We start from the raw sequence: 64,544 nt of genomic DNA on the forward strand, positions 1-64,544 counted from the left end.
CCCCCTCAATCCACACAGGATTTGAACCCAGTAATATAACTACACCCACAACTCTCTACGGTGTGTTCATGTGTACACGAAGCCAAGGCTAATCTCTAGGTCACTGATGTCCATAGGAATACAACATGTGAGCCACATATATAACTTTAAATGTCCTTATAAAAGGAAAAGGAAACAGATGGAATTAATTTTGATAATATATTTTATTTAACCCAATACATCAAAATATTATCCTTTCAACATGTAATCAATATAGAATTATCAAGATATTTTAGATTTTTTTTCAGTCGAAGTCTTTGAGATCTAATATGTATTTTATAGTTGTGACATATCTCAGTTAGAACACTAAATTTTCATTGGAAATACTGATCTGTATTTTATGTACTTCATAAAATTTACAGCTGAAAAAGCAGATTCACATACCGGCATTTTTCCAACCATACTTAAAAATTTTCCAATAACTGAATCAAGTAACAGTTTTGAAATTTAAATGTAAATTAATTAAAATTAAACAAAACTAAAAATTCAGTTCCTTAGTCATACTATTCACATTTCAAGTGCTCAACAGTCACATATGGCTACCGGCTTCTGACTGGACAGTGCAGAGCTGGATCATGAAAACAGTAGGAGGAATACAGCATGCCCTTGTGAAAATAAAGCACACCTCACTGGGGAAGAAAATTATTTGTAAACTTGAAGTCCCTGGCCAGAATTTCCCAAATTAGCATAGAAGACTCGCTTGGGGAATTTGCAAGAACCGCAGATGCCCAGCCCATGCCCAGAGAGCTGCGTCTGAAGGTCTGCGGTAGGGGCCTGGAGTGTGCGCTTTGATGAGACCCAAGGGCCACACTTTGAGAACCACTGCACAGTATATGCACTCACAGGGGAGCTGCGCCCTAGTTCCCAGCTGGTTATGGAACGCACCATATGGCAGGCACTGTGCCCAGCCGTGACTGCCACAGATGGGCCCGCAAGACAATCCACTGGAATATGTGGAGAAAAGACAAATATAGGTTTCATTATTATTCCTTCATTCCTATTTTAGCATATGGTTTGTGTAGTTTATACATAATTTAGTATACATACGTTGGGAAAACATGTTAAAAATTTTTTTATCAATAGAGGCAAATCCAAAAAGTTTCAGCCTGTCATGTTAAACAATGGTTCTTATTGTCAAGAAGCGTAGAGAAGGGGAGATAATGTCTAATGTGGATAAACATAAAACAGGGTAGAAGGAAATACACGCTTTAAGAAAGCTACAGTTGAAGTTCTGCCAGAGTTCAGAAACAGGAATCATTATTTCCAGCTGGACTGATGAGGGACACAGGAACCAAGACTTAAGTAGCCTGTGAGATGGGATTTGTGGCCTCATCAAAGGACAGTCACCCAGAGGCAAGCACAGGGTCGAGGGCGAGAGGACAGCGTGAGTCATGTTTTCAGAGGAAAGAACAACTTGATTTCTCTGGGGCAGCGTGATTACGGAGGTACCTATGGAAATGTAGGCATTTGGACTTTATTTAGCGGTCAAGGAGGGATCATTGCTTCTCACTGCCCATAACATATGCCCTGGTTTAATAAAGCAGGTGAACCCGATATATGAGCAACATGGCAACTTGACTCAGTTTACACCTTGAGGCGCATGCTTTCCAAAGGCCTGGATCTGGCGATCCCACCACACCTCAACCCTGTGCACCACCACCACCCATGCCACCTGCCCTACTGCCTGCTCTGCTGCCCCCTCAATGCTGGCGGATGGGGCACACACTGCAGCACCACCATCACTACTCAGCAGCCACCATTCTCTGCCCACAGGCCATGCAGAGTCACCATCACACTGAACATGCACTTTTATTGCAGGGATTCACAACATTTTAACAGAGCGGAAGCCTCTGACAAGGCAGGCCAAGACTTCTGGATCTGGCTTGGGGACCAGATAAACCAAGGCTCAGAGACCATGAGCCCTAGGCCTGCGTTAATGGAGTGAGTGGCCCCACCAGCACAAGTTCAGGGTCTGAGGTCGACTCTGTGCCCAAGGCTCTTCATTTGCAGTCCCTGAAACTCTCAGATGCAGCAGTGATGCTCCTGCACTGCGCAGCGGTGGGGGCGCACCTCCAGCATTCATCCACACCCCCACCCGGCATCACCGGTGACCAGGCACAACATCGCCGCAGTGAATGCACAGAGCAGCCATGGAGCGGAGCAAAACCAGCTGGCTCCAGACCCCACTGAGCAGCCTCCTGAGAATGTCCTACACCAATTCTTAATGGGGAGAAGGTATACAGGGCCGTTCCAAGGGCACGCCTCCCTGGGATCTGAAGCCTAAAAGAAGCCAACTCCAGCCTGGCTATTCCCGGGCATTCAGGAAGGGACCCCTCCACTGCTGGCTTAGGTCCTCAATTGTGTCCCGAAGCATCAGCGTCCAGTCGTCACCCCTCCGCATTGGGGTGCAACGTGTCTCCTTCTGCTCTAGGGCTAGGATCTCTGAGGGAGTCTCCAGGATCAGCCCGGCAGCCAGGACAGCTTCTGGGAACTTGGCTGCAGAGGCGGGGGCCAGACAACACCGAGGAGGGCTGTGGGGGGTGGAGCAGGCGGGAACAGGAGGCCAGGAAACAATAGATAGAGGGGCAGGTACAGAAAGGAGAAGGGGAGGAGGGAGGAGCAGGAACAGGGGAAGGTTAGGGGTAGGGTGGGGCACGGAGGAGAGAGAGACAGATGTTTGTACCTTGAACTCACTTCTACAATGACTCTGCAGGGCAAATTGCTCCTCCCCGTTGGAGGCCCACACCATGTCTCGCAGCAGGGCCCCCAGACATCTATCGCACACCCTCTTCTGGGACCACAGTTCTTGGGGCACAGTTCCACAGCACCCATCATGCTTATTAAGGCCATTTGTTCACATTCCTGTTTCCCCTGCTTGAGGAAGAGGAAGGCCTCTGAAAGCCAAAGCATCCCCCGGTGACCCAGGCGCCCCCAACCCATACCTGGGCTGCTGCCTGTCAGTCTGCTGGTAATGGTAGCTCACGGCCACGGCCGAGTGAGGGCACAGCAAGTACTGGTTCTCTTCCCAGCAGCGGCCCATGGTCTGGGTGATGGCCTCATCCGACACTGACTCAGATGTGACTGCCTCTGAAAGCTGACAGGTCCAAGGGTCAGAGGAGTGGGAACCGGGGTTGGGGGGAACGGGGGAAAAGGTGACAAAAATCCACCATATAACATAACCACATAAACACCAGAGACTCAAATGAAATGTTTAGATTGAACGGCTCAGGTTCAGCTCAGAGAAAAATCTGGTTTCCCAGGTTTAAGCTGATTCACTCAACTTGGGGGAAGGACAAGTTTGAATTTCAGGTCAATAAATTAAGTTAATATTTAGCTCATGAATCAGCAAATTAGTATATAGTCTTGTTCAACAACCTGAGGAAACACAGAAGGTTAAGGGAATTCAAACATTCCTGGTGCTTTGTTGATGGTGTGCCCGCTTCCTGTGGGTGTGAGAACACCTTCCTGTCAGGTCCCACCCAGCTCACGTAGCACCTCCTCTAGGAAAACTCCCCACCACCCTCAGACAGAGGAAGACTCCGTTCTCGGCGCCATGGGTGTGCATGGTTTATTTGATCATTCTCTGAAAATCCATGGCATGCTTACAATGTGCCAAACACCCTGCACAATTATAAATCGTTTATATAGTTACCTGTCCCGTTAGGGTTCAGAGAAGACAATGAATGTATTTTATTTATCTTTGTATCTCCAGCACAGTTGGAGATATCACCAGCATAGTTCCTGGCTAGGGGGATACGGTGTCTGTCTTCATGGAGCACCTCATTTTACATGAGGAGAAGGAATGCAGACGTCAAAAGAAACCATTAACCAAATAAGTTGATCTTTGGTTGTGTTATGGTCTGAATGTTTATGTCCCCTCAAAATCACATGTTGAAACTCTAATCCCAGGTTAATGTTAAGGGATTAGAAGAGGGCCCTCACCAGAACCCAACCATGCCAACCTGATCTCAGACTTCCAGCCTCCAGAACTGTAAGAAATAAATTTGTGTTGTTTATACGCCACCCAGTCTATGGTACTTTGTTCTAGCAGTCCAAAGTGACTAAGACAGGTTGCAGCAAAAGAAGCATAGATTCCAGAAGACAGAAATTCCACTCCAATCTGCATGGGTAGCTAAGCCCAGAGAACTGTATCCAGTTCCAGGAACAACTCTTTAAGATGAACATTGACCATTCAAAATTATGTCTCATAAGTGACAGCTAAAGGAACCAGGAAGGCTTAGTGAGTAAACGAAGATTCTCTTCAAATACGGGAATCAGACTGCTCAGCAGTGTGCAAGCTAGAAGGAGCCAGTTCTAGCTCAACACCAAGAACTCTGTAATGATTAAAAGCTGATGTGAGGTAGTGAGGTCCTGGTCACTGGAGATATACATAGTCTGGAAGGACCACTTGGTGGGAATGTGGTAGACAATATTAAAGGCAACTTCAACATATGAAATCCTTTTTTGCTTTGTTTGTTTTACATAAAATAAGTGACCATCACCAGGTTGCATTAAAATAAAAGCAATCCCTCTCAACTAGATTCCTACCACTCTGAGGAAATAAAATTTCTCTTACTCCTTTTGCAAAAAAAAGAGCTAACAGGACAATGGTCTCTGCTTATATTGGATGGGCAAAGTGGCTTCCAGTTGTTGCTATTATTGGAAATCAACAGCAATAATAAATAAAAATAATAATAGTTAACATATCAAGCCCTATATTGCCAGGTAGTATACAAAGTGCTTCATGAGTATTATTTGACTTAAACCTTCAACAATGCTATGAGGTATGCAATATTATCCCCATTATGCAGATGAGGAAATTGAGGCACAGAGTTTAAGAAACTGGTCCAGGGTCTCACAGCTGGCTTGGAGTTGAGCCCCGTCTGACTCTAAGCCAATACTCTCTACTGCCTCTCCTCATTCAATAAATGACTCCATATAAAGGGACTGCAAAAGTGCCAGGCTCATAGCAGGTGCTCAAGAAACATGTGGCCTTCCCTTGAACAGATTTTCAAACCCCAAGTCTAGTCTTGTGGCTGTACCCTTTCCTTTCCCCACAGTGTGTGGGTGGTGACTGACCTTGCTGTGCAGTTCCTTGGGTAGACTCACACTTTGGGTCCTTTCAAACTGCTCCATGAGGGCCCTTGTCATCTGGCTGTCAGAGCCGGATAGCAGCCAGAAGATCCTCTCCATGTTGTAGGGCACCTGGGCAGAAAGGCAGGGTCCTGGCTCAGCCCTTGTCCATCCCCACCCAACCAACACCTGGGCCAGACCTGCACAGCTCCCCACAGGTTCCACCTGAATGTCCATAGCTGATGCCAAGGTTGGCTTGACGGCCTTGGACAGAGAGAAGTCTCCCCACTGGACAGTCCTGTGGATGATGTCATTGCGGTTCACTGCCACGACCAGGCGGATGGGCAGGCCCATTTTCTGAGCAATGCACCCAGCTTAAGACAGGAGAGGAAAAGAACAATAGTTTCTTAGACATGACACCAAAAGCACAAGCAACAAAAGAAAAAATAGATAAGTAGACTTCATCAAAATTAAGAAACTTTTGTGCTGGGGCCAGCCCCGTGGCTTAGCGGTTAAGTGTGCACGCTCCGCTACTGGCGGCCCGGGTTCAGATCCCGGGCGCGCACCGACGCACCGCTTGTCGGGCCATGCTGAGGCCGCATCCCACATACAGCAACTAGAAGGATGTGCAACTATAATATACAACTATCTACTGGGGCTTTGGGGAAAAAAAGGAGGAGGATCGGCAACAGATGTTAGCTCAGGGCCAGTCTTCCTCAGCAAAAAGAGGAGGATTAGCATGGATGTTAGCTCAGGGCTGATCTTCCTCACAAAAAAAAAAAAGAAATTTTTGTGCTTTTTGAAGCTTTTGTGCTTCAAAAGACACTATCAAGAAAATGAAAAGGCAGGCCACAGAATGGAAAAAAATATTTATAAATCATGTATCTGATAAGGGACTTGTATCCCGAATATAAAAAGAACTCTTACAACTCAACAATAAAAATACAAATAACCCAATTAAAAAATGGGCAAAGGACTTGAATAAACATTTCTCCAAAGAAGATATACAAATGGCCAGTGAGCACACAAAAGATACTCAATATCATTAGTCATCAGGAAAATACAAACCAAAATCACAATGACATACCACTTCATACCTGCTAGGATGGCTAGAATCAAAAAGCCAGATAATAACAACTGTTGGTGAGGATTTGGAGAAATTGGAACCCTCATACATTTCTGATGGAATGTAAAATGGTGCAGCTGCTTTGAAAAACACTCTGGTAGTTATTCAAAAAGTTGAGCATAGGGTTACCATATGACCCAGAAATTCTATTCCCAGGTATACATACTTAAGAGAAATGAAAACATGTCCACACAAAAACTCATACACAAATGTTCATAGCAGCATTATTTATAATAGCTAAAAAACTGAAACAATCCAAATGTCCATTAATTGATGAATGGATAAACAAAAGGTGGTATATACCAACAATGGAATATTATTCAGCCATAAAAAGGAATGAAGTATTGATACATGCTAGAACATGGATGAACCTTGAAAACATTACACTAAGTGAAAGAAGCTAGACACAAGGGACCACATATTGCATGATTACATTTATATGAAATGTCCAGAATAGGCAAATCTGTAGAGACAAAGTAGATCAGTGGTTGTCTAGAATTGAGGGGGGTGGGGATGAGGGGAAATGGGATGTGACTGCTGATGGGAATGGGTTTCCTTTTAGGGTGATGAAAATGTTCTAAAATTTATTGTAGCTGATGGTTGCACGAATCTGTGAATATACTAAAAACCATTGAATTATATACTTTAAATGGATGAATAGTATGGTATGCGAATTATACAGCAATAAAGGTGTTACATAAAAAAAAAAAAAGGAGAAAGAGGAGGAGGAGAATGTTTCCATCCCCTGATGCTGTTCTCTATGCCACCCCCTGCCAGGTACTGACACACACACCGGCTGCCATTTGCAGATGAGAAAATGAAGGCTCTGGGAAGTTGAAATGACCCATCCAAAGCCGGCTATGTGGCAGAATAAGGACTGAAACTAGGTCTAAGTCCAGAGCACATGCTCTTGTCCCCTGACTCGGTGTCCTAGAACCAGTGCCTTCAGACTGCATCTCCTGGAGAGGCACCAAGGGAGGACAGAGCAGCACCCTTGGTCCACCTTAACAGCAGTTCCTGTTTGCATGGAACAAACAAGAAATTCCTCACCCTGACCTGAGAGATGGAGAGCCCAAAAAGGTAATGTAGTTTAGGAAGGTTGTACATACTTCCATGAATGGTTTATCTCTGGTGAGTAGCTAAGGGGAGTTAGGGATAACCACACCACCCAGATATCACTCTTGACTTTGCAAAGGACTTTCACATTCTTATTTTACTTGATCCTCATGTAAACATCATGATATCCTCATATGACAGAGGAGAAATGGAGGCTCAGAAGGGTCCAGGGACTTACGGTCAACAGCTAGTTCCTGATGGAGCAGGGATACACAGGAGCACCCTCTGCAAATGTTTATTTTGTGCCAGGCACTGTGGTTGGCAATGGGGCAGGTGCAGGCTGCACGACTCCAGGCGGCATCATTCACTGGGGGGTGTTGCAAGTGGGGAACGTGGTGGGCTTCACTGCACTGGTGGTGAAAAAGGCTGAGTCGTCCTTGCCTAACTGCCAGCTCACCTTTCTTTCCATCCCTGTGTTACTGGAAGAAGTCAGGAAGACTCCCGACCACTAAGATGCTTTCCTGGTCTCACCTAAGCCATGCCTGGCGTCCAGCAGAAGCAATGCCACCGACAGAACCATGAGAAACAGTACTGCCCATGAAGTGGCAGCCTAGCGAGGGGCCAGGGTGCAGGCTCTGCAGCAGCCTGCCTGGGCTGTAATCCTGGCTCTGCCACTGACCAGTGTGTAACCAGGGCAAGCCAACTAACTTCTCTGTGCCTCAGTTTCCTCACTATAAAATGGAAATAATAGTATTGTCCTCCTCATAGGCACATGGGAGGATCAAATGAGCTAAAGAGGTGAAAAGCACTTAGAGCAGTGCCTGATGGTTGATAAATGAGTGCTTGATAAATGTTAATTACTACTATAGATAATGATTTTAATGTCACGTGGGTATACAGCACTTTACCCTTACAAAGGTCATCTACATACATAATCTGATTTGCGCCTCACAGCAGTCCTGAGAGATACGATAAGCGATGTAATCTCTCTTTTACAGCTGAGGAGCTGAGCCTAACGGCCTGCCTCTCAGCCATTCGGCTATGAAATGACAGAACTGGGGCCAGAACCCCAGAACTCTTGCCACCTCACACGGTCTCTGTGTCTAGGAGTGGGGATACATTGTGCCAGGTGAGCCACTTGCCCTCATAGCAGGCGCTGGCAAGGCTGGGAGTAAAGTCTGTCTTTCTGGAAGGGGGCACTGCCAGCTGGCACGGTGCTGAACCGTGACTTCATCTCTCCACACTCTGCTGAGCGAGCACGTCAGGTCAGGCGGCCGGAGCACATCGGAGTTAACCCCCATCATTCTTTCCCTGCAGCAAGAGGCCGGGATGTCCCCACAGGGCGTTAGGGGGCAGTTTTCTGGGAGCCTCTTCTGTGTAGTTTCCCATCACCTTCAGAATTAGGACTCAATCTTCTCACAGTTGCAGCCAAAGGGCACCTGGAAGGACTGGGGCCACAGGTGTTTTTCTGGAAAGCCCATTTCCACCCAAGGTCTCCCTACCTGCAAGGTTACCAGCGGCCCCCGTGGGCACAACCACCTCCACGGCGGGCAGTGGGTGCGTGTCTAAGGATGGTGCACACTGGAAGTAAGCAAAGAAGTGGTGGGCCATTTGCACGAGGACCCGGGACCAGTTGATTGAATTCAGACTCATCAGATTGTGCTTCTTGACAAAAGCCACGTCAGCAAACACGGCCTTGATGGGTTCGTCAAGCTCATCGCTGTTTCCCTCCACTGTCAGGGGAGAGAGGAGAGGCAGCTATCAGGAGCACGAAGAACTCCCAGGCGGTCAGCACTTGCCCGCAACAAGGCCCTCCCAGACTGAGCCCATCCTGCTGGGACCTTCGCTCGGCTTTGGTTTCTTCACTCTCGTGTCTTGGTCTGGCTTTCTAGACTCAAAATTAAGCTCCTCGAGGATAGAAACCATGACTCATATTCTTGTGGTCATATTTCCATTTTTTCTACCATTATATAATATAAAATGTCAACCTACTGGGATATTGGGAAAAGAATTCCTCTTTGTACTCCAGGCCCACCTCCCCCACTCTCTGGGAAGAAGGAGAAATGGTTTATCTGATTGTGACACAGTGGGAGGTTGGTCCTTTAATCCACGGTCCTCTATCAGGGGTTAGGGCGGAAAGAGTCACTGTTGCCATGTGTTCTGCCCTTCTTCCCTCATTTAGGTCAAAACGGTGGGTGTTCTGCTCCCTGCTCTTCCATGGTAGGTAAGCCCACATGGGCAGGACTTCTCCTCCCTGAGCTGGGTATGTACACAGCTTAATTTATGGGTGAATTGCTGGGTAAATTTATGGGTGAATTGGCTACTAATCCAAGTTGTATTCTCCAATCCAGCTCAACCAGCAATCAAGCCAATATTCATCTCTTCTCTTAAACCTGGGTCTATTTCTCCACCGGATCCAAACTTGGAGGAGAGGGAGTAAGATTTACTGGGGGAAGTGCCAGAGTAGGCACTGACGTTGTTATCCATTCCACCCGCACCACCGTGTAACAGCAGCGACACTGGGGACTGACTCTAGATCCACACACACGGGGGGATGTTTGCTGGGTTTACAGGAAAAGAGTCACTGCTTTTAAGAGAGAACCACAGGAAGAGGGAGACTTGGTTACCTCAAGTAACCATCATATGCCACAAGAGGAATGAGCCTTAGAATTGGGGAAGGCTGAGCAGAGAATGCAAAGAACCTGGGCCCCTGAAGGCACTGTTGTCAACCAATCGGGAGCCCACCCCCCTCTGGACTTTCAGTTACATAAGCTGGAAAATATTCTTGTTCAAGCTGGTCTGAGTTGGATTTTCTATTACTTCCACCTAAAAAACATCCCAAATAATATATAACTAATATGTGTGGATTATTCTGTGCTTAAGAAGAACCAAGGATACAATGTATATGGAAATTAATGATTTTATAAAACAGTGTCCAACACACAACAATTCAGGTGGCCCATCCCTACTCTCTGAGCTCACCAGTCTAAGGAAAAACACATATTCACTATTAGCTCCTGAACTAACATATGTCCTCCTTGAAACCAAATCAGAAGATTCTAGAAAGGAAAGGAAGAACTTGAACAGTGCTGTTTAAAAATAAAAACTAATTTCTTTAGAGTCTCCTACCTTACTTTCTTGAAGCTCAGAACACGTGAGAAACAGCAATACCCCTTTGGCTTCAGCAATAACACATTTCTGACAAACTGCACCCATCGCCATCCACTTTTCTGCCACTATTTTGCAAATGGGCACCATTCTTCAACTCATAGTCAGGAATGGAGCTTCCACACACGCCCTTAGGTAAAAAGCCTTCCAATATTCTTGTACAAAGGGAGAAGGGAGTAGGTGGCAGGACAGAGGTACAGAAAATTATTCTTTGCTTTGATTCTAGGAACAGACGGTCCTAGATCCATAACTAGCCATTTTAGTGCTTGGGGTATAACAGGGACCCTCAGGAGCCTGAATTTTGTGCATAAAATCTTGCAATGACTGCAGAAAAATGTAGCCAAATATGGGCAATGACCAAGACTAATGTGTAAGATTTTGCCAACACTTGCATTAGCTAAACCATGAACTTTGCACTGGAATATGCGTGTGCTTGCTAAAGAAAAGAGCACAGGGGGTGCTTGTTGCCTGCTCTTGAACAAATGGACAAAGGATACCCGTGCTACTCCCATGGCTATAGCTTGTTTTCACTGTGCTTTTGCTCCTTGACAAAACTGGCATTACATAAAAACATCCTCTACAGGATTATACCAGGAGGCCAGGCCAGTTGCAAAAGAAATGTCTTCTGCCACCACATTTGCTATCCTGCCAGATGAGTGACCAAACCAAGCCAGGCCTCCTAGACAGCTTGCCCAAGGCTACAGTGTACAAAAACCTGACCAAGGCCCCTACCTTGGGGCTACCTGGAGTCTTATGCAGTATGAAAGGTAGAAATAAAAATGTGTGGCTCCACTCAGACTCACCCTTTCTCCAGTCTTGATCTCCACAATGATTAAACCCATCCGGAATAGATGGCCTGGCATTAAAGGAGATGGTTTTTTGCTTTTCTCTAAGCATGAAAGGCTACGATTCATGATGTGGCTCAGGAAGGGCTGTCACTAGCAATGAGTGCCACTGAGCAGCTTCCTACTTTAAATACTTAGACCTGCTAACCAGGTGCATGGCTTAGTCATTTCTACAGTGTAAGGGAGGGCATGAGCTGTCAATATGTAATTCTCTTAAAATAATTGTTTAGCATGTTTGTGCCTTCTAAATTTCAGTGCCCTGGGACAAAACCCAAGTCACTTGGCTCAGGCTATGGCTCTGGGTGGCTGCCTGTAAACGCGGCACCAGCAGGTTGAACTTGCATGGAGGTGGCATTCTTTGGGGTGTAGTTTTAAATTCGCACTTCCTAGGTTGTACTGTCAGTATTGGTTTATGCACCTGTCATCTCCAATAGTTTATGAGACTGTGTAGCCAAGAGCCTGCCCAGAGCTAACCCAAGGCATATACCAACCTCAAAACATGACTGATGAAGGAAGAGATGCAGAGAGAAAGAGGAGGAGGAAGGATGGTCAGCTAGTCAACTGACCAGTTTTGTCGCAGCCCATCTCCCAAAACAGACCCACTCAAGGCAGGGCCATGTTGTCCCTGGAGCCTCTGTCCCAGAACTCACCTCCAAACACATGGACGTTCTCCTTTAGCACTGTTGTCATCTGCAGCTCCTGAATCTTCGTGCAGCGACCCTTGGGCAGCAGAACGATGATGTCCACGTTCTTTGCCCCTTGAACACTCTCAATGGCAGCACTCCCTGTGTCCCCAGATGTTCCTCAATGAGAAGAAAGAAGAACCCTTCCCTTTAGAACAAGGGAGATGGAAAATGAAAGAAATGGCCCCTCAAGCATTGTTGCCAAATGAGCAACATCTACTTTTAAATACTTGGAGGGTAGGAACCTAGTACTTAATCTGGGGCCCATGAACCTCCAAGAGACCCATGGATAGAATTCAGAGCATCTGTGAACTTGGTACCACATAATCTTACGTATTTTATATATTTATTTTAAAAATATTATTCTGAGAAGGTTCCATGGCCTCCACCAGACTGTCAAGGGGGTCCATGGCACAAGAAAAGGTTAAGAACCCTGCTCTAGAAGAACCAGTAACACACTCCCTGAGAGACATCAACAGAGGGCATTCTGCAGGTGGATACCGGGACACTAAGGGGCTCCAGAGTTCACGCCCACAATACACACCTACAACCACGGTGACATGTTTCTCCTTCTTCTCCAGGAAGTACTGCAGGAACTGTGCTGTGCAGCTCAGGGACAGGTCCTTAAATGCATACGTGACCCCATGCCACAGCTCCAACACGTTCAGCCCTTTCCTCAACCTGGACAGATGGACCACCTCTCTGTGGCAGAATCTGCTGAAGGCTCGGTCAATCAGATCTGCAAGGGGAGGGGGTTGGACAGTAGGTGAAGCACATTATATTTTCCCTAAAGTTCTCTTTCAGTCTCTTTATACTTTTGAATTTGATGTCTCTATCTCTAGTTACCAGATAAAAAGACCAGAAATTTTTATTCTAAATGACACTGTGTATGAATGTAATTGTATAATCCTAGAAAAAAGTCTGGAAAGACGTGCACCAAACTGTTCATCGAGTCCTCATAGTGATTCCCGCAGAGAGCAGAATTGGTGCTGTAAGACTTTCATTTTTCACTTTATAAACTTCCTCATTTGGATTTCTTGTGAGCATGTATTACAATGGAGGTTCAGTTAAAGTTATGTGACAAACAGACCAATGTCTCATCTCTTCTAATTTTCCTTCCTAAAGACACGATATTGTTTTTGGTTTGTTTGTTTTTGGCATTACTCAGTCTCACATCTGTGATTCCAGAACCTTGGGATGGTTTACATACAATCCTACCCAAGGCAGGGCAGTCTAGAGCAGCGCTTCTCAAACTTGAATTTGCAAACCAGTCACCTGGGATCTTAAAATGCAGATTCTAGTTCAGTAGGTCTGAGGGAGTCTGAGAATTCTAATAAGCGCCCAGGTAATGACATCAGACATTTTGAGTGGTCCTCCTCTCCTTCCCGGCCCCAAACTCTCACCATTACGTTATGGGTTATATCATATATTTGGTCCATGGACCACCAGCACTAGTATCATCTGGACACTTGACAGGAGTGCAGAATTCTCAGACCCACTCCAGCTCTATGGAATCAGAATCTGCATTTTACCGAGCTCCCTGGGGGAATCCACAGGCACATGACAGTTTGAGACAAGCTGGTCCAGGACACTCTCAAAGTCTCTTCTGGAATTACAACTCAAGGAAATAAAACAGCAGTCTAAGGGTGCTTAATATGCAGGAAGAAAAATCCCAACATTCAAGCTGCTCGTCTTGAAAGGTGTTTTAAAAATAAACTAAAGGAAAAAATTTCTCTGCAGATCATTTTGGTATTCATCTCGCTGGAGGTGGGAGCTGGAATAGATGAACTCTTTGGGGATATTTCCAATTCTGGAAGTCTAGAGTCTGGAAAAAGACCCAAAGTTTGGGAAATGTGACTAAAGATCTGCAGACTAAAGATCTCCACTCAATCTCCTAAGGATTGAGTGATGAATTTGCGACTCTCTGGGGGGCCAGGCTGGGACGGGTAGGGGGTGGAAGTGGGGGGGTGGTGCTCACCATTTAAGTCATCTCTTGGAATGAGCTCAGGGCCAATGAAGAGGGCACACAGCTCCTTCACCAGGCTAGGGTAGGAGAGCACACTCCACTGACGCAGGGTCTCTCTGCCCAGCTGCGGGAGTTCCTCAGGCATGAAGAGGCCCCCATTGGGTGCATAGCCAGAGAACAGGGCCCCCTCAAAGTCAACTCGTGGGGTCATCCCCCGAGTGCTGATGTACCACATGATCCTGGAGGCCTGCAGAGGGGACAGTCCCAGAGGCACCTGGTCTCCAAGCTCCAGCACCCCTCGGGCAAAGCTGATGTATACACAGCTCCCTCAGCTAGCTCTTGAACCATCACTTGTGCCAGCTTTATCTGGGACTGTGCAAATCACGACCCCTCCAATCAAAATGAGGCAATTCCACTCACCTATTACCTTGGGAGAGGGGCTACCAGAGCAAGCCAGAAAGGAGAAATCTTGGTCCTTACTGGTGAGAAAGAAGGCCTGGTGTGGGGAAAGATAATAGCAATAATAGGCAACCACCATTTTGATATCCCTCTTAATAATGAGTGGACCGTCACACTTGGTCATATACCTTTTTGAGAGATGTTTGGGTCTACTTCTGCTCAAAAAATAACCACCTTCCATGGTTATCTAACAATGTTGCCTATAACCTAGTGGTTCTCAACTCTGGTAGTTTGTTAGACTCCCCTTGGGACCTTTAAAAAAATACTCCTATCTGGGATTCTATCTGGGTCAATTAAATTAGAATCTCTGAAAGAGAGTCTCCTCATGTGAGTCTAATGTGCAGCCAGGGTTAAGAATAGGGTGACCAACCCATCCCAGTTTGCCCAAGACTTTCCTAGTTTTAAAACTAAAAGTCCCATGCCCCAGGTAAACCCTCAGTCCCAGACAAACCAGGACAGTTGGTCATCCCAGTTGAAAACCAGTGCCCTACCTTCAGCCTAATCCTAGAAGAATAGTTAGAAGCGCTGACACACTACCCTTAATACTGTCTAGACCTGGCTACTTGGCCCTGTGTGGAGTCAGAGCTCTCTGACGTGGGTGGGGGAAGTGTCAAAGGGCACCGCAAGCCTAACTTTGGTCAGACTTCCACAACAGGTAGGTTCCCAGGAGCCAGGTGCCATGTCAAGCAGCTGGGTTTGAGCTCTGAACACCTTTCTCTGGATCATGGCTGTGAATTCAGGGCTCTGATTTTAAAGCACCTCTCAGGATGAATTTGACTAGACACAGTTCTCAGAACCAGCCTGGACTTGTTTCTGTGCCAGGGCCAGAGGGGACCCCCTGCCCTCTGGGGGCAAAGTCACCTGAAGCTTTCCACCTATAAGAAAGGGTATGAGCTAGCCTTGACCTAGAGGAAATCTGATTTCCTAGACCATGGCTCTAACACCTCTGAACCCATTGCGAGTCCTACGTGGGCTGCCACGTGCCACTTCTAGGCCTACAAATACAAGTGCACCCCACTTAGAGACAGTGAAACAAGTTGACAACATCGACTCCATTTTGTACCCTGGACTCCATCTTGTTAAAAATATGAAATTGTGCTGACCTTGCTGACTTGCCAAAAGGGAGTTAGTGCTGAGAAAGGATTTTCTGAAGGATTGTGCAAAAATACACTTTTTCTGGTGTCAACAAGATGTCCTTGAGTAAGCCAGTGAACTGTAACATAAATTTACCCTCCCTAACAAACAACTGAGGTATCTGTTCCAGGCTCTCGTTTTTGCTAATAAAAACTCCTGACTGTTATTCCTCAAGAGGACACTTTTCTGGCTGCTGCCAGAACCTGTGTGCCCCAAATTGCAATTCTAAGACCACAAATAAATTTTCTCCTTTTGTTTTGCAATTGCCTCTCTTTCCTAAGTTGACAACAGAGACAAGTTTGATCATCCCAGTCATGAATCTTTCGAAAGTGAAAGTGGATACTATTAATAAGTATGCTGGGACAATGGGTAAAGCCAGACTGTCTCAGGCAACCTGGGACATCTGGTCACCCGGTATGGGGTGCATGTCAAAGAAATGAAATCAGGGTAACTTCAAAAGCCAACTGCAGCGGGTAAGCAAAGCAGGCCCAATGTTTCACAGAACAGAACCAGAGTAGGGGGCCCGGGGCTAGGAGTGCCTTCAATAAGGGGAGGAATTTCTGTAATTCTGTGGCAAGGCTTAGAGCCCATGCAAAACTGCCCAAGATCCTGCAGTAACAAGAGGGAGATCCTGCCTGGCCACTTCATGGGACCAGACCAAAAGAAAGGAGACAACTGAGCTGCCAAAGCTGCTGCAGCCATGAGGGCAGGGGTAGGGGCAGGCAGGGCCATAAGGAATAGGAAAAGAAAACATCTGCAGAATGCCCTTCCCTGGGTGAGGTGGACCACATCACACCTGGGCACTAGGCTCTGTTGTGGGCTCCCCAATTTAAGAAGGACGTGGACAAACTGGCCCAGGAACAAAGGAGAGGGCCTGACACTGGGCTCTGCGCACATCAGATCAGTGCTGGGAACAGCACTGATCAGCACACTGATCTTCACTGGGGAAGGACAGCTCCTGTTCTGTACAATGACCCCAAGGGGCTACATTCTCAGGCCAGTAGGGCAGAGCTACAGAGAATAACCGTCACGGGGCTCAGTGTAAGGTAAACCAAACAGAGAAGCCCAGAAGCAGAAGCATTTGCCCCAGGACGGAGGACGAAAATCAAGCACTTTTGTTGGACCGTTGTATGGGGGCTCCAAGCATCCCATGGGAACCGGACTGAGCGATCTGTGGATATAAGGTTTTATAATTTGCCTTTGCGACTCCTCTGGACCCTATTCCAGAGTGGAGACAGGTCAGAAAAACTCTGACCAATAACTTGGATAAATAACAAGGGAAACAGGAGACAACCCCAAGGTAGGGAAACATTTCAGAAAGGGCTCCTCCGTGAGAAGAGATTTGTGAGGTGAAGAGATTTTCTGAGAAGGGATGGGGCAGGGTGGAGACTTGGACCCCAGCGTCTAAACCCCCGCCGCTGATCATAGATCGCAGCCTGCGCCCCTCCGGGTGGAGACCCCAACAGGCCCAAGGCAGGCCCCTGCCTCTCTAAGGTCATTGGGCACCAGTCCTCCGCTAGCCGGGCCCCGGGCCAACAAGGTTTTGAAAAGGTCCGCAGGATAAGGCTCCACTCCCAGCCTCTGAAAACACCGCAGACTTCCCAGTTTGGGGGCTCTCCGAGAACTGCAGAAACCCTGCAGAAGGTGCAAAGCATCGGAAAACCTCAACCCTCCCAGGTTCCTCCAAGTCCGAGCGCCCGCCGAACTATAGGTTACAGAAAGAGGGCAAAGAGGCCGACACTGCCACGCTGAAGCCAGAGCTGACCGAAACCGCCATTACCCTGGGGAGGGCGCCGCGATCGCCGGGAGGGGACCCAGGGACGGCCCGCGGGAAGGCTCGGCCGCTGGGGCGCCGGCTCGCGGGAGGCGGTCGCCGCGGCGAGCGGGCAGCGGAACCCCAGCGCCCGCCCCGGAATCGGCTGGCCTCGGAGGGGCCGCCCTCCGGGCGCAGTTAGCGTGTCCGGCGCGCCGGCGGCTGCGGGGCGCGCGGCGGGGCTGTCCGCTCCGGACGTGCGCGCTCCGCTCGGCGGGCGGGGTTCAGGCTTCCGGTGGGGGAGTGAGAGAGGCCTCGACGCAGTGAGGTCCAGGGCGGAAGAAAGCGGCCTGGGAAGAGGCGGAGGAGGGAGCGACAGGGAATGATAATGAGAGAGAAATCATTTATTCCTCACTTTCTCACTTGGCGTGTTTTTAAGGCACTTTGCTAAGCGCTTTATTCAGTCTCTCGATCTTCATTACAGCCCTGGAAGTACCATTTAACCTTATTTTTCAGAGTAGAAAACTGACAGCAAGGTGGAAAGAAGAAAGGCCTTTGTCTTAGGGCTTCTTGCTTCTCATTTCCGAAATCAGACTCTGGACAGACTCCTTGTTTCTCAAACTAGGGCTAGTACGTCAGGAGTTCAGAATGCACGGGATACATGGCATGGTTTTAGCTCAAAATTCTTTGTAGAAAAACACTTTCTATTAAGCATAGATCTATTTTAGAGTAAAATGCCTCCCCAATCTATTTTGAAGAAAAAAAGCAAGACACTTGGAAAAAATGCCTTCCAGATATGGCCAAATGCCCCTGGATTCACCTTCAGCCTCCTGGTCCCACCCCACTTAGGTGGCAAGGTTTGAGGTGCAGGACCGGACACATGCTGCCTAAGGATCAGTCGGTGCCTCTGGGCTGGGCCTCCTGGGAACAGAGTGCGCAGACAGCTGCCCTCTGCTGTTGCAGGTTCTCCTCTGTTCTTCCTCCTGTTTATGACATTCTCCTAAACCTGTGGTCTCTGCTTCCTCAAGTGACATGCTCTCCAAACTTTGACCTACACACGGTGCCCATTTGATGTATCCACACAAGTCCATGCACCTGCCGTTGACTGACTCCAGTCTAGGTGAGTCTCAAATTCTGGAAAGAGAGAGTCTGACTGGTCACTGCTCAGCTAATGGATTGTTGTCATGGAGTTCACACAGATGCCAGGAGGCCATTCTCAGGGAGGGATAGAGGCCAAGCAGGGACCCTCAAAGGGTTTCTATCCCCTGCATCAAGTATACTTAATCACTCAAAGGCCAGGGAAACTGAGGCCTGTGGCAAAATTGCCATAAGATGCAACAGTGTTTGTTACAGTGCTCATAACCAACCAGGATAGAGTCTCAAAAACCAAACCAGGGGGCCTGGCCTGGTGGCATACTGGTTAAGTTCGCATACTCTGCTTCAGCGGCCCAGGGTTCACTGGTTCGGATCCTGAGCCTAGACCTCTACACCACTCATCAAGCCATGCTGTGGTGGCATCCCACATACAAAAAATAGAGGAAGATTGGCATACGTGTTAGCTCAGGGACAATCTTACTCAAGCAAAAAAAGGAAGATTAGCAAGAGATGTTAGCTCAGGACCAATCTTCCTCACCAAAACAAACAAACAAACAAACAAGGACAAAAGTACTTCCACAGAGTTCTCCCACCAGGCCCCTTGCCAGACTCACAGAGGCCTGCAGGACTTCTTCAAGATTCTGTGAGCAGGAGGGAGGCCAGAAGCTCTTCTGTGAATGGTAATCTGACTCCCTCAGAAAGGAGAGGAGCAAAAGGCTCAGAGAACAAGAAGTTTCATTCATTAGGAATCCCTGCCCCGGACATTTGGAACAGCACAGCTACAGAAAATAAAAATTTCTGCATGGCCTCCGATGAAGACAGAATTCTGATTGCCAAGCAGGAGCGGTGAGAATACGGAGTTCTCTGAGAATTCTACACTGGATCAACATTTAGTTTGTATAAGATTAAAAATTGCTTTTATTTTATTTTTGTTTTTGCGTTTTGACCTTATGGATTAGAGGACTTAGCTGTCTCTGGCTTTGAAGCCAATGATCTGCAAAGCAGAGCCCCAGGGTCCTTACAGTGCTGATTCTTCTGTGTGCCCCTTCAAAGCCCTCTTAAGGGAGGCATCTATAAATAAGACTGTGCATGCAGGGAAGTTACCATGGCCTCCATGCGCTGGGATGTAGGAGTTAGGGACCAGAGCCCTCCTCAGGATTAAAAAGTACACAGGTCCTGGACTGCTGGAGGACAGAATGACCTGCCGGAAGCCCTCCAGCCATTTGTGCAGGGCATGGGCCAACACTCAGGCTTTTTCTAGAGTCCACACTGGGCAAGGACAGTGAGGCAGAGGGGAGACAAGATGACATTCAGAGTCAGGATACACCTGTTGTCTCTGAGCATTTTTTACCTCCTAAATTGCAGATCCATCATTTCACTTAATGTGTGTGGTGGTTGTTTGAGGAGACGGGGTGATATTTAAGCTCAAGTTCTCGGAACCACCCTCAGATCACTCTGAGTTCTTGACTCTGTAACTACGGGTTCCAAATAAAGAGTCTCAAATTATCAAGCAAAAATTGACAGGCATCATTTCAACTGTCTTTTTTGCAGAAAAGGACAAGCTGATCCCAAAATTTATATGGAAATGCAAGGGACCCAGAATAGCCAAAACAATCTTGTAAAGGAAGAGCAAAGTTGAAGGATTTTCATTTCCTGAGTTTAAAACTTAGGACAAAGCTATAGTAATCAAGACAGTGTGGTACTGGCATAAGGATAGACACACAGATTAATGGAACAGAATTGAGAGTCCAGAAATAAATTTATACACATATGGTCAATTGATTTTTTTTTTCCCCAAAGCCCCAGTAGATAGTTGTATGTCATAGCTGCACATCCTTCTAGTTGCTGTATGTGGGATGCGCCCTCAGCATGGCTGGAGAAGCGGTGCGTCGGTGTGCGCTGGGGATCCGAACCCGGGCCGCCAGTATCGGAGTGCACACACTTAACTACTAAGCCACGGGGCTGGCCCTGGTCAATTGATTTTTAACAAGAGTACCAAGACCATTCAGTGGGGAAAGAATAGTCTTTCCACAAATGATGACGGGACAACTGGACATCCACATGCAAATGAGTGAATTTGGACCTCTATTTCACTCCATGTGCAAAAATTAGCTCAAAATTCATCAAAGACCTAAATCTAAGAACTAAAACTATAAAACTCTTAGAAGAAAATATGGGTGTAATTCTTTGTGACTATGGATTAGGCAACAGTTTCTTAGATATGACAACAAAATCACATGCAACTAAAGAAAAAATAGACAAATTGGACTTCATAACAATTAAGAATTTTTATGCAGCAAAAGACACTAGTAAGAAAGTGAAAAGACAGCCTACAGAATGGGAGAAAATATTTGCAAATCATATATTTGATAAGAGTCAAGTATTCAGAATATATAAAAAGCTCTTAAAACTGGATAATAAAAAGACAACCTAATTTAAAAGTGGGCAAAGGATTTAAGTAGATATTTCTCCAAAGAAGATATACAAATGGCCTATAAACACATAAAAAGATGCTCAACAGCATTAATCATTAGGAAAATACATCAAGACTATAGTGAGATACCACTTCACATCTACTAGGATGGCTAGAATCAAAAAGACTGTGTTGGTGAGGATGTGAGTAATTGGAATCCTCATACACACACCAGAACCCATTGCTGCTGGGAATGTAAACTGGTGAAGCCACTTTGGAAAACCATTTGGCAGGCCCTTAAAATGTTAAGCATAGAGTTACCAGAAGACCCAGCAATTCCACTCCTAGGTGCACACCCAAAAGAATGGAAAGCATATCTTCATACAAAATCCTGTACACTAATGTTCACAGCAGGATTGTTCACAATAGCGAAAAAAATGGAAACAACCCAAATATCCATTAACTGATGAATGGATAAACAAAATGTGGTACAGCCATAGAATGGAATATTATTTAACCATAAAAGGAGGGAAGTACTGATACATGCTGTCACATGGATGAACCTTGAAAACATTATGCTAAGTGAAAGAAGCCAGACACAAAAGCCTGCATATTTTATGATTCTATATATATGAAATATTCAAAACAGGCAAATCCATAGAGACGGAAAGTAGATTTAGTGGTTGCAAGGAGCTGAATGACAGAGAAATAAGGAGTAACTGCTAATGACAGGGTTTCTTTGTGGGGGAGGGGGTGATTAAAATGTTCTGGAATTAGGTAGTGGTGATGGTTGCACAAATTTGTGAATATACTAAAAACCATTGAATTGTACACCTTATAGGGTGAGTTTTATGCTATGTGAATTATGTTGTAATAAAAAAATTGCAAAAAATATAAAAACGGATTGACTAGGAGTCAGGGCCTATTATCCAAAAGAGCTGCCCAGAGAGAAAAGCTTTGAAGGCCTGAAGGGGCGGACTGAGTCCTGGAAGGAGGGATGCTGCTCCTCCTGGGAGTACAGAGCAATCAGAGAATGGTTCAGATTCAGACGTAATTTAATTCATCAGGAAACAACTTAAGAAATCATTTATAAAAACTTAGAAAAGAATAACCAAGCTTCTTCCATTGCTGGAAGCTTCTAATATGCATTAATTATTCACTCTTTCCTATTATTCCAAATAAATTCTTCCATTGCTGAATTTATTTGCAATGGCAGTGAAGACTGCATAATTAATACAAAGGAGGTGCCCTTTAACATCTTGAGATCTGGTCTCTCCCTTTAGGGAGACACTATCTCCAATATCCGATGATTTTTGAGAAACCTGAAGAATACGTTTGAGAAGGGGACAAATAGTTTTGTTGTTATTGTTACTTCAAGTGCTGCTTTTTTCCATCTGAGCAGAGTGGGCATTTATAAGAGATGTTTGTTGCAAGGACTGGCTGCTGGTTCTCAGTCATGTCTTTTTCCTTCCCCTGGTCCATGCTAAGCATTGCTCTGTGTGCATGAAAGCATCTGTGCCAAGTTCAAGGGTACTTTTGTTCATGCAAATAGGAAAACATACCTACCCAATTATCTCCCCTGAAGCAGAATCAAGTGAAAGCCTAGACTTATGTTCTATTACCTCGAGACCATTGTCCAGACAGACCCTGTGTGTTCTGCACATTTCCATGTAGTGGTAATAATTGTGAATTACTTGTACATTCAGCAGTCATGGGTATATTGACATTGGCTGTCAGGACATGAGGTCTTGTGCCAACCTTATGTGGACTTGGACACATCATGTCACCTGAGCAGACTCTTGCTTTGTTCTAGGAGGTGACCTGGCTCCACACTGCCTGACAAGTGCTGGACCTGCCTTTCCTCTTCCACTCTCTCAGCCGGGACTCACATTTACTAAGAATCTTCACATATGTTAGCACATTTTTCCTCCCAGTCACCATGTCGGGGGGGTGGGTGCTTTTTAATCATCATTTCAATTTTCAGGAGCTGAGACTCAGCAAGATCATGACTCCTAAGGGCACAACATTAGTAAACAGCACAGCTGGGATTCAAATCCAGGTCTCCCAATTCCGTATCCAATTTTCTTTCCTGCCATAACTGTAAGGTGTTTGGAACTTAGAAAATATTTTTCCATTGATAAAAAATGGTGAAAACCTGGGGAAGGTGGCAGTGTAAGACTGGAATTACAAACATCGTGGGACAGACCACTATTAAATGCTTGACCAACATCCATTCTCACCTCATTCCTTGGTACCGAACTCTAATTTAGTCTGAGGTGGCAAAGTGTGCAGTTAGAAAAGTCGCATGGACCCTCACACTTCTTTGCCTTTATGAGTGGCCAAGGGACCAAGCTCTGGCCAATCAGATATAATCCAAAGATTCTGGGAAAGGTCCCAAGACAGCTTTTATAAGGAATAGACTCAGCTGGTAGACTCAGATTAGTTACCTGGTGTTAAGTCAGAAATTGTGAAGGGTCCAAGATGTTACCCTACTTGTAAGCTAACAAGTTAAGCCTGTCACGGTTTATATGTATATTTACTGACAGGAGACATGAGGTTTTCTGGATCAGAGAAACAATTCATTATTTATAGCAAAAGCAGCCAGAGCAGCTTCTTAGCACCAGTTCCCCAATCCCCAGTCCCCAGGGGAGGACGCGATGAGAACCAGATGTTACCTGCCCTTACAGCGGGGTTTGCGTCATAGTAGAGGTACCCCAAAATTAAGAGTCTTATAGGCTGCTGTCTCATCTACCCATTCTTCCCTACAGAGGGAGAGATTGCTCATGAATCAAATCTCCTCAAGGGGAGAGAGGAAAGGCATCCACTAGCTTTATTACCTTGGAATGTAGGAAATGTCTCCAGGATGGAGGAAAGGGCTTTAACTCTCCAAATGTATCCAGAGGTCTTTACCTTTAGGGAGACACTATTTCCCAGTTTCTAAGGCCTTTGCTATTCAAACGTGCCTTTGCTCTGAAAGCCGGGACCGTGCAGGACTATGAAATACTCATGGAGAATTTTTTCCCAACACCTAGAGGCTCAGCAGCCACCTTGTACCACAAGGAGGAAAGCCAAAAACTCAGGATGGAGGAGCAGAGAGATAGAAGGTGCCTGGGACATTGGTGGCTTCCTTGAGCAGCTGAATTAGCCCTGGACTGGCTGCTTAAACCTTGGTTTCTCAGGGGTTCTCTTGCTAGGAGCCAAACAACATCCTAACTGCGACGTGTCTTCTATCAGAAACTGACAGACAGGATGAAAGAGAAGCAAAGAAAAGTAGGGGCGGGTCGCGACAAGGGAGATACATAACCATTACAAAAGCGGAGTATGGAAAGAGGCTCCCATTCATCTTCAGCGCAACACGCCCTGCACAGAGCTTTTCCTTCTCCCCCGACTCTTCCCTGGCTAGGTGAATGGCACTACTGTCAGCTCAGCTGCCCGAGCTCCTCAGTAAGCACTCTCCACTCTCCCGTTTCCCCTAGCCCCCATATCCAGTCCATCAGCACACTGCAATGAGGGGTGCACTCATGCGATGTATCTCCCTGGTCCACTTCCCACCATATCCACCTCCTACCCACCATCCTCCCTTCTGCCTCTATCCTTCCACCCCACCATCCGTTCTCCTAGCAGCACATCGGTCATCAACTCCTCAGTAGTTCTCGTCACTATTAGAATTCAGTTCTGAGCCCATGTGGCCCTTAGAGATTTCTCCAACCCCACCTTGAAACACTCCAACCCTCATCCACTGAGATGATCAAGCAGCACTTGACTTTCTTCCTTTTTACAATAAGCCAAACTTTTTCATATCTCTGGGCATTGCTGTTCCCTCTGACAAAATGCTGTTCCCCAGTCTCTTCCATGACTGGCTTTTTCTCACAACTGAGGTATGGGCACTAATGTTACCTTCTCAGAGAAACTTCTCTGACCATGCTCCTTCCCTGTTTCTCTCTATCAAACTACTTTTCTTTTCTTTTCTTTTTTTTCAGATTTAATAAATACATCAATTTATTTCCATATCAATAATTAAACAAATAAGAGTTTCTTTTTAAACTTGGAAGTCTCTGCTTTTTTGTCTTTGCTTCTTGTGGTTTGGGCACTAACACATTTGTTTTATTTCTTTTAGGTCAAATTGTGATCATAAACTTCTATTTCAAAAGAAATGAACAAAAAATGAATTTTATATATGGCCTGACTTAATTATTGTACAAGAGGTTTTGTGTCATTATAGAAATGAATGGCACCACATTCTGCCATTTGTATTGTGTACCAATATTGTATCTTGTAAAACTAAATGGCAGAAAATTAAGAACAGATTGGGAACGTGTTCAAACCTAAAAAAAAACTCTTATACTCCAATACATTTAACCAAATATAGATTAACTCTGGGAAAATCTATAACCACTGTAATTTGCTTAGCTGCATTCACATGCCATGATATAACTAGAACGAAGTCTGCAATTATGCAAGTAGTAAATGTAACAGCATTCCTTAAAAATCAATTGTACATGTCACGATATGGTAACATATACTTAGTTCATAGTTAGATGAACAATCATATTTGGATTTGTTAAGAAATGCAAGTTTTTTAATAGTAATTGAGAATATTATTAAGCACCTGCTAAATTCAAACTACCTTTCTTATTTTCATTATAGCACTTACCAGGTTCTAAAGTTATCTTGCTTGCTTTTTGTTGTATTTATTGTCCACCCACCCACCAGAATGTCAGCTGCGTGGGAGCTGGACCTTGCCCCAGTCATCACTGCCTAGAACCCCCAGGCCCAGTACCACCCACTTAAGTTCTTAATAAGTGTTGGTTTGGGTAGGGGTGACACCCACCTCTTTGCTCTAGAAGTGAGACAATAGATACCTTTGTGTCACTTCAGAATGGCCTTAGAGCACCCTAAGAGCCCACCCTTCCCCAGTCACTATCATATTGCCCCGTTTTATTGTCTGCATGGCACTCACTGCTGTCAGATTTCTGTGCTTGTTGGCGGTTGTTCTCCACTCTTTGTTCTAATGGAAGCTCTACGAGAGCATGGACTGCTTTGTTGTATCCACCGCTCTCTCCCTAGCACCTAGAGCGATTATTGGCCACACTCAATACATGCTTATTGAATGAATGAATAAAATGCATAGAAAACAAAATTGACTTACTTAAATTGTCAGCCACCTCAATGTCATTGGTAACTCATTTAGCAAAGGCCAGCCTGCAAATTTGATTGGATAGTAATATGAAATTCCATAATTGATGGCCATGATATCATAGGGGAGCAGAATTGGCCATCCCAAGTATATCTCTTTGGCTAGATTATTTTTAAGAACAAAAGATTCTGAAAGAAACTTTGACCTTCCCCCTAACTGCCTAAAAGAATTTAAGATAAAAGGGCTGTCCCCAGGACAGGCCATCACCATGGATAACTCTGGGTACCAATAGACTCTTAGGGTACTTGCTAAGCCCATTCTTATCAAAGTTCTGTCTACCAAACATTTGCCTTTCCATTTCCATGCCTTCCTGCCCTTTGAAGCCCCAAACCACTACCCCCAATATCCTCCTTCGTCTTTAGCTAAAGATGGTAGTTAAGGTGGCAGCTTCAGCCATTCTGGCTGAGTTACTCAGCTTTCCTGGGTTTTTCCCATGTATACATGTTATAAAGCTTTTTTTGATTTTCTCCTATTGTTCTGTCTCATGTCAATTTAATTCTTAGACCAGCCAGAAGGACCTAGAGGGTAGAGGAGCTGTCTTCCCCCCCTACAGTATACATCCCTGGAAAACAATGGTCATCAAGGAAGTTTCAAGCTTCAGAATGAGAACATGCTTTTGCAGTTGAATATATTGAGAACTAGAAAATCTGCATAGACTGAAGTGGTCTTTAATGCAGAAAGGGAACCTGCAGCCCGTGTAACTTTCTTTTTCCTCTGGGTGACCCAAGCAACCATTTGCCGTGGCCCGGTTGGAGTGTAGACCCTATTCTAAGAATACTTTGTCTCATCTTTTGATGACATTAGATCAGTGGTTCTCACATTACATGGTGTATAAAAATCATCTAGGGGCCAGCCCCGTGGTGTAGTGGTTAAGTTTGTGTGCTCTGCTTTGGTGGTCCGGGGTTCGCAGGTTTGGATCCTGGGCACAGATCGATGTACCACTCATCAAGCCATGCTGTTGCGGCATCCCATATACAAAATAGAGGAAGATGGGCACAGATGTTAGCTCAGCGCTAATCTTCCTCAGCAAAAAGAGGAAGATTGGCAATGGATGTTAGATCAGGGCCAGTCTTCCTCACACCCACAAAAAAATCATCTAGGCCTATGCTTCTCAAAATTTAATAGGCAAAAGCTTCACCTAAGGACTTTGTTAAATGTTGATTCTAATTCAGTAGATCTGGGGTAGGTCCTGAGATTCTGCATTTTTAACAAGTTCCCAGATGAGACCAATGCTGCTAGTCTGAGGACCACACTTTTGAATAGCAAGTACTTAGGAAGTTTATTTAAACTGCAGATTCCGGGGCTCAATCTACAAGATTCTGATTCAGAAAGTCAGTGGGAGGGGCCCAGGAATCTTTATTTTTAACAAGGGCCCACAGGTGATTCTGATTCGAGTGGTCTGTGGACATATTTAGAGAAATTTTGCATTTGATCATTGTAATAAAAAACTCTAGAAGTGCAATGAGCTAACAAGCTGCCTTGAATAAGGGCAGCAAATGGCAGCTAGAGAAATAGTAAAAGGTTTGTGGAGTGGTAGAGAGGGAGCTATTTATGGATGCTCTCTCATGGGTGGTAAAGGAAGATTGACTCAATATAATGCTATCAATATGATGTCTGTAAATGGCCTTTGTTCAGACACCTAAAAATGGCCAACACAGAAGCTCAGGAATGGGCCAGTGAAATCACAAGTTCTTAATACAGAGTGTGGCATCGCCCATGACAACGGGCCTGGATTCACATTTTAGGAAATTACTGGAACAACAGCTCCTTTTCACAGGCAGTCAGAAACAGAGGAGTATTAGAATCTAACTTCACGCCCTACACTCTCCTCTTTGCTGACTCCGCTCCGCCACAATGGCGCCCGACTGTTCCTCCACCTGAAAAACATAGCGCCACCTCAGGTCTTTGCACTCAGTTTTCCCTCTGCCTGGAACTCTCTTCTCACAGAGGTCTTCCCTCTTGTGCAGTCAGGTTTCTGTTCCAAGATCTCTTAATTAGAAAGGGCTTCCCTAATCACTCAATTTAGAACAATGTTTAGTTATCCTTCTACTCTGCTTTATTCTTTTGTGATCACTACAGACACTGTAGAGGGTTGTTGGTTTCTTCTCACCATAATAGAAGCTCCCAGGAGAGCAGGGAATAGTTCCACTTCTTCTCTGATTTATCCCCAGTGCTTAGAACACTGCCTGTCATATAGCACATGCTCGATAAAATTTTTGCCTAAGGAGCAAGACATTACCGCAGTGATGGACATGCTTGCCCCTCTCTCTACCCTGATGCCTTTCCTTCCTCCTGGTGTCCTCAGGTCCCAAGGTTCTTACCACAACCCTGGCCAGAAATAAGAACAATCAGGTAACTCCTTTTAATGACTAATGCTACTCTGAATGTGGTTACATGTGGCTTTCAACAAATTTGAGAGACAAAATAGGGTAAGGTCAGCATAGACTTTATTGTTTCAGATGAGGAGAAAACTATAGGTGAGATTCAACATGATACAGGTATTGTACAGGCCACATGGATGACACAGGTCTGGGTCACAGAGAACAAGCCTGAGACAACATGGGAGCAGGGGTCATTAGAAGGTAAAGAAAACATGAGTCAGGCAGAACAGCCATAGATCAAGCCCAGGCTGGGAGCCGATGTTGACTGTCTAGAACAGGGGTCAGCAAACTATGGGCCACTGTCTGTTTTTTGTAGATAACGTTTTGCTGGAACCCAGTTGTGCCCATTCATGTGAGTACTGCCCAGGGCTGCTTTTGTACTACAACAGCAGACTGGAATAGTTGCAACATAGACCATATGGCCTGCAAAGCCTAAAATGTTTATTATCTGACCCTTTACAGAAAGTTTGCCCACCCTGGTCTAGAAGCTTCTTCCAAAGTAGAATTACAGTCAGAGAGGGAAGGTGGGCAGTATTTGTCTGAATGCTTTGGGGGAGACTCGGAATTGTTGACTCTCTCTCTCACAGTGGGATTCCACAAGTGGAGTCAGGAACACACCTGCCAAGGAACAGAAGGAAGGTACCGGGGCCAGGAAACAATGCAAGTCACATGGAGACACAGAGGCAAGGCGAACAGTTTAAAATGAAGGCTGCATTTCAAAAATCTGCTATACTCAGCTGAGCCTGCCTGAAAGGAGTAGGAGAAGGAGCAGGGACACTCAAGGTGTATCCCGAGCTGTGGGAGGGGAGGAGAGAGAGGAGTGTTTCCCCTGGTGCAGAAATGGGGCAAGTTACTCAGAGCTTGGGGAAGGAGACAGAGGAAGACACACTAGGCCCCTGGGGGCCGACCTTAGAAACATTACAGCATCTTCAGGAATTGGACGTGATTCCTTTACACTCCCACGTTGGTCAGTCATTGGATACGACTGCCCCAGAAGGAGGAGTGACCTTGGTCAAGGCTGATACAGTGTCTTCAGCTGATACAACCCCCACAGAAGGCTAAGAGCTGAAGCCCTTCTCTCAGCAGTTCCCAGCAGCTGGAGAAGTTCCTTCTTCCTGAAGGATCATCTGGGCAGAGCATCACAGCATCCACTGCATTTAGAAAATGACTTAAGAGGAGTAGACATCTCATTCTCTTGGAGTTGACATTATTGAAATGATGGGCATTCACTCTGCTGTTCATTTGTATTCCATATATTATATATAATTTGTATATAATTATGTATAATATATATGACGTATAATTAAATATATTCCATATATATCGTGCACCTATAAAGTACCAGGAACTAGGCCAGGCTCTAGACATGAAACAGGAACCCTGCCGTCAGGATCCCATGGTCTGGGAAGCAGAGGGAGAGGGACAGACAGGCACACACAGCCCAGCTGACAAGTGCTCTAAGGCAAGCCTCAGCACAGAGAGCTGGGACTCAGGAGACTCGGGAGACGCTGCCAAGGCTTCCAGGAGGAGGTGGTCCCTGTCCAACCTTGGTGCCTCGGGTTTGCAGCTATAGGTGGAAGAGAACTGGGCTTCTTTTTACCCACTGACACCAGGCAGGAACTTGGCTGATACAGTGTTTCTCTCCCTTCTGTCCTACTTGGTCCCACCACCCTGAGTTTCAACACTTTGATTTCTCCTTTTGGCGTAAACTAAGGTGTTTTACATTCACTGCCACTAGATGGCAGTATTCAGTCAAAAGGTTGGCTGCAGCTGCTTTATTGCAAAGTCCGCCCCAGTTCTGGTTTTGCTTTATCCCGGGGCGGGGGGTGCAGGCAGGGGTGGCGGCGGAAGGAGGGATTTATGGGAATGGCAATAGGATTTTCAATTTTTTTAAATTTTACTTTAATTCTTCAAATTGCATATGGTGTATATATTCATGTGCCCATGTTAGGGAAGAGGGAGAATCTCCCTCTGCCCTTTCTCTTAAGGTTCTTATGGCTGGCCAAATCCTTAACAAGACAGGTTAGCAGGAGAAAATAATACCAAGTTTAATAACGTATACATGGGAGAAACCAGGGAAACTGAGTTTCTTGACAAATGTCAAAGGTTTTCACCTTAAATAGCATGTTCAGGCAGACAGAGGAGGATGTGGGGTGGAGGGGAGACAGCTCTGGGGGATTAAGGGAAAGCACAGCAATCAAGGGTTGCAGATTTAAGTCCTCTCCTTCCGTCCTGATAAGAGTTTCCAGAGATAAGGCCATCCCCCCTCTTCCCAGTACACAGTGGGAGATGCCTTTACAAATGTAAATGTTTGGTAAACAGAACTTTGGTAAGAATGGGCTTAGCGAGGACCCTGCCAGTCTGTCCACACCCAGAGTTAAATTCCTTTAGGCAGGCAGTTGGGGAGGTCAAATGTCCATCAGAGAAAATAATCAAGATAAAGAGACATATTTGAAGGTGGCCGATTTTGATCTCTCACACCCAAAAGGATTAAAAAATCAAGCAAATACTAGGGTATTGCTCTCCATGGTAGATTGGAAATTACTGCTCAACGTTTTCCTAGAAAATTGGTAAAACTGGAATTTTGCCATGGGAATTATCTTTTCTTACTGTGTCCCCCTACTTCCTGGCCAGGTACCAGGTATACACATTGGTGACGTTATACTTAACTGTTTTCATGATTTCCAGTGGGCATCATCTTCTGTCACTTTTCCTGTTGCCCAAGCTTCTCTGTTAAGCAGTAAGTGTCTAAAATGTTTATATGTTAGAATCAGAAGACAGGTTGGACCTTCCCCCGTATTTTACAGATGCAAAAAGCAGAGCTGTGAGTCTCATCTCCAAGGTCACTTGGCTCCTTTCCCAGTAATCTTCTTTCAATGAGATTACAATTCTCATTTCTTATTAACCAAGATAGTACTATCTCTGCTCTTCATAACTTTAGGGAAATTATACTCTAAAGAACACCAGAGGATCTTTTTAAGGCAAAGTTATTCATTCAACAAACATGTATTAAGCATTTGCTAGGTGCAAAGCACTGCATTAGGGTGGAGCGTCAAAGATGAATATGGTGCTCTCAGCCAGACACTTCCAGTCAAGTGGGGGGAGCAGAGGATATTACACAACGGAGTGCCTGAATAGAGGACTGACTTTTTAAAAAGCGAACACAAGTGAAAGAACAACAGATGAAAATTATGGACTGTTCCATCAACTTCTCATGAGTTGGGGGATGATATAGAGTGAAAAGAGTGCAGGTAAAGGAAGGAAGCAGACACTGGAGTCGAGGAGAGGGGCAGCAGAGAGGCAGCAGGTTGGCATATCAGCTCAGGAGAATGCAAAAATCCTCTTTCTTATGCACATGATCCTATAGAGAAGGTTTAGGAGGGATTCTTCCTGTGGGCTCAGAGCAGCTGCGAAGGCAGCTGGGAATATCGACATGGACCAGCTCTCCAGTGCCCCCAGGTGAGGAGAAGTTGGACTTGCTGTAGCAGGTGAAATGGGGTAGGTCAATTGTGCCTCTGGAGCATTCCCTGACTACAGAGATGGCAGAGGTGTGCCCAGCTGGGCACCTGAAAACCACCAAATAAGTCCCATGGTCCTAATCTTCCATCCCAATCACCTGATAATAAATCAGCTGATAATATCTGGAGCTTAAAAAGCAATGAGAGAGGAAAGGAGGAAGAAAAAGAGAAAGATCATAAAAGTGTGTTATTTAGAAATGTGGAGAAAAGAACCAGAAAAAAAATAGCTAAAAGAATTGAAAGTGGTTTCAATTGTTTCATCACTTTACCTTTTTTGAATGTTTTTTAATTCTGGGAAGGGTGCCCAAAAACCCTAGGGGAGCTTGCTAAACACTTAGGCCCCACTCTCACTGATGCTGAACTCAGCAGATCTGTGATGGGCTCAGACATCTGAATGTTTAACCTCATACAGGACCACTTTGGGGACTTCTGCTGGGTCCAAGCACAGGTAGAGAGTAGGATGGAGCCGACCCCCAAGTTCTGTTCCAGCTCCACTCCTTTCTAGCTGTGGGACTTTGAGCCAATCACTTCACTTCTCTGTTTCCTGATGTTAACAAGGGATCATGTTAGGTTGTAGCTTCTTGAACTTTTTGGGAGGTGAAGGTTGAGACTCTAATGAAATATCAGAAAAATGCAATATGATACTTTCCACACAATTTAGAGTATTCTTGGACCCTTCAGGGTCCCATAGATTCTTGGTTGCAATCTCTTGGCATGAATGTTCTCAAAGAACATATCCCTTTCAGCTCTGTTGTTCAAGGCTGATCTGGCTTCTGGATGCTGTGGGCAGGCTCTCTTTGGCAAGAGAGGGCAGGACTCAATCTGGAATTCCAGCCTCTGGGTGGTCTCCTGGCACACACTGAACAGCCACTTCATACTGCTTTTATGAGATCGAAGAGCTGGTCACTAATTTGACAGATACAAACAGGAGACAAATCTCCCCCACCTTGACCAAGATGCTGGTAGCTAAGCCTGAGGGACCAAGGACATCTAGAGCTATAAGAAACTAGAACATCTCAAAACAGTTGCATTTAATCAGTTGCATTTAATGCATTTACACTGACTATTGTGATGGTAAACATTATCAGCCTGGGGAAGTGGCCCCAGCTCTACCCTTCTCCATTATCTCCTACAAAGAATGGCCTTTCTAGATAAGTAATGATTTTGATAATGGCTGTGGTGTGTGGGCTCAGATTCCCTGGGAAGGGGCGGGGCAATCTGTGCATTTGTGAGGTCCAAAGTTCCTTAGCCACCTTTGTCCGAGAAGACCTTTCATCCAGATGGGAGCCAAGGTGCAGCTCTGACTATTATCTGGGGCCATCAGAGGCCTCTGGATTGAGTGCTAAATTCAGACCATTTTGAGCCTAATCAAAGGAGCCATTGGCTCCTGCTGCTACCTTAATCTCAATGAGATTAATTAAATCTTTAGCTCATGGCCAGCTGGTCAATGGTCACAGGGCCAACAAAGTTCTTAGATTGGAAGAGCAAACTCAGAGCCATTGAAGCTGTGAGCCACCCACTGGGACATGTATGATGGCACAGAGCTCCCAACCACAGTCTCATTCCTCCCAGCCTGGAGGGCGAGGCCCTAGGTAGAAGGAGGGTGAGTCCGTGGAGGACACATCAGAGGATTTACCTGCCCAAGACATTTATTTCCCTCATCAGCCTGCTGTCCTCCTCTTCTCATTCCCAGCCGGAAAATCCCACTATTACTTGGTGACTGGGAGAAGTAACATACCAGAATAAGGTTACCAACTGTTCTGTCTGAGATTATATTTTTTCCTGTTTTTGTTTGTTTTTTTGGTTATGTACAGTTTGACATGATAGCCTATGGTACTTATTATTATTGTTATATTTTGACATCTTTGTAACCCAAATTCTTTTGCAAATGTTACTGGTTTATGAAATCCAAAAACTGGGGACCCTGGGCTATCAAGCAGGATTGCTAAAATGACCCTCTTCACTGCCCCCTACCCAAGTCCTCTTATCCCACTAGACTTCTTTTATCACTTCATCTGGTTGACACTGAAAACCATAAAACAGTAAGAGTAGACAACATACCCCCAGAGTTTTAAGACCCAGATCTAGATAAATATGATTCATAGATCCACCTCTACTCAACTCAGACAGTAGGTACCCTCCGGAATGAAAGTCCAAGTGTATCCAACAGCCATCAAGACCCGACCCAAGTCTGCTTTCCCAGTCTCACTTCTCACCACTCCCATCCTTCCCTCAAACACTCACTGCTCTAGTCACATCGACTATTTGCTTTCACACCTCTCTACTTTTCCTTCTGCCTGTGGTCAAACTGTTGAACTCCTACTCATAACCTTGACCACCTCTGTGAAGTCCTCCCTGACTTTTCCCTGTACCCTTTCCTTCAGGCAAATCATATGCCCTTTATCTCTGTGTCTGTACCTTTTGTTCAGCATGTAACACACTGCATTTGGAACAGCTGACTTGCTTTTCTGCTTTCCCTACTAAGCTATGAACTCTCTCTCAAAGCCTTTACCACCGGCATCTTTCTATGCCCAGCACCTAAAATAAAAGATTTGGCATATGTTTGTGCTAAGGAGATTCATTGAACTCAAAGGAAACAGTTTGAAGCAAGTTAAGTTTATTGGTTAAAACTTACATCAACCATCATACTTAAAAACTTAAGAAAACTTTAAAATTAGAAATAAGGCAAGGTAACCGACTATTATCACTATTGCTATCACAGTTCTGGAGGTCCTGGCCAAGATTATAAGGCAAGAAAAAGAAATGATAGGTACAAAGATTGGAAGGGAAGGGATTAAAATGTTGTTATTGAAAGATTATATGATCATCAACAATTAAAAGAAGAAAGATGGCACTTATGTTTCTGGCCACGATTAACCTTCCTGCCTGAAACAACCAAAAAACTCATAAACATATATGAAACAGTTTTCAAGACACTAGACAGCATACATTGAAGGAAACTGATATCTGAGAGACTGGAAATAATTTATATCAGTCTTACTATTGCTCCAGCTTATTGCCTTGAGAAAGTTTCTAGGCTATGGCTCAGGTAGGGGAAAACCAGGCAGACCATGGTATATTCCCTGAGTTGAGTTGAGGAGACAGAGCTGAAAGTCCAGGAAGATTAAGTCAGCTGGAGTTTGCAGTATGGAAAGGAGAGAGCGGCATGGGCAGAGAACCCCAGAGATCTGTGGAGGATGCCCTTCAAGTAGACACCAGGGAACAGATCAGCAAGGACACTACCCAAAGCCAAGGAAAGAACCAAGCAAATGAATTACAGGTAATAGCGCCTGGTGCTCACACAGGCCCAGGAATAGTGCCTGTTCCTCCCACATGATTTATGGGGCATTGACTACGTGTCACTGAAAGATCTTGTCTCAGTACTGGGGAATAATTATCTCTCGTCAGAGCACTGCTCCAGTCCTGCCTATCAAATCTTAAGAGCAAGACCCAACAGGATCAAATTGTTTTGAAGTAATGAAACTGCATTCCAGAACAAAGGTCAAGAGTATTAATGGGAATACAGAAATATCAACCACTCAACAGGGTAAAATTTACAATGGACGGCATCCACTCAAAAATTACCGAGCACGCAGAGACAGGAGAAAACAACCCATAATAAGGAGAAAACTCAATCAACTGTACCTTCTCTAACTCACATAGATGTCAGAATTAGAAGAAAGGACATTAAAACAGTTGTTATACTTTTTTTTTTTATGAGGAAGATCAGCCCTGAGCTAACATCCTTGCTAATCCTCCTCTTTTTGTTGAGGAAGACTAGCTCTGAGCTAACATCTATTGCCAATCCTCCTCTTTTTTTCCCCAAAGCCCCAGTAGATAGTTGTATGTCATAGTTGCACATCCTTCTAGTTGCTGTATGTGGGACGTGGCCTCAGCATGTCCGGAGAAGCAGTGTGTTGGTGCACGCCCGGGATCCGAACCCAGGTCGCCAGTAGCGGAGTTCTTGCACTTAACCACTAAGCCACGAGGCCGGCCCCTATACTTTTGTATTCCACACATTCACCTTGCTAAGTAGAAATATGAAAGATTTTTTATAAACCCAGATTGAACTTTCAGAGATGCAATGTCTGAGATGAAAAATACACTGGATGAAATTAAAAGCAGATTAGATATTTTATAAGACAAGATTAGAGAACTTGAGGACACAACAATAAAAACTATACAAGATGAAAAACACAGAGGAGAAAAACAGAATTTAAAAATAAATAAAGCATCAGTGAGTGGGGAGACTTCAAGCAGCCTAATAGAGGTGTGTTTGGAGTCACCAAAGGAGAGAAGAGAAAAGGAGGTACAGAAAAAATTTTAGAGAAATAACAACCAAAGTATTTCAAATTTATTCAAACTGTAAACATGCAAATCCAAGAGGCTCAGCAAACCCCAAGCACTAGACTACTGTGCCACAGCTCATCTTTTGTGACATATGTAAAAGTAAAATGTGTGGCAACAGTAGCACAAAGACAAGAGGGGAGAAATGAAATTATAATATTTTAAGGATCTTACATTATACATGAAATGGTATAATATCACTTCAAGGTAGCATGTAATAGGTTAAAAATGTATAGTCTAAACCCTAAAGCAGTCACAAAAATAATAAAGATCTTGTAACTAATAAGCCAACAAAGGAGATAAAACTGGAAACATAAAATATGTAATTAATCCAAAAGAAGACAAAAAGAAACAAAAGAGAATAAAGAACAAATGGGACAAATACTAAACAGATAGCAAGATGATAGATTTAAACCTAGCTATATCAATGAACACTTTAAAAGTTAATGGTCTAGTGATTTAGGCAATGGTTTCTAGATATAACACCAAAAGCAAAAACAATAAAAGAAATACTGATGAAGTGGACTTAATCAATATTAAAAGTTTTTATGCTTCAAAGGACACTAGGAAGAAAGTAAAAAGACAACTCACAAAATGAGAGAAAATGTTTGCAAATCATATATGTGAAAAGGAACTTGTATCCAGAATATGTAAAGACCTCTTTCAACTCAACAACAAGAGGATAAATAACCCAATTTAAAAACAGGCAAAAGGTTTGAAGAGACTTTTCTCCGAAGAAAATAATCAAATAGCCAATAAGCACATCACAAGATGCTCAATCTCATTAGGGAAATACAAATCAAAACCACAAGGATGTACCGCTTCATACCCACTAAAATGGCTAGAATAAAAAGGACGGGCAATCACAAAAGTTTTGGTGAGGATATGGCAAAATTGGAACCCTCATACACTACCAGCAGGAATATAAAAGGGTACCACAGTTTTGGAAAACACTTCGGCAGTTCCTCAAAATGTTACCAAATACCCAGCTCTACATAGAGTTACCAAATGACCCAGCAGTTCCACTCTTAGGTATATACTCAAGAGAAATGAAAACATTACATCTACACAAAGTCTTGTACACAAATGTTCATAATAGCATTATTCGTAATAGTCAAAAGTGGGAAAACCCAAATTTTCACCTACTCATGAATGGATAAATAATGTGGCGTATTCATACACAGGAGTATTATTTGGCAATAAAAAAGAATGAAGTACTGATACGTGTTGATGTATGTGCATTCATACAGCATAATGAAACTTGTAAACATTATGCTAAGTGAAATAAGCCAGTTACAAAAGATCACATATTGTGCAATATACCATTTATATGAAATGTCCAGACTGGGCAAATCTGTAGAGACAGAAAGTAGATTAGTAGTTGCCTGGGGCTGGGAGAGGAGTATGGGGGAATAGGGAGTGACTGTTGATGGGCGCGGGGTTTCCTTTTGATGGGATGAAAATGTTCTAATGTTAGATTGTGGTGATGGTTGCACAACACTGTAACTATACTAAAAAAAATTAATTATACGTTTTTAATGGGTGAATTGCGTGGTATGTTAACTATATCTCAATAAAGCTGTTTTTAAAAATGTTGATGGTCTAAATACTGTAACTAAAAGGCAAATATTTTCAGATTGGGTAAAAAAGTAAGACCCAACTGCTTGGTACTTACAGCGGTGCACTTTAAATATAAAGCCACATTATTTCAAAATAAAAGGACGGGAAATTAGATATCATATTAACACTAATTTTTAAAAAACCTAAAGTGGTTATATCAGACAAAGTAGATTTCAGAGCAAAGACTATTACCAGGGATAGAGGCAATTTCATAAAGATAAAAGAGTCAATTCATCAAGAGGACGTGATAAACCTAACGTTTATGCACCCAATAACAGTGCCTTGGAACACATGAGGTAAAAAATGATAGACTTGCAAGGAGATCTAGACAAATTCCAAATTATAGAAAGAGATTTCAATACCCCGTCTCAACAACAGATACAACAAATAGAAAATCAAAAAGATAGAACAGATTTGAAAAAACCCTTCAACAAATTTGCCATGATTCAAACACTATACCTAACAAAAACTGAAAACAAATTATTGTCAAATGTAAAAGGAAAATTAATACCAAAATAGACCATACTCTGGACCTTAAAACAAGTCTCATAAGTTTAAAAGCATTCAAGTCATGCAAAGTATATTTCTTGTCCATAATAGAATTGAATTAGAAATCAATAACAGAAAAGTATCTGGAAAATACTCCAGATATTTGGAAACTAAATAATCTATGGGTCAAAGAAGAAATCAAGAGGGAAATTAGAAAATATCTTAAACTGAACGAAAATGAAAACATATCAAAATTTAAGAGATGCCTCTAAAGAATCTTAGGGGAAAATTTATAACAATAAACAGTGAGAAAAAAAAAAAAGATTTCAAATCAATGACCTCAGCACCCACCTTAAGAAACTAGAAAAAGAAAAGCAAAGTAAGCAGAAGTTAGGACATAATAAAGATCAGAGTAGAAATCAATAGAAAACAAAAACAATAGAGAAAAATCCAAGAGACCAAAAGCTGATTATTTGAAAAGATCAATAAAATTGATAAACCTCCAGTCAGACTGATAAAGAAGAAGAAAAGACAAGATACAAATTGCCAATACCTAGGAATTAATTCAACCAAGGAGGTGAAAGACCTGTACACTGAAAACTATAAGACACTGATGACACAAATTGAAGAGGACACAAATGGAAGGATATTCTGTGCTCATTGATTGGAAGAATTAATATTGTTAAAATGTCCATACCACCCAGAGCAACGTGCGAATTCAATGCAATACCTATCAAAATTTCAATGGCATTTTTCACAGAAATAGAACAAACAATCCTAAAATTTGTATGGAACCACAAAAGACCCCAAATAGCCAAAGCAATCTTGAGAAAGAACAACACTGGAGACATTGCACTTCCTGATTTCAAGCTATATTACAAAAGTATAATGATCAAAACAGTATTTTGCTGGCATAAAAACAGACAGAAAGATCAATGGAGCATAACAGAGAGCCCGAAAATAAACCCACACATACATGGTCAATGAATTTATAACAACAGAGCCAAGAATATACAGTAGGGAAAGGATAGTCTCTTCAAAACGGTGTTGGGAAAACTGGACGACCACATGCAAAAGAATGAAACTGGACCGCTATCTTACACCATAGACAAAATCTAACTCAAAATGGATTGAAGACTTGAACATAAGACCCAACATCATAAAATTCTTAGAAGAAAACATAGGCAGTAATCTTCTTGAAATCAGTCTTGGCAATAATTTTTTGGATTTGACATCAAAAGCAAAGGTAATAAAAGCAAAAATAAACAAGTAGGACTACATCAAACTAAAAAGCTTCTGCATAGCAAAGGAGACCATCAGCAAAATGAAAAGGCAACCTACTGAATGGGATAAAATGTTTACAAATCATATATCTGATGAGGAGTTAATATCAAAAACATATAAAGAACTCATACAACTCAATAGCAGAGAAACAATCAGATTAAAAAATGGGCAGAGGATCTGAGTAGACATTTTTCCAAACAAGACATACAGATGGCCAACAGGTACATGAAAAGGTGCTCAACATCACTAATCATCAGGGAAATGCAAATCAAAACCACAATGGGGTATCACCTCACACCTGTCAGAATGGCTATTATCAAAAAGACAAGAAATAATAAGTATTGTCAAGGATGCAGAGAAAAGGGAACCCTTTTGTGCTGTTGGTGAGAAGGTAAATTGGTGCAGCTACTATGAAAAACAGTACAGCGTGTCCTCAAAAACTTAAAAATAGAACTACCATATGATCCAGCAATTCCACTTTTGGGTATTTATCCAAAGAAAATGAGAACACTAACTCGAAAAGATAAATGCACCCTCAGCCATAAAAAAGAATGAAATCTTGCCATTTGAGACAACATGGATGCTTAATAAATACTTGTTGAATGAGTGAATAAGTAAATTGCTTCTTATTCTACAGATGAGAAAATTGCTGTCAGGGAAGCTGGGATTGTGTAGCCAGGAATCCATGAAATCTGACTACAAATTCTGCACTCTTTTCAATCGATGGCAATGCCTATTTCTTATGCCCATTGAAGAGATTTAGAATGGAAAGTTGAGGCCAGGACCCTCCCCAAGAGTCACTGAAGATGACTGACAGCAATAAACTGTAAAAGTGGCAGTTTGCTCAGTGAATGGTTCAAGGTACAATGCAAGACCGTCTTGTTATGCTCACTTGAGTGCCAGAGGGGCTTCTGAATGCCAGGATCAATGCCAGGATGTAGTGATCCCTGATGGAGACTTGAACGGAGAGGATGGTAGTCAACTTGCTGGTCAAGTGGGGGCTTTCCAAAGGAGACGGAGAAGATGGGAAAGCGAGCACCCTGGACAGATCCCAGGATACTCAGGGAGGCCTCCAGCAACGGCATTCAATCTCAACAGCAGAGCCTTCCCAGGGGTGTCACGGGTCAGGCTTGTGTACTAAGTACACAAGTTCATTGATAATTTCCTTTTCTCTTATAGCATGGATTCAAGCTTCTTTCCATGATTGTGTGGCACCTATCACTTGGTCTTGATATGCACTCCTGAGGGTGAGAGGAAGGGGTGGTTTAGAGACAGGGCAGGGTAGTGTGTGCCACTTGTGTGTGGAAGCAGAAGACAAGGACAGAAACCACTTGCTGCCTTTGAGGTTCAGTGCTGCGGAGCAGGCGGAGGCTGGCACTCAGCACAGAACTGAGAGCACCAGCCAAGTGAGGCTCAGTGGCTGAGAAGCGATGGAGACTGGGGCGGCGCTGGGCCCTGAGAGCAAAGAAGCCTGCTCCTCCTCTGCAGCTCCTGCTTCCATTCAGTCTGGGCCTGAGGTGAGCTAATAGGAAAGGCCAGGGGCGCTGCTGCAGCGTGGGGGCTTTTGAGGCAGTGCTAAAACCTCATTCATTCATTCATTCAATAAATGATTATTAAGTACCTACAATGTGCCAGGCACTGAGTTTTCCGCGGAATTCTCTGGTCTAGTAGTCGAACTTGCTAGTGACAAGCTAAAAGAGAAATTGCCAAATTCTGAGTATACATACTTCATTAAATACAAACTCTGCTTTGCGTTTAGGATGAAAATGAGAAAGACGGCACCTGTGGCTTGGTGGAGACAGTTCTGAGAAGGATCTCAGAAGGCTGCCTTCTCTGCTGTTTCCTAGCTGTGTGGCTTCAGACAAGATGCTTTCCCGCTCTGAGACTCAGTTTTCTCTCTGGTGAAATGGGAGTGTAGTATGCACTGTGTCTGCCCAACAGGTGGTTGGGAGTGAGTAAGTGTTGGTACGCTGTGCTGTGCAGGATGAGGTACAGTGCTTTGTTGTAGCCTTAGGGAATTTGGAGTCTCTTTGAATCAGTCTCCGAGCTGCAATAAAAGACACCAACCAAGACCAGGGCCCACAGTCTGTCCCCTTGAGCCTATGTGGAGAGGAGTCAAGTTGGAGTGGTTTGAGATACTTGACTAGCCCCATTCGGGCCCACACAGCTTTGTAAATAAAGACTTGACTCCCATTTACCATGCCTAATCCTGCCCTTTCTCAAGACCCCAGGGTTTCCCCGGAAAACTTTGCCCTGGCCTTGGAAAATAGCTCCCAATAAAGCTATTTCCAGCAAAGACAGCCAGAGAAGGCTGACAAACTCCAATGCCCTGAGTTGCAAGGGAGTAGTTTATTCAAATAATATTTAGTTGAAATTTAACCAAATTGTCAAAAACTTGGTCAAAGGAGAAATTTGAGCCAGAGCTGGACATGTGATGAAAAATCTCCACCCCCCCCCCACACACACACCTATCAGCAGATGGGGTGATCCATCTCATTCCTGCTCCTAATGGACAACGTACATTTTGTGAGTTCTGCTTGCATCATGGAATCCCACACTTCCCTAGGCGATTTTCCAGAAGAAATGCTTATGAGGGTATTGCTCAAGAGACTCCAAGCCCTTTCTCATAGATCTTTAATTATTCTCTTATCTTCACTCTCTGCAAGGCACTTTTTCCCTGTGTAATCAAAGATCCTGCCAGGAGGCAAATCTTAGAATAGTTGTCACCTGTAGGCAAAATTTGTGGCATTTGTTTTATTCTTATCCATTGGCTCAGTCATTCAACGAGTATGTTCTGAGTGCCGTCTATTGTTGGCAACATTGCTAAACTCCAAAAATACAAAGATACATAAAACCACAGTCCCTGCCCTCAAGAAAGTTACAAGTGATAAACAAAAGAAAATAGAAATGCCATTACAAACCTAAACCTCCATGTCCAATTTTATCACTGTACTCCTGACTTAATATTATGATTATTATTTCCTAAAAGTTGAAATCCTCCTGGTCATAGATTAATAGACTGAAAGTAAGCAGTAGAAATTTTGCTTTTTATGCTTTGTGAAAACTTTACTTCCCAACCAAATTTCCACAATCTTTAAAAATTTAATAATTCAGCTAGAATTTGAGGCCCAAGAGGAGAGAGAATAATTCAGGGATCCCCAATATTTTCCTTTAAGCCTCAGACCCAATGGAGCCTTGAATATTTCTGTGTCTGTTGGCAATACTGCAGAATAGCTCAGGGTTACATTTTGGAACCTACCACTCTTTGAGACCTTGGCAGCCTCAAAAACTATACAGAGCATTTGGTGAAGTACCATTGATCATGAGGCAGTCCCAAATGCTTGGAGAGTTTGCATGTTTGTGGGAAACATCCTGATGAAGGATTTACAGTGGTTCCTCCTCAGAGGAGTCACTCCTAGGTCCAGTGTTAATAACGAGAAGATCAGAACAGTTTTGACATTAATGGATCCATCTGCCCTGTTTCCACGCAAATTTTCTATGAATTCGGCGAGTATGGATCCCCGTGAATCATGATGCACTTGGGAAATGTGATAGAGTCTGACTTCTCATCTTGCATCAATGTCACTGGCAGAGATGGGTCCAGGCCCTGGAGCCAGTCTCCATAGGTTTGAATCCCGGCTCCTCTGTTATTCACCTGGAGGACCTTGAGTAAGTTCCTTTACTTCTCTGTGCCTCAGAGTGCTCATTTCTAAAATGGGTTTTAATGCATTGTGTAAATGGGATAATTCATATAAATGTGCCTAGTAACAGTGAGCGTTCAGTAAGTACTATCAGCTGTGTGTAGCTGTAACAGCCAAGGACGTGCTGGAGGAATAGGACGGTCCTGCAGCAGTGCAATGTGAGTCCTAGGGAGACACTGACTATGGTCTAGACCTGGAAGTGACTGGGCTGCAGCTGTTCGCGTCCCCATGGGCGGGAGCCAGCACCCGTCCTTCTCTAGCAGAGGGAGAGACTGGGCTGAGTATTTCCCACACGGCAACGACTGCCTCATTTTAATTAAGTTGAATAAGTTAAGTCAATTAATTAATTAATTATTAATCATACAAGAAATACGTTGTGAAAAAAATCACATAAAAACAAGTAAAAAGTACCTTTTCACTATGCCTTCCCCTCCCACTGTTCTCTTGAGAGGTAACCTTTGTTAACTGTCTGGGATGTGTCCTTCCAGACTCTCTCTCCACACATGTGGGGGCATGTACATATAGAATCATGGTTATTGGGTTTTTAAAATTCAAATGAAATCATTGTACCTATTTCTCTATAATTGTCTTTTATTACCTTAGCAGTACATCTTTGGAAATATTTCCAAGTTGGTACAAACAGAACTCATTCATTCTTGTTAATGGCTACACAGTAATTCAAGTCACAGATGGACCGTAATATATGTAAGCAGTCCTCTACTGGTGGATATTTTGGTTATCCCCTCCTCCCCTTTGTGAGACTGTGTTAAACAACACTGCAAAGAGAATTTCAGTGTGGAGACTATTCCTTCATGAATCCAAATAAGTTCAAACTTCTGGGTTAAAGATATACCAGGTCACAGACTTGTGAAATGAGAAGGTGCTACATTTTAAAGTTTAATAAGTATTTACTGAGCTCCTACTACATATATGAAACCAGGGAATCTCATTAGGTGAGGGGTGGGGGGTGGGGCTGGCACAAGGGTTGAGCGACCAGGAAGCCTGAATAAATTCTGCTAAACAACTTTCATCTGGCTATTTCTGTTGAGCTGTCAACACAGATGCTGGGTTTTGCCCTTAGAATTTTAAGGGTACCATGGACATGTGACAATGTACAATCCACTAGGGACTGAAGTGGGGGGAGAGGAGGAGACATGGCATGCTAGGACACAAATAGCCATCGTTACATTATTACAGCCATTGCTTTGTTCACCATTTATTGAGCCTGTCTCTGTGCCAGAGACCATGAACATCCAGTAGGGGAGACAAGGATGAAGGCTTGTACCCCTGCTACCAAGCACCTTACCATCCAGAGGGAAAAGAAAACAGGAAGCCAGGTGAGGTTGTAAGAATGGCCCAAACAGTAAGGGGCCATAGAGACTAGAGCAAGAGAGTTCAGAGTGAGCAGGAAATACTTCCAGCTAGGAGAAGGGGAAAGGGAAGAGGCGAGGAGAACTATCTTCTCCCTACATCACCTACCACGTGGATGGCATTGACATCCCCATGGAACCCCAGCTGGGGCGTCCAGCAGCGTCTGCAACTCCTCCTACTCCCTCATGCCCACCCATAATGGATCCCCAAATGCTCTCAGTTACAATCGCAGAGTAGCTCTCCAATCAACCCTGCAATCAATCCTCCTCCCAAGTTCAAGTACTCATCCTCTCTTGCCAGAATTTTTGCAGTTTTCTAACACATTTTTCTACTTCCAGATCTCTCCCCATCCAGCCCATCTTTCCTGCTGCCTCAAAAGTTATCTTCCAAAATCACAAATCTGATCATGTCACTCCTCTGCTTAAGAACTTTTGCTGACTTTCCATCCCCTAGCATAGCAATATCCAAAATTTTGTCACCAGCATATCAGCTTCACTATGTTATTTTTTGTCCTATCTTCATACGTCCCTGTGCCAGTTATTTGCCTGTGTCTCTCAGCCACTTACCCTCACCTCACCACTCCGCTCTATATTTGGGGGACTTGGAGTCTACAAACTACACTTTCCAGACCTCTTTGCCAGCTGCCTTTCTGTTAGGACCTAGGGTATGCCCCTCACCCAACTAGTGAGGAACTGGAAGTCAAACGCAAGGGACGGTTGGAAGGTAATCTTCCTTCTGCAGCAGATGCTGGAGGCTCTAATGGTTGTAGTTGTGGCAGCAGGAGTGCAGGGTGCTAGCTTCCCGCAGCCTGGGTAGGGGTGGCACTCTTTTCAGTAGTTCAAGCCCTGGCCAAGGTGACCGCTTTATTGGATCTAGAACTGAAGGCACCAACAACCTCCAACACTGTAGAAGCAAATGCAGACCTCTGGGTTCCAGCCCAGAGGCATTAGCAGCTTCAAATCCCCTTCTTCCTTGTGCTCTTCCTGGTCTTCCAACTTGGTAACCAATCTCCTGTATTAAATTCCCTCATTTGAAATGCCTACGGCAATATCTGTTTTCCATACTGGACTCCTGTACTATTATGTTATGGACTATTTTTATGGACTATTTTATGGTGATATAAATATAGTTATAATAATTTATAATTATTATACTAAATATAATTATTACATAATATATACTATTATAGTTTATAAATTTCTAAGATGATTTATAACAATTTATAGTTGTAGTTATATAAATATAGTTATTATATATAGTTTTATACTTGTGTACTATTTTTCTCTAAGTCAGTCCCTAAAAAAAACAACCTGACCTTATCCTAAGCAATAATATCCATGAAATCATAAGTTGGTATATATTTTTCTAATACATAGTAGACTAAATATATAACTATTAATGTTAAAAGCGCTCATCCGTGTCCCCTGTAAAATCATCTCTTGTGCTGATATATGCTCCATTCTGGGTAGCTCTAGCCTGGGGAGTCCATCCAGCCTCCCCTTCACCGTCTGGTTGTAGCTTCCCTCTCCAGCTCCCACCTCTGGTTCCCTACACAGATTCTTCCATTCTCCTCTCTCCTTTCACTTTGAAATATGTGCCTTTCTTCAGCAGCAGCATGTTTTTTCGTGCTTTTGTGTGTTTTGTTCTCTATTCATGAACGTATCTTGACTCCTTCCCTGACCAGAAAATTCCTTCTTACTCTTAATTCAAACATTCTCTATATTTTGAAATTTTATTCAAACTTCATTCTATTCAAAAGATAGCTTTAACTCCCTCGATGCTCCCTGGTAGACAGTGAGTTCCTTTGTGGATTCAAAATGTAACCCCCGCATGAATTTCACATAGTAAGAAAAAGAATTCAGTAAAATATGCTATGCACTGCACCTGTACTGAACACTAGCATATCAGATCTTTCATTCCTTTGTGATCTATCTTTATGCACATGGACTATCAGGTTATTTGGCCTAGAGTAATAGATATTTCTGAACCAACAGTAACCCAACTGTGAATGACTCAAGAAGTCAATGGCTCCTGGACTATCGTCCTATCAACAGTTTCTGGGCACGTACTCCATGGAAAGTGCAATGCTAAGCTCTGGTTTGGAGTTTTCAAGACAGTAACCAAGATATACCTTTAAAAATTATAATATGGAAACAACCAAATTAAAAAACATGAGCTTCAGAGTCCAACAGACTGGGTTCACGTTCCTATTTGGCAACTTCCTATTTGGGTAAATGGAGGCAGTTATGCAGTTACTAACCTCTTTATACCTTAGCTTTCTCATTTGAAAAATAGGGATAATAAAGCTTACCTTATAGTATTATTTCGAGAATTCAATGAGATAGTACAGAGAAAGCACTTACTTAGCGTCCAATTAATGGAAGCTGTTATTTTATCACTATGAATATAATGTAATTAATGGAATAGACTGGAAATCGCTTTTGGCAACATTGGTCTAGGGGAGCAGAGAAGGCAGAGACCTCAGGAGGGCTATACGGAGAGGGACTGTGGAGCCGAGCCTTGAGGGATGTCAGTGGAGTGGCTGTCCTGGCTCTGAAGGGCTGATGACTCATGGCTTTAAAGCAGAGAGATGCAGGGTTGCAGGGTGGGGATGGCAAGCAGACCAAAGATTGCTTGGAAGAAATTTCTCTTTGAAGTGTCAGGCTGACTTTCAAGACAACTGGACTAGCTTTCAACCCTCAGAGGGCAAGGGACATGAGGACGCAGGGACACAGGACAAGCAAATACTATTAACTTATACAGCCTGAATAAGGGCCTTATGAACCAGCTTTACAGATAAGTTTTAAGTTCTGTCTTGATTACACCAGCCCTCAAATGATCTCCACTCCCTGCCACATAATCCACAGGATTTTCCGCTCTGCTGTGTCTCAGGCAAGGAGAACTCACTGGGGGCCCTAAAGTAAATCATAGGAAAGTCTCACTTATACAACAAGGATATTCCTAAAAGTTATTGTGTAAAGGGAAATTTCGTTAAATACACTTGTTTGTGTAGTCTGTGTAGTGTGATTCCTTTTACGGTGCAAACCACCACCCACAATTTTCATTTGACATATTTGCACTTTTACCCTTCGGTGGGTTCTGCAAGCAGGGAGACCTCTGAAAACACCAAGGATATTGACCGGTTTTAAGGCAGGTGCCATTCTAGGTACTGGACAGTTGATACAGGGGCATTCTTTAAGGAATTTCTTTAAGGAATTCTGTCTCTGAGAAGGGACAGAATAGGCATATGAAAAACAAGGCTTAAGAATATCTTTAAAATTTTTTTGAAGGATATGCATCCTGAAATCCCACCAAAAGGATTTAAAGCCACACATAATAAAGACACAAGATTTCCAGGATCCGTGACATGACCAATTGAGCTGAATCAAACTCTTTCCTTCGTGTGACGAGAATGTGCAGATTGAACCATAACAGGTTTTCAGATATACAGCTGAGGTCAAAAGGAAGGAAGGAAGGAAGGAAGGAAGGGAGGGAGGGAGGGAGGGAGGGAAGGAGGGCGAGAGAGAAAGAGAGAGAGAGAAAGAGAGAAAGAGAGAAAGAAAGGAAGAAAGGAAGAAAGGGAGAAAGGGAGAAAGGAAGGAAGGAAAATCCCCAGATGCCAGGAACACAGAAGGAACAGAAAGTCAGAGAAGTAAGCAGTGAGCTGAGGCTGGGCACCTGGGATGGTTGCCAGACCTGGAAATAGACCCGGATGGCAATGGAGCATGGGTTTTCATGCCCCTCAGGAGCAGGGGATGAGGCCACAGCTCTGAAAAAGATACAAAGTGGGAACTGAGATGCCTAGCAGGACAGCTGCACCATAGCAAACTGGGGACTGGAGACACTACCCACTGGCCCGGGAGATAGGAAGGAATCTTGTCCTCAAGCCAGAAGATAAACATAAAGATTGCCCTGGGTGATACCACTGGACACCTGGCAGAAGCAAATACAAAGTGTTCTGATCCCCTCTGATATGAGCTTCACATTCCTGAGAGACTTGACTGTTGACACAGTGCTTTCACAAGGCAGAGAATGTCATGACTATTTAACAGATAGTGGAGGAATTAGAGGTTCAGTAAGCCTGAGGGATTTGTCCAGGCTCACACCTCGGGTAGAGCGAAGAGCTGGGCCCAAACCCAAGTCCTTCCCCTCTGCAGCCCAGCCTGTAGCAGAAGGACGGGCTCACAGGGCTTCTCCTGAAACACTCAGGAAACAGGCTGGCTGGTACTGCAGACCCTTGGGATCAGATCCAAGTGCAAAGGTACGTGGCCTAAAATGAATGGCAGTCATATCCTGGCCACCCAGAGGCGTGTCACCTCCCCTCCCACACCCCCATGCTGCTCATCTGAATGGGGAATGTGAGGAGAAGGGATGTCTGTGGCAACTGGAGTGGGGCTGGAGTCTCTGGGTGGATAAAAATCAGAAGCTGTGCCCAAGGAATGGAGTCTTTTTTTTTTCTTGAAAGCCACTTGAACTTTGTCATTGCAATTAAGCTTATCTCTTGTGTTTGCTTACCTTGTGGGCAGGAGATGTCATTACCCTCTCTTAATTTTATGGAAAACTACTTAGAAGTGTTAAATTTTGAAATGGCAACTAACCCTGTGGCCTCAAGACTCACACACACACACCCACACAAAATCTGGTCAAAAGGAGGCCATTGGAGGTTGCATAAGACTCTCCCTGCCTGGGATCTGGAGGAGGGAGGAAGTCAGCTCGGTCTATGTGCCTCTCCCATCTGTGAGGCTGTCCATTTGATGCGGGAGCTATCCAGTTTTCACCAGCTGTGCCAGCACCTTGATGAGCTCTGAGTCAGTCATGCTGGGTGCTGACTGGATGATGGAGTCAGGAAGTGCAGGGCCAGGCAGAAGGGTCTGCAGGGAGTCCGCTCACAGGGGCTGCTCTTCCTCGGACACCAGAAAAGGAATAGCCGATCCAGGCTTCCTGAGAAGCCTCTGGGATTGGTGCTGACTTGCCCTATGAAGAAACTTTCATGACCCTCCTCCCACTCTCCACCTTAGAGCCCAGAGAGCAGAACTGTGGGGCGTGTCATTTGACACGTGTGGTCCAGGGGAGAGGGTCTGGATGTGGACTCCATGTGCCAGGTACCCCTTTATCTGAGGAGGGATGTCGGCAAGCAGTGGCTGTATAAGTGAGCATGGTGCATCCAGGGCACTGCCAGTAGGTCCTTCCAAACGGAGCAACTGATGGCTGGGGAGGGCGGGGGTGGTAAATGGCTTTATCACTACCATTTCCTTGGTGATTAGTTCATTGGTTTTAGACTGCAAATCTTCTATGCTCTCTATTTAAGGAAGTTTTTACTGATTTGCTCCCTGACAAGGGTTTGAAGAGTTCTCAGCATACGTGGTAGGTGAGGTGAGGTGGGGGGGGGGTCTCAAGTATGACTTGAATTTAGCCCTGGGCTCAACCACTGCACAGTCATGAGACAGGCACACACCAGCTATTACCCCATGAGTATTAGCCCACGTAACCCAGATGCCTTCTGGGATTGCGTGGTACGCTGGGATTTGGATAAAATTAGCCTGAATTCCTCCAAAGCCCTCCCTAAGATTTCTGGGGCTCCTGGGGGGAATAAACCCCCATGGACACTCTGTTTTGGGTATGCTATCTCAGTCCCATCACATCAATCCAGAAATGAAACTCAGACATTCATCATCTTCCACTTGCACATATATTGATTCATGTATTCTATTTTACTGTATTATATATATATTTTTATATTTTATGGAAGCATTTGAGGTAGTTGGGGAGGGAACTTAAGAAAGATGTATGGCAATTCACTTTGCAGCAAATGAGCCGCTTCAAATTCAACATTAGCCTTCCTAGAAGCCCTTCCTGCCTTACTGCCGTTGGGGGTGTCTTAGTGACCCTTCACCTCGCACCTTCTCCCTGGCCCCTCTCCGCTCTGCTTGCTGCACTGCTCTCTTTCTCCTCCTCCTACATCTAGGAGGGAGAAAGAAGACACAGCCAGGCCTCTGCTGGTCTCCTGCACAGCACGGAAGTGCTTTGCCTTCACCATCTCAGCCCTTGCTGACACACAGATCTTGGGTCTCACTCACCCTCTCTCCCACGCAGCTTATCCAGTCAATTTCACTCTCTCTCTCTCTCTCTCTCTCACACACACACACAGTTTCCTCTCCAAGAGAAATTCTGATGCCAGTTCTTAAGATAATGGATTTTTCTCTTCCTTATATATACGAAAATAAAAAATCATTGTCTCACCTGAAGGAGATTAGGATCTAATATGGGCACCCACAATACGACGAGACATGTTAAAAAGTGCATGGCCAGGGTTCAGAACAAGAGGAGATGAGCCCGGGGATGTGCCCATCATCCTTTGAGCCACTTTTCCTACTCCGTGTCGGATGCAAGGGCATTTGTGGTGACTAAAACTGGCCGTGAGTTCTCAGCATTCAAGCCTGCTTGATGTTCTCCAAGGACAGTCCCAGCCCCTGGCCTGGAAAGCACCTTGTGTCCTGGGCACTGTCAGGGAGGGCTGAGCAGGGAGGGCAGAGCAGAGCAGCCCTCTGCACTTAGATGGAAGGTTTTCCTGGTGCCAGAATCTGCACGACAGCACGTTCAACCAGCGTTCTCTGCCCACGCTGCTCAGAGGGTAGTGATCTCTCTGTGCAGAGTGTATGCTAAACACGCCTGTCAGGCATGCTGGAGGAGGGCTCTGGCATTGAGCACGTGAGTGGATGAGAGGACTTCTAAGGTGCTTCTCTAGATCAACATATCTAAATTCTGGGGATTTGGGAGATTATGTGTGAGGGGGTGGAGACAACAGAGCACCTGTACAGTAGGCTGACATGCCTGTGTTAGTCCCGGCTCCTCCTGCTCCTGTAGCATGGATGTCCCCTGCCATGAGCCCCCATCCACTCATGCGTCCCCTGCCTCACGTGCAAACCAGAACCTGCCAGGCTTCAAGAGCAGACACCGCAGCAGCCCAGATGTTGTGGGGTGCAGAGACCCAGGACTGCCAGTTTGGCAGATGAGTGAGTGAGCATTTAGTTATCTTAGAGATTTTGCTGCAGATAGGTACAGATGGGATCCCCCGGCAGGGGAGGGAACTGTCCAGGAAACAGAGAAAGCTCTGTCTGGAATCTCCCATCAACTCAAGCACAGGCTAGAATGGCGGAGCAGGATCGCAGAGGAAGGAGAAAGAATGGATAGAGATGGGGAGAGAGTAGCTGACTCTTGGGCTTGGGGTACCCTGTTCACATCCTCTCACACTGGACTCTCAGCCAAGCCGCAGCCCTGTTTGACAGACACACACACACACACACACACACACACACACACTGATGTCCTTGCTGCCCAGCCCCAATGATTCAGTGATTTGAACGGGTTTGCCAGCCTGACTACTCCATATCTCTTATTTTCCTTTAATGAGGCAAGCCCTGGCCTCATTATCTTTTTATTTGCTGACCCGTCATTAACTGGACACCTATTATGTGCCAGGTACTAGGAACACCAAGGAAGGAGCAGAGTGAGAAAGAACACATAGAGATATAACCGCAGTAGGAATTAGAACGTAGATACAGTCGGCCCTCGTTTCCACAGGTTCCGCATCCAGGGGTTCAACCAACGGACGTTCCGCAGTTGGTTGAACCCGCGGATACGGAAGGCCAACTAAGGGACTTGAGCATCCTCGGATTTTGGTATCCACGGTGGGTTCTGGAACCAATACCCTGCTATCCCGAGGGACGACTGCATTTGCCAAGCGCTCTACGAGCCCAGAGGATCCATAGAGGAGGTCATTATGCGGGGAAGGGATGGAAGGGCAGGAGGGAGCAGTGTGAACGCGAGCATGGAGGCATGGGCGCCCTGACGAGTGCGGTTGGCCCCGCCGGTACTACCTTCTTTCTTTCCCCTACTTTGTCTCAGCCTAACAAAGTGCATCTCGTTTCCACACAGCTGTCTTACATGATTGACCCCTGCCCTTAGTATGTTCCACTTGAACTCTTCAGAAAGGAGACTGATCTGGACTGTGGAGGAGCCTATAATCATCAAGCAGGAATTCCCAGAATACAAAATAGTTCTAGGGAGCTGGTGACAACTTTGTAAAAATTAAGTTTTTCTAATGATAAAGACGGGAAAAGATCATCAGGTTGTGTAAATAAGGTGAGGTTTTGAGTTTAAAGGGATTCTTTGGTACTTTTCTGTGTCTACATCTAGATCTAGATACACACATATGTATATGCACACACATATATGTGTATATACGTATACATACATATATGTGCACACACGCACATATATGTGTGTGTATAGATGTGTATGCACACACACACATTTCATGGAAGCGTAGCATCCGAAAGGCTGCAGGGCCATAGGGCTTTGCACTTGATTGACACCCATCAATGTTTGCTGAACTAGAGCAAACCTCTGCTGTGCCCATCCTGGTTTTTATCATTGACCATTGCTCTCAGGAGTTAATGTTTGAACCTGGTCATAAAGGAATCAACAGCGCCTGACCTCTGTTCAATATTCGAAAGGGAAGGAGCCCCCTATAAATCAGCCCACACCAGGCAGCCCGGCTGGCAGAGCTACAGATCAGCTGTGGAAGGAGCCTCGTCGCCACCATGAACTTCTCCGGCAAGTACCGACGGCAGAGCCAGGAAAACTTTGAGGCCTTCATGAAGGCAATTGGTGAGTGCTGGGCTGGTCGCCAAGGCTCGGGGCCATGGCAGTGAGGGTCTGGCCTGCAAGTGGTAGCTTTTCAGGGTCTCAATGTTGGGATGGGAGGAGAGGTTGGGGCTTTACACAGACCAGGGCCATGTTGTTGACCTTCGTGGTCACTTGTAGCTTGTGCTATACTCACTGGACAAGGCCACCCCATAGGCAAGTGGAAAGAGCACTGAGCTAGGGTCTGATCTGGATTGAAGCCACTTCTGCTAGTACCTCACTGTGTGACCTAGTTCATTCATCCCTTCCTTCCTTCATTCATTCTTCTAACAAACATTGATTTAAGGCTGACCACCTGCTGTGCACTGTGCTGCACAGATACCAGGGAGACAGATAATAATGTGCCAGAGAAAAAGAGAGAGAGGAAAAGTGAAGAAATAAATGCAATAATGTATCCCCTACCCTGTACTGAGGGCCGACTCAGTGCCAGGCACTGTGCTAAGCCTTCATATGCAATACCCCATTGAATCCTCACCAAAAACTCTGAGTTGGGTACTACTATTTTTCCCATTTTACAGTTGCAGCAACTGAGGCCTAGAAAGGTTAAGTAATCCTGAAGTCACACAGGTGGGAAGTGTTTGAGTTGGGATTTGAAGCAGGTGCTGGTTCCCGAGACCCCATTTTAACCCCCTGTGCCCCAACAGAGTCACTTACAGGAGGACGTGGCACTCGTGCAGTGGGGGGTAAGGCTTGGTGGTAGTGAAGGTGAGCCTTGGCCGAGCCCTGGAAGATAAGCAGGTGTCCACGAGGGGACTGGAGGAGGGGATTGTGCTCCACGTAGAGGGAGCTTTGTGAGCAAAGGGGCAGTGTGACAAGGAAGGGTGTTGAGAGGGAGAAGGGTGGGGAAGACAGCAAATGCAGAGGGAGAAGGACCTTTGGGGCCAGCTGAGAGATTGGATCTTCTCCTGCAGGGCAAGTCACACCACCTCTCTGTGTCTTGCATCCCTCTCATGTGCAACAGGACCCGCCACCTCCACAGTCAACACACGTGGTTTTTATGAACCTCAATTAGTATAACAGCGTAGACACGCTCTGAAATTGTTAAGCTCTGTCCCAGGGTAGGGGACTCCTGGTACATCTTCCTCAAGAGCCTTGATGACAGAGGTTTGCAGGGCACAGTCCCAGTATGTGCATGTTGTCCTGGCATAGTTTTTTTGTGTGTGTGAGGAAGATCAGCCCTGAGCTAACATCCGTGCTAATCCTCCTCTTTTTTTTGCTGAGGAAGACCAGCTCTGAGCTAACATCTGTTGCCAATCCTCCTCCTTTTTTTTCCCCCCCAAAGCCCCAGTAGATAGTTGCATGTCATAGCTGCACATCCTTCTAGTTGCTGTATGTGGGGTGCGGCCTCAGCATGGCCGGAGAAGCGGTGCGTCGGTGCACGCCCGGGATCCGAACCCGGGCCACCAGCAGCGGAGCGCACGCGCTTAACCGCTAAGCCACGGGGCCGGCCTGGTATGCCAGTTTTTAATAGCTCCCCATTTCACTCTCAGGAGTGACCTGGCTTGGAAGATAAACTGTATGAGCCCCCTGGGTATGGAGGATGAAATTCTTACACTCAAAGAGCAAAGTCTCTGGGCATTGAGGGAGGAGGAGTGAGGAAGAGAGCAAGCAAGAACAAGGGTGCTCATAGAGGAAAGGTTCTTCAGGCCAGAGGAGTGTCTATTTTATAAACCAACTGGCAAGATGGTGGGCAGACCAGGTCCGGCCACGCTAGGCCACTGACCTTCCTTTCAGAGGTCAAAGCCCACGTTGCTCACAAGACTCCAGTACGTGCCTGTGGCCTCCCCACCCCCTCCATGCCACGTTTCTCCTGTGACCACCCCCTTGCAACTCCCACCTCTGCCTGTCTCTAACCGCAAATGGTTTCCACCAGGTGTGCCAGATGAGCTCATCCAGAAGTGGAAGAACACTGAGTCGGTGACGGAAATCGTGCAAAACGGGAAGCACTTCAAGTTCATCATCACTGCAGGGCCCAAAGTGTTGCAAAATGAGTTCACCTTGGGGGAGGAGTTTGAGCTGGAGACCTTGACTGGGGAGAAGGTCAAGGTAGGAGGTGCCCCCTTTAGCTACCCTCTGCTTCCGGAACTTTCCCTGGAGCCTGGCCCCAGGGATTCCTCCCTCAAGTCTCCCACCTCACAATTCCCACCATGGATATCCTATCTCAGAACCCACTTTTCGGGTGAAAGGCAGGGAGACAAAGACAGCTCTTAGGGATGAAGCTCTTAGAGAAGCCGCTCCGGTTTTCCTCAGACTGTCTGGGGGTGCTCTGGGCCAAGAATCCAAGCTCTCCCATGTGGAGGATATGAGGGAACCAGGCACAGAGCAGGAGTCTAAGTCTCAGGTTCTCCAAGGCCCAGCAGTGGATCAGTGGAAAACCCTTAACAGAGCCCTGAGGTCATCCTTAAGCCCAAAGTAAACTGGCCTTTGCTGAGCCTAGAGCTGATGGTCATAGGGAGAGACTTCCTGGAAGAGCTGCTGGCAACACCAGGATACCAAGGCCTCAGGCAAGCCCTCAGACTAAGCCTTCAGGAGTAGTCATTGAGCCCCAGGCCCTAGCTACCTCATATGTAAAATGGGCATAGTCACCCTTCCCAGACTGAAGGCAGTGGGCAGGGCAGCATCATTTCCTGCTGGGCCATGGCTCAAGGTGTGCAATGAGACTGGGCGTGGGCTGTGTGAGTGGTTGGCAGAGAGATCCAGGCAGTGGGGTGCCCCTTACCAGGAGCCTCTCTTCCTGCCTTGAAAACTCCACACACCCCAGCCCAGCCAATGCCACTGAGCAGCCGTCTTCACTCCTCCCTTCCAGACGACTTTGTGCATTGGGCTCAGCATGTTGGTCTCTTTACCTCTTCTGATCACTCTTTATTTCTGCTCCTTCAGATGCAATATTACAGTTCAGGGAATCTGTGATAAATTTTAGGAGGAAAATTCTCTTGATATGCCCGTAGTAAGGGGCAGGCCATCATGGGTTTTGCTATGGGCCTTTGCCAATTGTCCACTTTGGAGGTAAATTTTTAATATTGGCCAGTGTCCTCTGCTCCCTGCTGGGTTTCTGTTACCAATTCCTAGATGCATAAAGCTTTTTGAGGACACAATAGGAAAGATAAATGTGCTGGAAGGAATAATACACACCAAATCAAAAAGATATGTTCTCCCAACTGGCCAGGATTTTGAATTTTGCTGTTACCTCCCCCCAATAGCTTGGAGAATTGAGATTTTACTTGATTATATGTTAGTGTTTGCATTTGAGACCACTTAGATGTCCTATGCTGATTTCTAGATCACACGCTATAAATCAAAGGCTGACAAAAGAAGCCCTGACATTTTCTTTCGCTCTTAAATGCCCCTCACCTCTTTAGAGCCAGAGAACTGGGGGGGTTGGCTCATCAAAAGACGAGCGATTTGGTTGTTGTAAGCAGAGACCCATGCAGGGGAGCCAACTTCATCAGCAAGGCTCTTGCTCCCTCCCCAAACACTTCCTCACAGGCCATCTCTTCTGTCCCCTGCAGGCAGCGGCTCAGTTGGAAGGTGATAAACTGGTGACAACGTTCAAAGGCATCAAGTCCGTGATTGAACTCAATGGTGACATACTCACCACTGTAAGTTGGCGATCTGAGCTTGTGGCTCCCAGGGGAGTCGGGAGGGGACAGGGGCTGAAGGGTGAGGAGCAGCCCTCCCCATTGCCTTTCCTGTTGTCAATCTCTGCTACCCCTTACTGAGGATCCATGATGTACCAGGCAGTTTACACACATTATCTCTAATCTTCCCAACAACCCTGAATTTTCTAAATGGGGAAACTGAGGCAACAAACAGCCAGGAAATGGCAGAGCTAGGGTTCCTCTGAACTGAGTCTGTCTCACAGAGCTGCCATACATGGTTGTACACTGCACAACCCTAGGGGGAGCCACTCTTTTTATAGACAGTGTAGATCTGTATACTTATTACAATCTTGCAGCAAATGCCAGTAGGGTGTCTTGTTCTGACAAAACCAGTGCAGTGTGTTCAGGTAGTTTTCCAGCGGATAGAAGTGTAGTGTCTTGAGGAAGGGGCCCTGTTTTTTAATTCACCAAAAGCCCACACGTGCTGGCAGCGGCCCCAGCTGGTTCCTCCTGAGTTCTCTCGGGCTGTCCTTCTACCACCACTCTCCAGGTCAGGGCCAACCACTCCAACCTCCCCCACTTCCTTCTCTCCTCATTGCCATCTCTGTCTCCTCTTCCCTTCCTTCACTAACACCCAAATAAGATGAGGTAAGAGAGGTGCTTGGTAGGAGGAGACACAAGGTCATGCAGAGCCACAGCACGGCCCATCTTTCTCAGTCTCTGCTAGGATGTAGCCACAAGACTCGCTCCCAGGCTGGAGGGCAGAAATGCATTCATTCCCTCCTATGGGCCTCTGATGCATGGAGCAACCCCTCCCGCTGACACAGCACCCACACACAAGGAAGTCTTTGACCAAAAGTTGGGCTCTTTCATTGCCTTTTCTATTTTATGACATTACAGTATTAGTAGCCATAACCCTTCCCTTCTGCCTCAGCACTAACCAGCAAGCCACAGAGGCCTCCATCTGCCCTGCAAATCCAGGGCACTCAATAAATGCCTTTGCTCTTTTGGCATTTATAAGGAGAATGATATTCATGGCAATTTTGTGGCAGCTTATGAGCCTGGGACACTCCAGTTTTGTGTGCCACATCATCCTTGGTGCCTGGCTGTCGGCCACATCCTGTCCCTGGTTTGGGGGTGAATAGTGCAGTGTTTCTCCTGCAATTATGTCCCCCCAGGCCCTTCCTTGCCCCCAGGATGTGCTTTAGGGAATAACAGAAGGCAGAACACCACCCCACGGGTCCGTCATAACCCTGTTCAAGTGAAAAAATCCCTCAACTAGGAGTGTGAGAGTCAATCATGAAACACACAGTCCCCACCCCCTACCCTGGCACATTCACAGCCCAGCAGGAAGGGACCAGCAGGGGAGCGAGAGATGAGCCTGTCCTGCACTCAGTCTTGACCAGCGTCCTTTGATCTTCGTCTCCCCTAATGCTCCCGTCTCCTAGGAGGGAGGCAGGATGAGGGATTTAACAGACAGGTCGGCCTGTCCAAGGTCATCCAGCTAATGAGTTGTAGGACCAGAGTTCAACCTAGATCTTTCCATTTCATTTCATTGCTGCTGAAGCTAAGAGGCTCCTTTTTAACCTTGATGACATTACTCCACATCATTGCCACAGTATTGCAGGAGGGAGGGATGTGGGGAGAAAGGAACATCTCTCAAAAACTCAAAAACTGGTGATACAAAGGATCCAATGTTTTTATATGCTTCACAGCTCTTTGGGAAGAAAACTATGCACAACCTACCACGTTCCAGGCTGGGTGCCTAGGTGTACCACATACATGTCCTTGGTGCTCAGCACATGTTTGGTACATAATGGGCACTCAAGGACACTTTGAGAAATTGGATTGGACTAGACTGGTTTGGATGGTCTTGCTCTAACAGCCACTGATATAGAAAGGAATTCAATAAAAGCCAGGATAACTCTCTACATGAGGAAATGAAGTGACAAAGACTTGTCATGGGATTTTAGAAAAAATTACCAACCCTCCCTCTGGTCCTATAGAAAACAGAGGAATCTTTGAATTGTTTTATGTTAGCATATTTGGGGCTATTTTGTAGGCTTAAATGTCTTTTACAATTCAACATCAGATCAACATTTCATGGTTTCTTTTCTGACTTGCAGACTATGACATTGGGTGACACTGTCTTCAAGAGCACCAGCAAGAGAATTTAGACAAGCCTGCATTCCATATTCTTTTACAGTGCAAAACGAATGTAATAAAGTGAACTTTATTTTAAAAAAAAAGTCTTTTCTTCTCAATGGCTTTTCATTGATGGCGCTATTTGTGTCAGTGGGCACTGATCACCTGTATTTTTGTAAACCTTGATAATCCACATGTTCCATGCTGCTGGGTCAGGTCTGAAGGAGGATTCTCACCCTGAAAGCAGACCCCAGGCCGCCAACTCAGGTGACCCTACAAGGAACATGAGATGTGGCACGAGATGTGGCTGGATCTATAGAGCAGCCCTAGAATGATCTTGGCCAGTCAGCCACACGGGCAAGGAGCTGGGGCAAGAGGATGTGCAGTATGCTGGCCCTGAGGGTGGCTCCCCGTGGAGACAGCAGGAATGCTGGGCAGGCAAAGGGGAGCTATGCCCATGACTATGGCCACAGCGGCCCCACCCACCAGTGGACATGAACAAAAAGAGCAGGCACTGACCCACCAAATGAACAATTCACCCTCCTAGCGGAGGGCTGAGCAAGGAGCTTAGCAAGAGGTGCCAGAAGTGAACAGAGGGAGCTCAGGTGGAAATTCCCTCCGTGCTATGGGCAGAGGCAGAATGTGGGAGAAGAAGGATTCCTCTGAACAGCACTTTGTACCAGGCACTGGGAGCTATTTTGGTTTGAGTTGCATCTCCCCAAAATTCACATGTTGCAGTCCTAACCCTCAGTAACTTAGATTGTGACCTTATTTTGAAATAGAGTCATTGCAGATGTAATTAATTAAGTTAAAATGAGGTCATACTGGAGTAGAGTGGGCTCCTAATCCAATATGGCTGGTGTCCTTATAAGAAGGAGAAATTTGTGGACACAGAGACACACACAGAGCAGGTATGCCTTGTGATGATTGAAGTTATGCTGCCACAAGCCAAGGAACCACCAGAAGCTAGGAGAGAGATCTGGTACCGATCTTTCCCTACCTCCTTCAGAGGGAGCATGGCCCTGCCATCACCTGCATCTCCGACTTCTGGCCTCCAGAACTGTGAGATAATCAATTTCTGTTGTTTAAGCCGCCTAGTCTATGGTACTTTGTATGGCAGCCCTAGCAAACTAATACAGTGCTCATTCCCCATATCCAAAGAGCTGCCAAGCTCAGGCATTTCTACCCTCATCATATCTTTCAGCTGCCAGCTCTGTGCCCAGCCCACAGAAAGCTCTCAACAGAGATGCCTTAATAAATGAGTGAATCTGCCACATTTCCCACCTCCTCTCATCCCACTTCTGGAGTTGAAACCCCATTACTTGTTACTTGGATTGTTTCACAGGCCACTATGGCATCTCCTTGCCTCTCTCTCTCACCTGCAAACCTCCACCTGCTAGCAGTCATCTTCCTTAAAAACAACACTGGGGCCAGCCCCATGGCTTAGCCGTTAAGTGCGCGCACTCTGCTACTGGCGGCCCGGGGTTCGGATCCCGGGCGCGCACTGACGCACCGCTTCTCTGGCCATGCTGAGGCCGCGTCCCACATACAGCAACTAGAAGGATATGCAACTATGATGTACAACTATCTACTGGGGCTTTGGGGGGAATAAAAAGGAGGAGGATTGGCAACAGATGTTAGCTCAGAGCCAGTCTTCCTCAGCAAAAAGAGGAGGATTAGCATGGATGTTAGCTCAGGGCTGATCTTCCTCACAAAAAAAAAAAAAAAACACAACACTGATCGTAACACTTTCTAGTTCATTGACTAGCACGTAAGAGTCAAACTCCTAAACCTGTATTCAAGTCTCTCTATCAGGGGTCAGTGAATTTTTTCTGTAAAAAGCCAGAGAATAAATATTTTCAGCTTTGTGAGCCATCCAGCTTCTATCACAACTCCCCAATTCTTTTTTTTTATTGAGGTAATGTTGGTTTATAACATTACATAAATGTCAGGTATACATCATTATATTTCGATTTCTGCATAGGTTTTTTTTATTGAGGTAAAGTTGGTTTATAACATTACATAAATGTCAGGTATACATCACTATATTTCGATTTCTGCATAGGTTTTTTTTATTGAGGTAAAGTTGGTTTATAACATTACATAAATGTCAGGACAACTCCCCAGTTCTGCTCTTGTAGCAGGGAAGCAGCCACAACATACAAACAGATGGGCATGGCCGTGTTCCAATAAAACTTTATTTATGGACACTGACATTTAAAATTTATATCATTTTCACACGTCATAAATTTGATTTTTTTCAACCATTTAAACATAGAAAACTATTCTTAGCTTTCACACTGTAAAAAACAGGTGGTAGCCGGATCTGACCTGCAGACCGTAGGTTGCCAAGCCTTGCTCAATCATAGTCTGTCCCACCTTATCTAGCTTCACAGAATTTCCTGTACTATACATTCTGATCAAACTAAACAACCTCTGGTTTCCCTCTCTATTTAAGTGCCACCTCCTTCAAGAAGGCTCCCTAAATTGCACAGCTGAAAGTACTCTTTCCCTCTCTCTGGCATTTTATGTGCCCCAGTCTAATAGAATGCAGGCTTCCTGCCTTGCGCTATAGTTTTCTCCATATGTTTGCCCTCCTTCTCCTATGTGGAGCAGAGCCTTGGGAAAAAAGAGAGACCATAATTTGGGGAACTAAGGCAGACTTAAGGAAAGAGCTTCAGTAAGAACTCAGAGTTGGGAGATACAGGGGGAAAAAAAGAAACAATAGCACACTACAATATACCGTTCACAAAAATACATTCCAAATGAACTAAAAAACTAAATGAATAAATATGAAATATTAGAAATAGATATGATGGTGGATAAACAAAGTATAGAAGACCTTCTTAAACAAGATGCAAAAACCATGAAGGAAAAGATAACTCATTTTAGGACCTTAAAAATTTTAAGTCTTATATGAAAAAAACTCTACAAATGCAATTTCAAAAAAAACAACAATGTGGGATAAAACATTTGTGGCGTACATAACAGACGTTAATAGATAGAACATAAAAACCGCCCCCAAATCAATAAGAAGACCAATAAGTCAATGGAAAGGTGGGTTGAGGACAGTTATAGGGAATTCACAATATGAAATATGCTTAGTCTCACGGAAATCAGGCAGGAGGGATGTAAAATGAGATATCATTTTACAAATCAAACTAATGAAAAGGAAAAAGATTGACAACATCCAGTGTTTGCAAGGATGTGATGAATGGCTTTCCCATTGGTGGTGGAGATATAAACTGGTACAGCCCATATGGAGCACCATTTAACAGTATCCATTAATATTTTCAATATGAATTCCCTAACACCTAACAATGCCACTGCTGTATAAATCCCTAGAGAAGCATTTATACACATACACAAAGAAGTATATAAAGAATGCAATAGCCAAAAACTGGAAACAAATGCCATCAGAAAAAAGGGTTAGATAAATTGTGGTACAGCCATATTTTGAAATAACCTATGGTAGATTAAATAAAGGAGGTAGATCTTCATGTACTGTCATAGAACTCTCTCTCAATTTTTTTTTTAAAAAAGCAAGTTTCAGAACAATATCAACAGTATAATATCATTCATGTAAATTTTGTTAAAATATGAAACAAAATTATCTATTTATATAGATATACTTACATGTATGTGACCATGGGTGGTTGGAACACCAGATAATAGCCATTACCCCTGGGTGGGAACAGGAATTGGGTGGGAAGTCAAGAGAGCTTTTTGCATTATTTATATTGTTTGAATCGTCTGCAAGGAACTAATTTTGTGGAAATTTTTTTTTCTTTTAACGAGCAATGAATATTTTAAAAAGCAGATTTTTTTTTAAAGATTTTATTTATTTATTTTTCCCCCCAAAGCCCCAGTAGTTGTATGTCATAGCTGCACATCCTTCCAGTTGCTGCATGTGGGACGCGGCCTCAGCATGGCCGGAGAAGCGGTGCGTCGGTGCGCGCCCGGGATCCGAACCCCGGCCGCCAGCAGCGGAGCGCGCGCACTTAACCACTAAGCCACGGGGCCGGCCCCAAAAGCAGATGTTTTAAAGTAAAAATATTGGGCTTGAAGACATGGTTCTACTAAATTAATCCATGATTTTTTATAGTTTTCTCATCTGTAAAATAGGCAACACAACACCTTCTCTTGTGGCTTTTATAAGGAGCCCATGAAATGATGCAAGGGCCATTCAGAGGAAACATGTCCACTGATTCGCCACTTGATTCCTTAGGGACCTGCGGTAGGTTTGACATTCAGATGATTAGCAAAAGCCCTGTTAGGTCCAGAACCTCTGTGAGCAGATGAAGAGGCACAGAGAGGGAAAGAGGTTTGCTTAGGACCGCTCAGCTCATAAATGGTGGAGCTGAGGGCTTTGACTCTCAAGCCACAGGAGGAGGAAAGTAGTAGAAACAGGGTCTTCTCCTCAGCAAAGTCTCAAGGGATCGGGCAAAATTCCCAAAGTCTCCTCCTAACTGGGAACAGCTCTGGGTTTGGGAGGAGATTGTTTGTATGTTTATGCCTGAAAAGTAGAATTAATTTTAGATGCTGAATTTGGATTTTGTACAGGTGTCCAGAGACCTGTGGGCCTGAAGCCTGCTTTAAATAAATTGAATAAACGGCTGTTGATGACATCAGCTATTTTTACCTTGACCTCTTCTGACCTTTGCCCCTCCTCTCCACCTGTCCTGTGGGCACCCCACCAACAGAGGGCTCTCTTCCCCTTGTAAGAGCCGACCGATTTGTAAAGAGCCAGTTTTGGCATCTATATTCTCATAAAAGTAGACATTTCTGGGGTTTTTTTGTGTTTATTTTTTTGGTGAGGAAGCGTAGCCCTGAGATAACATCTGTTGCCAATCCTCCTTTTTTTGCTGAGGAAGATTAGCCCTGGGCTAACATCTGTGCCCATCTTCCTCTACTTTATGTGTGGGATGCCTGCCACAGCATGACTCGACGAGTGGTGCATAAGTCCACACCAGGATCCGAACCTGCAAAACCCGGAATGCCAAAGCGGAGCGAACAAACTTAACCACAGGGTCACCAGGCAGGCCCTTCTTTTTTTTTTTTTTTTTTAATTGACTCCCATTAGGGTAAAGAAAGTGATTATTTTTTGGAGAGGGTGTCTAACTTAGGCTATACTCAATCTTCAGAACACTTTTTCTACATTTACTAGAGGTATGTTGACCAGCCCACAATTTCCTAGCATTTCTTACTAGAAAAACATGGAGACACGGAATTAAATGTGTCTTCTCCATACAGCCTAGCCTCATTCAGCCAAATCAGGGCTGGGCAGCGTTAAGCTCTGAGGAGACAATGATCCCTGGATGACTTGCTGTCTAGCGAGGATACTAACGCATAATCCATAATGGTAACAGTATGATC

At 44.8% G+C, this 64,544-nt stretch overlaps 2 protein-coding genes across 7 annotated transcripts; one reads left to right on the plus strand and one right to left on the minus strand.

Annotated features, from left to right (window-relative positions):
• Window positions 1-947: 947 nt before the first annotated feature.
• THNSL2 (threonine synthase like 2) lies at window positions 948-17,390 on the minus strand. Of its 5 annotated transcripts, none has more exons than XM_058550728.1 (9): window positions 17,330-17,390; window positions 13,969-14,452; window positions 12,535-12,729; window positions 11,958-12,110; window positions 8,797-9,027; window positions 5,338-5,486; window positions 5,119-5,244; window positions 2,982-3,133; window positions 1,830-2,570 (listed from the first exon to the last, which is right to left on the minus strand). In XM_058550728.1, exons 2-9 carry the CDS (start codon window positions 14,189-14,191, stop codon window positions 2,345-2,347), a joined length of 1,455 nt encoding a protein of 484 aa, XP_058406711.1. In that variant the 5' UTR covers window positions 14,192-14,452; window positions 17,330-17,390; the 3' UTR covers window positions 1,830-2,344. The 5 variants fall into 5 exon arrangements, with proteins under 5 accessions (XP_058406714.1, XP_058406711.1, XP_058406713.1 ...); XM_058550730.1 differs by having other exon boundaries at window positions 13,969-14,203; window positions 17,330-17,386; XM_058550729.1 differs by lacking the exon at window positions 17,330-17,390 and having other exon boundaries at window positions 13,969-14,203; window positions 14,377-15,884.
• Window positions 17,391-48,813: 31,423 nt separating this feature from the next.
• FABP1 (fatty acid binding protein 1) lies at window positions 48,814-59,267 on the plus strand. Of its 2 annotated transcripts, none has more exons than XM_058550746.1 (5): window positions 48,814-48,979; window positions 53,235-53,388; window positions 55,298-55,470; window positions 56,934-57,023; window positions 59,150-59,267. In XM_058550746.1, exons 2-5 carry the CDS (start codon window positions 53,322-53,324, stop codon window positions 59,198-59,200), a joined length of 381 nt encoding a protein of 126 aa, XP_058406729.1. In that variant the 5' UTR covers window positions 48,814-48,979; window positions 53,235-53,321; the 3' UTR covers window positions 59,201-59,267. The 2 variants fall into 2 exon arrangements, with proteins under 2 accessions (XP_058406729.1, XP_058406731.1); XM_058550748.1 differs by having other exon boundaries at window positions 53,240-53,388.
• The last annotated feature ends 5,277 nt before the right edge of the window (window positions 59,268-64,544 follow it).

The sequence above is a fragment of the Diceros bicornis genome, chromosome 12 (genome assembly GCF_020826845.1).
Source record: "Diceros bicornis minor isolate mBicDic1 chromosome 12, mDicBic1.mat.cur, whole genome shotgun sequence".
Classification (NCBI taxonomy): Eukaryota; Metazoa; Chordata; class Mammalia; order Perissodactyla; family Rhinocerotidae; genus Diceros; species Diceros bicornis.

What these genes read in the sequence shown, in the direction of transcription:
- THNSL2 (XM_058550728.1), bottom strand. Translation starts at nt 14,191, where the DNA reads ATGTGGTACATCAGCACTCGGGGGATGACCCCACGAGTTGACTTTGAG. An exon ending in GGCCGCTGGTAACCTTGCAG is followed by an intron (nt 5,487 to 8,796) that starts GTAGGGAGACCT and finishes TCCTGTCTTAAG; the next exon opens with CTGGGTGCATTGCTCAGAAA. An exon ending in CCAAGGAACTGCACAGCAAG is followed by an intron (nt 3,134 to 5,118) that starts GTCAGTCACCAC and finishes TGGACCTGTCAG; the next exon opens with CTTTCAGAGGCAGTCACATC.
- FABP1 (XM_058550746.1), top strand. Translation starts at nt 53,322, where the DNA reads ATGAACTTCTCCGGCAAGTACCGACGGCAGAGCCAGGAAAACTTTGAG. An exon ending in GGCCTTCATGAAGGCAATTG is followed by an intron (nt 53,389 to 55,297) that starts GTGAGTGCTGGG and finishes GGTTTCCACCAG; the next exon opens with GTGTGCCAGATGAGCTCATC. An exon ending in TGACTGGGGAGAAGGTCAAG is followed by an intron (nt 55,471 to 56,933) that starts GTAGGAGGTGCC and finishes TGTCCCCTGCAG; the next exon opens with GCAGCGGCTCAGTTGGAAGG.